The sequence below is a fragment of the Ranitomeya variabilis genome, chromosome 3 (genome assembly GCF_051348905.1).
Source record: "Ranitomeya variabilis isolate aRanVar5 chromosome 3, aRanVar5.hap1, whole genome shotgun sequence".
Lineage (NCBI taxonomy): Eukaryota > Metazoa > Chordata > Amphibia > Anura > Dendrobatidae > Ranitomeya > Ranitomeya variabilis.
In genome coordinates, this window is record NC_135234.1 from 99,933,671 (window position 1) to 100,005,759 (window position 72,089).

At 42.4% G+C, this 72,089-nt stretch overlaps 2 protein-coding genes across 10 annotated transcripts; one reads left to right on the forward strand and one right to left on the reverse strand.

Moving 5' to 3' along the window:
* The first annotated feature begins 5,412 nt into the window (after positions 1–5,412).
* On the forward strand, positions 5,413–30,552 carry LYRM9 (LYR motif containing 9). 5 transcript variants are annotated; one of them, XM_077294426.1, is made up of 5 exons: positions 5,439–5,506; positions 17,656–17,803; positions 18,289–18,381; positions 19,384–19,454; positions 30,261–30,552. In XM_077294426.1, the coding sequence occupies exons 2-4, from the start codon at positions 17,678–17,680 to the stop codon at positions 19,405–19,407; spliced, it is 243 nt and encodes an 80-aa protein (XP_077150541.1). In that variant the 5' UTR covers positions 5,439–5,506; positions 17,656–17,677; the 3' UTR covers positions 19,408–19,454; positions 30,261–30,552. The 5 variants fall into 5 exon arrangements, with proteins under 5 accessions (XP_077150542.1, XP_077150539.1, XP_077150541.1 ...); XM_077294423.1 differs by having other exon boundaries at positions 5,445–5,496; XM_077294425.1 differs by lacking the exon at positions 5,439–5,506 and adding an exon at positions 7,203–7,224.
* Positions 30,553–46,380: 15,828 nt separating this feature from the next.
* On the reverse strand, positions 46,381–59,860 carry LOC143817979 (uncharacterized). 5 transcript variants are annotated; one of them, XM_077299438.1, is made up of 15 exons: positions 59,809–59,860; positions 59,603–59,712; positions 58,076–58,126; positions 57,980–58,001; positions 55,242–55,260; positions 54,842–54,865; positions 53,335–53,376; positions 53,059–53,109; positions 52,816–52,863; positions 51,262–51,294; positions 51,075–51,123; positions 50,073–50,775; positions 48,199–48,272; positions 47,409–47,775; positions 46,381–46,790 (listed from the first exon to the last, which is right to left on the reverse strand). In XM_077299438.1, the coding sequence occupies exons 2-11, from the start codon at positions 59,630–59,632 to the stop codon at positions 51,078–51,080; spliced, it is 366 nt and encodes a 121-aa protein (XP_077155553.1). In that variant the 5' UTR covers positions 59,633–59,712; positions 59,809–59,860; the 3' UTR covers positions 46,381–46,790; positions 47,409–47,775; positions 48,199–48,272; positions 50,073–50,775; positions 51,075–51,077. The 5 variants fall into 5 exon arrangements, with proteins under 5 accessions (XP_077155553.1, XP_077155551.1, XP_077155552.1 ...); XM_077299436.1 differs by having other exon boundaries at positions 47,409–47,895; XM_077299437.1 differs by having other exon boundaries at positions 47,409–47,895; positions 48,199–48,301.
* Positions 59,861–72,089: the final 12,229 nt, after the last annotated feature.

Below are 72,089 nucleotides of genomic sequence, written 5' to 3' on the forward strand. Positions count from 1 at the left end.
TGATCCCACTCAATACCCCATAAGGTTTGCGCAGTATATACAACAAATCATGCAGACTCATGCTGGGGTCTGGGCGGACGGGGAAGAATTATGTAGAATGAAAATGTCCCCCGGACTTTTTCAGGAATTATTGACACACCTACAGCCCAATAGACCAGTGGCAGAAGGGGGTGCCTTACAGACAGAAGCATCAGGTACCCAGTTCACAGAGGCATTAATAATTTTCATGAGAGGAAAACAGAGGGAAAGGGGGTCTACAGGTGTGATTATGCAGAAATTTGGGCAAAGTATTGAAGAATATAGTCAGGAACTAGAAAATAGCTTTAGGGATGAAGGATTGGATTTGACTGATGCTTCAGTAAGGAGACTTTTTACAAAACAATTAATAGAGGGGCTAGATCCGAAAATCAGAGAAAAATTTAAATCCTCTACTCCAGATTGGAGAACAATTGAACAACCAAATATTGTGAGTGCCCAGCAGGAATTAGCAATTACAAAACAGATAGAGGGATATAGAGAGAAAGGAGTTTTGGTAGAGATACAATCACCTGCTAACACTCCTCTGTATCCAGTCAAGAAGAGAACTCTTGATAAGGGTTCTATGCCCAAATATCGTATGGTACATGATCTAAGAGAAATAAACAAAGTTCTAGATCCAATCACCCCAGTTGTACCCAATCCTCATACGTTACTATCACAGATACCAGCCAGTTCTCAAGTGTTTACTGTAATAGATCTTTCAAATGCATTTTTCTCGGTTCCTTTACACCAAGATAGTTGGCATTTGTTTGCATTTACATTTAAGGGCAAACAGTTGGCGTGGACACGCCTTCCACAGGGAATGATACACTCCCCTACTCTTTATTCAAATGCCCTACAAACAGTTCTTCAAAGGTTTGAACCTGAATCACAGGTAGTAATTTTGCAGTATGTGGATGACCTACTACTTTGCTGCCCAGATTTAGAAACTGCAGAAAGGTCCACTGTGAGTTTACTATGTTTTCTAGAAAAAGAAGGGTGTAAAGTGAATAGACAAAAGCTACAAGTTTGTCAGATCAAAGTGGTCTTTCTAGGTCATTGCATTTCTCAAGGTAAAAAGCATCTTACACCTCAAAGAACTGAAGCAATAAGACAGATGAATGAGCCTAGAAATCATAAACAGCTACGAGCATTTTTAGGAATAGTGTCTCATTGTAGACAATGGATTATACATGCCAGTCAACTAATGCAACCACTGTATGACTGTGTAAAAAGTGAACCTTATTTGTTGACAAAAGAAGGTCAGATTTCGTTCCAACAATTAAAAGATGCCCTTGTTTCAGCTCCAGCGTTAGGGCTACCAGACTACACCAAACCATTTCAGCTTATGGCTGCAGAAGTTGATTCTCATGCTACAGGAGTTCTTACCCAGAAGCATGCAGGGAAACAAAGACCAATTGCATATCTTTCAGCAAGGTTAGATCCAGTGGCTAAGGCAGCGCCAACCTGTGTACGTGTGGTTGTTGCTGTCTCACTATTGTTGGACAAAGCATCAGAAATTGTCCTAGAGCATCCACTCACAGTTCAAACTACACATGATGTTTATGGGATATTAAACCAGGTCCAACCAAAACACATTTCCATGGCCAGACATTTGCGGCTACAGTGTTCTTTGCTGCTCCCCTCTACTATCACATTTGCAAGGCTTCAGACTCTCAATTTAGCTACACTGCTACCTCTCGAGTCTGAAGGGGGGAATAAGGACACTGATCCACACGCAAATTTTTTCCCTACAGACACACATGATTGTACAGAGCTCATTTTACAAGAAACGGTAGGCTTACCCAATGTATCCGAAACACCACTTCAAAACCCAGATTTAGAGCTGTTTATAGACGGTAGTAGGTTTGCAGATGACACAGGTAACTTTCATACAGGGTATGCAGTTGTGTCAGAATCTGAAACTCTCAAAGCAGAACCTCTTCCACCGAAACAGTCTGCACAAGAAGCAGAACTAACAGCATTGATTGAAGCGCTAAAAATAGCTGAGAATCAGACAGCTAATATATACACTGATTCTAGGTATGCACATGGTATTGTGTTTGACTTTGGAGTAATCTGGAGAGCTAGAGGTTACATGACAGCGTCAGGCCAACCTGTAAAACATGCTTCTCTGATCAAACAGATCTTAGAGGCTGCACAAGAAACAAAAGAAGTAGCAGTAATTAAGGTAGCTGCACATGTGAGACTCGACACTAGGGAATCTAGGGGAAATGATAGGGCTGATAAAGCAGCCAAGGCAGCAGCGGTCAAACCCTTACAGCAGGTTCATACTGTAAACCTCACAGAAAATACTGAAGATAGACTGAGACAAGCACAGGAAGATGCAGGAGAAGAGGAGAGGGACAGGTGGAAAAAGGAAGGGGCAGAAGAACAAGCAGGAATTTGGAAGAAAGATGGACTAATATGTCTACCTAGAGCCTGGTACCCGATTGTAGTTGGTGGACTACACCACCCTACTCATGTGTCTGCAAATGCAATGACACTACTGGCAAAGCAAGTCTGGTTGGCTCCAGGTTTTGGCAACTACGCAAGAGACTATTGTGCTGCATGCGTTATATGCCTGGCACATAATCCCGGACAGACGACAAAGACCCCTATGAAGCACCACGTCCGACCTCTCTATCCGTTTCAGCGATTACAAATAGACTTTATCCAGCTGCCAAAAAGTAATGGGTATGAGTATGTGTTGGTGTGTGTGGACATGTTCTCAGGGTGGCCAGAGGCCTATCCAGTTCGGAAGGCTTCAGCTAAAAACACTGCTGTAAAGCTAGTTGCCGAACTGATACCCCGTTACGGTCTCCCTGAAGTGATCGAGTCAGATAGGGGTACTCATTTCACTGGAGAAATATTTCAAAATGTACTGAAAATGTTGGGTGTTGAAAGTCAGTTACACACTCCATACCATCCTCAAAGTTCTGGTAAGGTGGAACGCATGAATGGAACTTTAAAATTAAAAATACAGAAAGCCATGGCTGAAACAGGAAAGCCTTGGACAGAATGCCTTCCACTGGCCCTTTACTCAATACGCAATACCCCAAGGGGTAAGACTAAACTGTCTCCATATGAAATTTTGTTTGGCAGGACTGCCAATTTAGGATGTTATTTTCCACAACAACTTGTGTTAAATATTGAGTCATTGACTTCTTATGTGCAAAATCTTCAGAAACGATTAACTAAGGTGCATGCACAAGTTTTTGCTTCCCTTCCAGATCCTGACAACACTGAAGGAAGTCACAAGTTGGAACCAGGTGATCAAGTCTATGTAAAAAGACACACCAGAAAGGCTCTTGAACCAAGATTTGACGGACCCTTCCAAGTCCTGTTGACAACACCTACATCAGTCAAGCTTGAAGGAAAGGCATCATGGATACATGCAAGCCACTGCAAAAAAGCAGTACAAAACTCATGATATTGATGTTAATAATGTTAACACAGATGTGGGATAAATTAGTTAGAGCCACGGATTATCTAGATGATCAGATTTGGGATATATTGGATATACTAAACACTAGTATAGCAGTACAGAATCAGCTTATAATAGTCATCAACCAACATACTCTGGTATTGGATTACCTAACTGCCTCACAAGGAGGTATGTGTCAAATCATCGGACCCACCTGCTGTCATTGTATAGACCCGAATAGTACTATGAGTATGACATTTAAATTAGGGGACGTACAACGACTCAGAGATCAGTATGACAAAGATAATGACCAGAATAAGGATAACTGGTGGTCAGATACCTTTTCTTTTCTTAACCCAGCCAACTGGTTCAGAGGAATCGGTGGGTGGGTTGCTGGGATTATGCAGAGCATAATACATATAGTTATGATTATTGTAGTCATATACGTACTATTCCAGATTGTGCTCAAGGGTATCTCAGTATGCACAGATAAACTTTGTGTAATAGATGCAAGAGTATAAAGTTTTTTTTTCTTTCTCCTTTATTCTTATGTTATCCTCTAGTGATTCTGATTAATATTACTGTACTAATTTTTGTTTTTATATTTTAGTATACTGCTAAAGAAGAAAATAATTTGCGATAGAAGAATTAATACTAGATTTGATTCTCTTATTAATAATATAAGTGTGTGTATGTGTAATACCAAAAATAAAGGCTTTGTCTTTGGCCCTATGGTAATAAATAAAAGGAATATGTCAAAGGGGGGAATTGTAGAGATTAGACTGAAAGAATCCATTGTATCTTTCTCCTGAAACATCTGGCTCATATCAAGAAACTTGAGCAAGTTGACATTTCCTTTTTATGCACGCATTCCTTCTGTTATTATAGCCTTTTACCTACATACTAGAGGTTGTAAATTTCACAGTATAGATAAGCTTTGTAAGAGAATGTGAAATAATGAGCGCTTGTGCGCATGTCTGCAAATGCATAACTCTTTTTCTTTATAAAGGAGGGGTAAAGCTCAGAGAGTCAGACGCGCTCCTGAGCTTCCCCTGTATATGATCACACAATACTTTGTTTGCGTGTCATTTACCTGGAAGCTTACCTCCAGTAAGCCAGGGACTGAGAAGGACTTAACATTTCGGTCTAGAAAGAAGCGCTGCATGTCCGTCTCCGCGGATGATCCGCCGGCGTCTGTGGACGCATAGTGGGCATGGGATTTCTTGAAGTCCCATCCACTATGCTGTAACATCTGGACGCTGCACAAGTACGAAGCGTCCAACCCGCAGCGTTTACTGACCGTGTGCACATAAGGAGACGTCTCCATGATGAGTTTTTGATGCTGCATATTCTCCCTGTGTCAAAACCACAGCAAAGTGGATGGGATTTAGAGGAATCTCCTGCCCACTGGGCCTATTTTTTTACGCAGTGTAAACTGACCTGCAGCGCGAGCTTCACACCCACAACATGTCAATATCTCTTGCTTGTCTGTGGAGTTTTCTCTGCAGATTTTCCCCATAGACTTACATTAGATGCAGAAAATCCACAGGTAAAGAATGCACGTGTGTTTTTAGTGCGGAAACGCAAGTCAAAATGCAGGAAGTATCAAAAACAAGGCAGCTTTATTTACAGCATGACACACCAGAGGGAATGCCACAGCTTGTCATGAATTTGTCCGAAATGCTAAAAGCTGCATTTTTTTGCTCATCTACCTGTTGTTCATACAGTTTGCACGTTTTCAAAGCATTTACACTTGTACCCTTTTGGAATAAGACTATAGTGTTGGGACTGATCTCACTGTATCTATGCTGCAGAACAAATCAGTACATAAGTGACAGGAATGTCATCACTTAGGAGCAGGACAGTGATCTATCCACAGCTGCAATAACATCAATCTGCCACCAGGTGGCGCCTCCATCTCATTTACCGTCTAGAGCAGAAAAGGAAATAGCTGCGACCTCTGCACCGGAAGGGAATCAGTCACACAACAGACGTGAGATACTGTACGGTCCTAGTATGACTGCAATCAACGCTAAAGCACCGAGCACACGGTGACCTCTTGTATGACGTGACCTAAGCCTGCCTGCTCACTGTGCTGCGAGCTGTGTGCTTGTGCTACGAGCTGTGTCCTTGTTCTGCTAACTGCGTCCCTGGGCTGCGAGCTGCGTCCTTATTCTGCGAGCTGTGTGCTTGTGCTACGAGCTGCGTCCCTGGGCTGAGAGCTGCGTCCTTGTTCTGCGAGCTGCGTCCTTGTTCTTTGAGCTGCGTCCTTGGGCTGTGAGCTGCGTCCTTGGGCCACGAGCTGCGTCCTTGTTCTTTGAGCTGCGTCCTTGTTCTTTGAGCTGCGTCCTTGTTCTTTGAGCTGCGTCCTTGTTCTTTGAGCTGTGTCCTTGTTCTTTGAGCTTCGTCGTTGGGCTGCGAGCTGCGTCCTTGTTGTTTGAGCTGCGTCCCTGGGCTGCGAGCTGCGTCCTTGTTCTTTGAGCTGCGTCCTTGTTCTTTGAGCTGCGTCCTTGTTCTTTGAGCTGCGTCCTTGTTCTTTGAGCTGCGTCCTTGTTCTTTGAGCTGCGTCCTTGTTCTTTGAGCTGCGTCCTTGTTCTTTGAGCTGCGTCCTTGTTCTTTGAGCTTCGTCGTTGGGCTGCGAGCTGCGTCCTTGTTCTTTGAGCTTCGTCGTTGGGCTGCGAGCTGTGTCCTTGTTCTTTGAGCTGCGTCCTTGGGCTGCGAGCTGTGTCCTTGTTCTTTGAGCTGCGTTCCTGGGCTGCGAGCTGCGTCCTTGGGCTACGAGCTGCGTCCTTGGGCTGCGAGCTGTGTCCTTGTTCTTTGAGCTGCGTCCTTGGGCTGCGAGCTGCGTCCTTGTTCTGCGAGCTGTGTTCCCAGGCTGCGAGCTGTGTCCTTGTTCTTTGAGCTGTGTCCTTGGGCTGCGAGCTGTGTCCTTGTTCTTTGAGCTGCGTGCTTGTTCTTTGAGCTGCGTGCTTGTTCTTTGAGCTGCGTGCTTGTTCTTTGAGCTGCGTGCTTGTTCTTTGAGCTGCGTGCTTGTTCTTTGAGCTGCGTGCTTGTTCTTTGAGCTGCGTGCTTGTTCTTTGAGCTGCGTCCTTGTTCTTTGAGCTGCGTTCTTGTTCTGCGAGCTGCGTCCTTGTTCTGCGAGCTGTGTTCCCAGGCTGCGAGCTGTGTCCTTGTTCTTTGAGCTGTGTCCTTGGGCTGCGAGCTGTGTCCTTGTTCTTTGAGCTGTGTCCTTGGGCTGCGAGCTGCGTCCTTGTTCTGCGAGCTGTGTTCCCAGGCTGCAAGCTGTGTCCTTGTTCTTTGAGCTGCGTACTTGTTCTTTGAGCTGCGTGCTTGTTCTTTGAGCTGCGTGCTTGTTCTTTGAGCTGCGTGCTTGTTCTTTGAGCTGCGTGCTTGTTCTTTGAGCTGCGTCCTTGTTCTTTGAGCTGCGTCCTTGTTCTTTGAGCTGCGTCCTTGTTCTTTGAGCTGCGTCCTTGTTCTTTGAGCTGCGTCCTTGTTCTTTGAGCTGCGTGCTTGTTCTTTGAGCTGCGTGCTTGTTCTTTGAGCTGCGTGCTTGTTCTTTGAGCTGCGTGCTTGTTCTTTGAGCTGCGTGCTTGTTCTTTGAGCTGCGTGCTTGTTCTTTGAGCTGCGTTCTTGTTCTGCGAGCTGCGTGCTTGTGCTGCGAGCTACGTTCCTGGGCTGCACGCTGAGGAGTCCCTGGGCTGCGATTATGCTTATTACTATATATTACAACTGGAGGTTTCACTACTGGAGCCCCTTATATGGTCCAGACATATGAGGCTGTAAGTTCAGACTGGGAGAGCTGAGGCCAGACCAGGCATTGCGGTTCTTATATGGACCATGAAATATGCTCGTATGAACCTGGTCCAAGGGCTCGTGCTCATGACGGTATTTTCAGTCCGATTGCGATCTGACAAGACGTCGGATTGTACTCGGACGAATGTTATTCTATTGGGCCGTGCACGGTCTGAGGAAAAAAATCACTGCACGCCAGAGTTTGCTCCAATATTCATATTGCTCTCCGCCATGCAAGTCAATAAGTCTTTGGAAAACATCAGACTGCTCTCGGATGACATCTGAGTGCAGTCCGATTTTCACTAACTGACAGAATAGAGATTACATTTTTTTCTCCATCTTCTCAGCTGAGAAATTCGGATCACACTGTGATTAGAGTGTGATTTACATCACTGACCAGGTTGTCTAGGATGAGTGTATATATTTGCTCGGGCTCTCCATGCATGTGTTGTGACTGTCATGCAGCTGGTCACCGATCGGCCGGAGTGATACAGGAATCCGCGTTCCCTCTGCAGCTTATTCGGCAAGCGCTATAGCTTACCGAATAAGAGGGAACCCGAGCAAATTCGCTCATCTCTAGTCACTTATCCCTCACTGACCTGCCCCCTATTTTACATACTGTATAGAATATTGTGTGAAAAAATTATCTTCATCAAAATAGCGGCGCCTGCGCAATACCATCTATAGCGTTCCAACAGATGCTATTGTGAATGTGCCGGCGCAATTTTGATGAAGCCAAATTTTTTTCTCCATCAAAATGGCACTTGCATCTATCGGAACGCGATAAATTCTATTGCACGAGCACCGGCCATTTTGATAAAGTTATTTTTTTTTTTTTAACCCCACAATAGTATAGGCGTTTAGGCATAAATCATGGTACAGCACAGGTTTGATAAAGTTAATTTTTTTTGTAACCCCACAATATTCTATGCAGTATATAAACTAGGGGCACATCAGTGAGGGATCAGTGACCTGTCATAAGCCCATACAGATGAATGTGTAAGCAGAGCACCACATAAAGACCCCCACACCCACAGGCCGCCCCAGAGCACCAGCATATCATTAACTGAAAACTACAAATACAGGTTACACAACAACCACAAGACGGATTTCGTCACTCAGATATCATTTTAATCAGTATAACGGCGCCAACCTGACACTGTGTGTAGTTACTGAGCACAATCCTGCTGACAGGTTCACTTTAAATAGGTTTACCATCCTTCTCGCCCTAAAATACCAGGCAGGCTTAGGGTATATCTACCTGTGCTCGTTTCGTGGCAGTTAACCTACCATTTTACCAGCATTAACCCCTTCATGACCCAGCCTATTTTGGCCTTAATGACCTTGCCATTTTTTGCAATTCTGACCAGTGTCCCTTTATGAGGTAATAACTCAGGAACGCTTCAATGGATCCTAGCGATTCTGAGTTTGTTTTTTCGTGACGTATTGGGCTTCATATTAGTGGTAAATTTAGGTCGATAATTTCTGCGTTTATTTCGGAAAAAAACAGAAATTTGGCGAAAATTTTGAAAATTTCGCAATTTTCACATTTTGAATTTTTATTCTGTTAAATCAGAGAGTTATGTGACACAAAATAGTTAATAAATAACATTTCCCACATGTCTACTTTACATCAGCACAATTTTGGAAACAACATTTTTTTTTGCTAGGAAGTTATAAAGGTTAAAATTTGACCAGTGATTTCTCATTTTTACAACAAAATTTACAAAACCATTTTTTTTAGGGACCACCTCACATTTGAAGTCATTTTGAGGGTTCTATATGGCTGAAAATACCCAAAAGTGACACCATTCTAAAAACTACACCCCTCAAGGTGCTCAAAACCACATTCAAGAAGTTTATTAACCCTTCAGGTGTTTCACAGCAGCAGAAGCAACATGGAAGGAAAAAATGAACATTTAACTTTTTAGTCACAAAAATGATCTTTTAGCAACAATTTTTTTATTTTCCCAAGGGTAAAAGGAGAAACTGGACCACGAAAGTTGTTGTCCAATTTGTCCTGAGTACGCTGATACCTCATATGTGGGGGTAAACCACTGTTTGGGCGCACGGCAGGGCTCGGAAGGGAAGGAGCGCCATTTGACTTTTTGAATGAAAATTTGGCTCCAATCTTTAGCGGACACCATGTCGCGTTTGGAGAGCCCCCGTGTGCCTAAACGTTGGAGCTCCCCCACAAGTGACCCCATTTTGGAAACTAGACGCCCCAAGGAACTTATCTAGATGCATAGTGAGCACTTTAAACCCCCAGGGTCTTCACAAATTGATCCGTAAAAATGAAAAAGTACTTTTTTTTCACAAAAAAATTCTTTTAGCCTAATTTTTTCATTTTCACATGGGCAACAGGATAAAATGGATCCTAAAATTTGTTGGGCAATTTCTCCTGAGTACGCCGATACCTCATATGTGGGGGTAAACCACTGTTTGGGCACATGGTAAGGCTCGGAAGGGAAGGCGCGCCATTTGACTTCTTGAATGGAAAATTAGCTCCAATCATTAGCGGACACCATGTCGCGTTTGGAGAGCCCCTGTGTGCCTAAACATTGGAGCTCCCCCACAAGTGACCCTATTTTGGAAACTAGACCTCCCAAGGAACTAATCTAGATGTGTGGTGAGCACTTTGAACCCCAAAGTGCTTCACAGAAGTTTATAACGCAGAGCCATGAAAATAAAAAATAATTTTTCTTTTCTCAAAAATTATTTTTTAGCCCGCAATTTTTTATTTTCCCAAGGGTAACAGGAGAAATTTGACCCCAAAAGTTGTTGTCCAGTTTCTCCTGAGTACACTGATACCCCATATGTGGGGGTAAACCACTGTTTGGGCACACGTCGGGGTTCGGAAGGGAAGTAGTGATGTTTTGAAATGCAGACTTTGATGGAATGCTCTGCGGGCGTCACTTTGCGTTTGCAGAGCCCCTGATGTGCCTAAACAGTAGAAACTCCCCACAAGTGACGCCATTTTGGAAACTAGACCCCCAAAGGAACTTATCTAGATGTGTGGTGAGCACTTTGAACCCCCAAGTGCTTCACAGAAGTTTATAACGCAGAGCCGTGAAAATAATAAATACATTTTCTTTCCTCAAAAATAATTTTTTAGCCCAGAATTTTTTATTTTCCCAATGGTAACAGGAGAAATTTGACCCCAAAAGTAGTTGTCCAGTTTCTCCTGAGTACGCTGATAACCCATATGTGGGGGTAAACCACTGTTTGGGCACATGCCGGGGCTCGGAAGTGAAGTAGTGACATTTTGAAATGCAGACTTTGATGGAATGCTCTGCGGGCGTCACGATGCGTTTGCAGAGCCCCTGATGTGCCTAAACAGTAGAAACCCCCCATAAGTGACCCCATTTTGGAAACTAGACTCCCAAAGAAACTTATCTAGATGTGTGGTGAGCACTTTGAACCCCCAAGTGCTTCACAGATGTTTATAACGCAGAGCCGTGAAAATAAAAAATCATTTTTCTTTCCTCAAAAATAATTTTTTAGCCCGCAATTTTTTATTTTCCCAAGGGTTACAGGAGAAATTGGACCCCAAAAGTTGTTGTCCAGTTTCTCCTGAGTACGTTGGTACCCCATATGTGGGGGTAAACCACTGTTTGGGCACACGTCGGGGCTTGGAAGGGAGAGAGCACCATGTGACTTTTTCAACGCAAGATTGGCTGGAATCAATGGTGGCGCCATGTCGCGTTTGGAGACCCCCTGATCTGCCTAAACAGTGGAAACCCCTCAATTCTAACTCCAACACTAACCCCAACACACCCCTAACCCTAATCCCAACCCTAACCGCAACACACCCCTAACCCTAGTCTTAACCCTAATTCCAACCCTAACTCTAATTCCAACCCTAACCCTAAGGCTATGTGCCCACGTTGCGGATTTGTGTGCGGATTTTTCCACGCCGTTTTTGAAAAATCTGCAGGTAAAATGCACTGCGCTTTACCTGCGGATTTACTGCGGATTTCCAGTGTTTTTTGTGTGGATTTCACCTGCGGATTCCTATTATGGAGCAGGTGTAAAACGCTGCGGAATCCGCACAAAAAATTGACATGCTGCGGAAAATACAACGCAGCGTTTCCGTGCTGTATTTTCCGCACCATGAGCACAGCTGATTTATTTTTCCATAGGTTTACGTGGTACTGTAAACGTGATGGAAAACTGCTACTAATCCGCAGCGACCAATCCGCTGCGGATCCACAGCCAAATCCGCACCTTGTGCACATAGCCTAATTCTAACCCAAATTCCAACCCTAGCCCTAATTCTAACCCTAATTGTAACCCTAACCCTAATTGCAATCCTAACCCTAATTCTAACCCTAATTCTAGCCTTAGCCCTAAGTGCAACCCTAGCCCTAAGTGCAAGCCTAGCCCTAAGTGCAACCCTAGCCCTAAGTGCAACCCTAGCCCTAAGTGCAACCCTAGCCCTAAGTGCAACCCTATCCCTAAGTGCAACCCTATCCCTAAGTGCAACCCTATCCCTAAGTGCAACCCTATCCCTAAGTGCAACCCTATCCCTAAGTGCAACCCTATCCCTAAGTGCAACCCTAACCCTAAGTGCAACCCTACCCCTAACCCTAACCGAAAAACAAAAATAAATATATTTTCTGTATTTTATTATTGTCCCTACCTATGGGGGTGATAAAGGGGGGGGGGTTATTTACTATTTTTTTTATTTTGATCGCTATGATAGAACCTATCACAGCGATCAAAATGTACAGGGAACAAATCTGCCGGCCGGCAGATTCGGCGGGCGCACTGCGCATGCGCCCGCCATTTTCCAAGATGGCGGCGCCCATGCGAAAAGACCGAGGACACCAGGAGAAACAACGGGACTAGGTAAGTATGGGGGGGTGCGATCGGACAGCGGGGGGGGGGGGGGTTGGGGGCGGAGGGGAGGACGGGGGAGGGGCGGAGGGGAAAGGAAGGCGTTTAGTACAGGACGGAGGGGTAGGGAACACTGACGGCAGATCGCCACCGTCAGTCGTGGGGGGCCAGATCCGGGTCTCCAGCCATGGCCGATGCTATTGCAGCATCGGCCATGGCTGGATTGTAATATTTCACCAATTTTCATAGGTGAAATATTACAGATTGCTCTGATTGGCTGTTTCACTTTCAACAGCCAATCAGAGCGATCGTAGCCACGGGGGGCAAAGCCACCCCCCCTGGGCTGAAGTACCACTCCCCCTGTTCCTGTAGGTCGGGTGAAATTGGAGTTAACCCTTTCACCCGGCCTGCAGGGACGCGATCATTCTGTGACACAGCAGATGCGTCACAGGTCGGATTGGCACCGACTTTCATGACGCATACGCTGTCACAGGTCGGGAAGGGGTTAAAAAGTACCAAATACAGTGGATATAAAAAGTATACCCACTCCTGTTAAAATGCTAGGTTTTTTCATGTAAAAAAAAATCAAACCTAGAAGAATCACGTAAAAAAAATGTTCCGCCTTTTATTTGGCTTATAATCTTTATTGTATAATCTTTCAATGGAAAAGCAAGCTGAAATCTTTTCAGGTAGAAAAATAAAAATGAAAAACTAAAATAATGTGGCTGTGCAAATACGCACACCCTTAAACTAATACTTGGCTGAATTACCCTTTGAATTTATGACTTTTGGTCTTATTGGGCAGGAGTTTATCAACATGACAAATCTAGAACACAGTGCTCCAAATCTGTCAGATTGTAAGGGCATTTTCCGTGTCTCTCATGCTGAAAGGTGAAATTCTTCTTCATCTTTATAGCTGATTCCTGAAGTTTTTGACTAATTTGGAACTGTTCATAATTCATCCTCATTGACTAATTCCCTAGTTTCAGTTGACAAAAACAGCCCCAAAGCATAATGCTGCCTCCACCATGCTTCACAGTGGGTATAGTGTTTTTTGGTGATGTGCAGTGTTGCCTTTGCTCCAAACATACCATTTGGAATTATGGTAAAAAATTCAACCTCATCAGAACATTACCTGGTTTCCCACAAGATTTTGATCGGGTTGTTGTAAGTTTTAGGAAAACAGCTGGGCTTGGATATTTTTCATTGTAAAGGCTTTTGTCTGAGCAACCTACCCCACAGGTCCTACATATGCAGAATACGCGAGAAAGTTGTCACAACCAGTACCTGCAAGAATTCCTGCAGGTTCTTTAATGTTGCTGTCGGTCTCTTGGCCGCCTTCCAGACCAATCTTCCTCTATTCTTTTTATCAGGTTTTAAGGGACTTCCAGTTCTAGGTGATGTCTGTCGCTGTTGTACTAAATTTAAAGGGGTTGTCCAGAATTTACCGTAGTAGCCACTGCTTAACTGCCATCATTTACAGTGATTCTGATTAACCCCATATAAAGTTTGCTGCTCTAGGAGAATTTTTCTGACATTTTCTTAGTTTCATTTTATAGCAAAAGCCATGGTCTGTAAACAGTTTACAACACAGCAAAGGAATCTCATTGTTGAAAGTTTTCAGAAGAAGGATACAAATCCATTTCCAAAGCATTAGATATACCATGGAATACTGTGAACACGGTCAACAAGAAGTGGCTTAAAGGAGTTTTCTGGAAATGTTATATTGATGGCCTATATAGCGAGAGTGCGGCACTGGACCACTATCAGTATTTTCCTGAACACAGCACAACTCCATTGATGGAATACTGGCCACGGTCGTGTACTGTACATCCAGCCCTTATCTGAATCAGTAGGGGGCCGATGTTCAGTATCTAGCTGCGGCCACTATGTATTTGATGGAGCAGTGCTACGCAGCTCCACAACTCAGCACATCTGGCACTGGGAAAAGCTGATCGGCGATGGTGCTGGGAGGGTGGACGTGCCATTCCATGCTCCCAATGGGAAACCTAGGACGTGAGTGTGGGGCGTCGATGGGTTGTCACGACAGCCAGGGATCTGCAGATGATCACCGTACCTCGATCCTCCTGTGAAAGCCAGCTCGTGACTGGTGTTTATTAGAGATCGTGATTTTCTCTATACATACATACATGGGCTATCAAAAGTACCGTATTCGCCCCCTTGGATTTTTGCCTATTTTGTTATATTACAACGTGTGTTTAACTATTTTTGTAATCCAATTTGTATGTGATGCATCAGCTCAGCACTAAATAGTCTAAGTTGGTGAAGTGAGAAAAATATAGACATAAATTATATTTACCCTCTGGTCCCAGCTCAGAAGCCAGCTATTCCCTCCGCGCATGGTGTGACTGCAGACTTATTGGTTTGGACTGGACAACCCATTTAAGCAAGAGGCAGCACTATCCAAACAATACCATGAAGACCACTGAGATCTCCAAACAAGTCAGGGACAAAGTTGTTGAGAAGTACAAGTCAGAGTTGGGTTATATAAAAAATAAATAAAAATATCCCAAGCGATGATCCCCGAGCACCATCAAATCCATTATCATCAAATGGCAAATGGAAAGTACATAGTATCACAACAAACCTGCCAAGTGATGGCCGCCCACCAAAACTTCCAGCCTGGGCAAGGAGGGCATTAACCAGAGAAGCAGCACTGAGACCTAAGGTAACCCTGAAGGAGCTACAGAGTTCCCAAGCAGAGACTGGAGTATCTGTCCATACGACCACAATAAGCCGTACACGCCATAGAGGTGGCCTTTATGAAAGGGGGCAGAAAAAAAGCTTACACACAAAAATTGTAAGGCTCATTTTGAGTTTGCCAAAAGATATGGGAGGCTCCCCAAAAGTATAGAGTATGCTGCTGTGGTCAGATGAGAGCAAAATTGAACCCTTTGGCCACCAAAATAAACGCTATGTCTGGTGCCAAACCAACACAGCTCATCACCTCAAGAACACCATCCCCACAGTGAAACGTGGTGGTAGCATCATTCTGTAGGGATTTTCTTCGGCAGTAGGAACAGGAAAAATGGTCTGAGTTGAGGGGAAGATGGATGGTTTGAAATACAGGGATATTCTTGAGCAAAACCTGTTTGTCAGTGATTTGAGTCTGGGCCGGAGATTCATCTTCCAACAAGACAATGACCCAAAGCATACTGCTACAGGAACATATGAGTGGTTTAATGGGAAGCGTGTAATTGTTTTGCATTGGCCTAGTCACAGCCCAGACCTTAAAGGGACTCTGTCACCTGAATTTGGAGGGAACAATTTTCAGTCATATGGGCGGGGTTTTCGGGTGTTTGATTCACCCTTTCCTTACCTGCTGGCTGCATGCTAGCTGCAATATTGGATTGAAGTTCATTCTCTGTCCTCCGTAGTACATGCCTGCACACCGCAATCTTGCCTTACGCAGGCGTGTACTATTGCTTTTGCCATATAGTGTACTGGAAAACCAAAAAAATTCCAAGTGTGGTAAAATTGCAAAAAAAAGTGCAGAATAGTTTTTTTTAGCATGTTCACTAAATGATAAAACTGAACTACCATTATGATTCTCCAGGTCATTGCGAGTATGTAGATACCAAACATGTCTAGGTTATTTTTCATTTAAGTGGTGAAAAAAAAAATCCAAAGTTTCTAAAAAGAAAAAGCCTCTATTTTCCGAGACCTGTGGCTTCTCCATTTTTCGTGATCTTGGGTTGGGTGATGGCTTATTTTAAATATGTGTATTATTTTATTGTTTTATTTTGAATGGCGCGGACTGGGGGGGTGATTTAAACTATTAGATTTTTTTTATATATATTTTTCAAAACTTTTTTTACTTTACACTTGCTTCAGTAGTCTCCATGGGATCACTTGTGCTGCAGCCCTTCTCTGTGTAGCAGAAATGCTCACTTGCCGAGCAGTCGGCGCTCATAGCTATCCGGCAATGACAGCCACAGGGTGTCCTGCAGACCCTGGGTTGTCATGCCAGCCCATCAGCGACCCGCAGTGATGTGACACCGGCACTAATGGGCGGGATTAGTGACGCACTTCTGGCGCGAGTACCTTAAATGCTGCTGTCAGAAATTAACAGCGGCATTTAACTTGTTTACAGCTGTGGGTGGATCGCGATTCCACCCGCGGCTACTAGGGGCACATGCCACCTAATGAAATCAGCTGACGTGCTGGAAAAGTTGCGGGCTCCTCACCGGAGCCCACAGCAAGCAGGGGGCGCCAAACGTACACTTACCTATATGTCTAAGGTTAATGGTCGTCTAAAAATTCTTCTGCCTTGCTGAATAAACTTGGACCCACAAATCATCAAGATCCACTGCTGGCAATTGTCAACTAATTACATCTGAAATGTGCTTAACTCCGGAGACTCTGCAGGCCATGGTAGAAAGTTTAGGCCACGTAGGCTGCTCCCAGTAGCATGAGAACAATTGACCTGATGTTCTTATGTTGAAAAATGGCTGCAGGGACACTATGGAGAAATGGCCATTCAACTAGCTCCACGATTAATCCATTTTATACTGCAAGTGAAATTGGACATCACTTGCCAAGCCTAAGGTGTCAAAGTGTCTACCCAAAGCTTCAGAAGGCATTGACTCCACAGAACCACACTCAAAGACTGTCATAGTGCAGAGGAAGATGGCAGTGGAGGCTTAAATGACGGTCTAACCTATTCATCTAGGAGTCCTGCTTTTTACAGTGATAGCTGGAGATTGGTCTGGGGCAACACCATGAAGCAGCCTTCATGAGGGAAAATCACATCAGTATTACTCTGGGGATTATGGTGTGGGGTGGCATATTGTACGGTTGCCGGACATCTCTGTACATTACAGGTGCACTAACAGCTCAGATTTACATTGATTTAGCCAGGAACCAGTGGTGCAGCAGTTTCTCCAAAGTGTCCCATGAGCAGTTTTTCAACATATAAACATGAAAGCTGTTCACAGTAGCATGAACCACACAGCTTGGTGTTGTCAAGTCCACTTAAAATTCTCGTTCCCAATTATTGCACGTGCAAGCATGCCGGCAATTAACCAACAAACGAGCAAAACTCTTGTTCCATGGGTAAGTGGTTTGTTCTGGCATAAAGCTAATTTTTGGCAGTTCATCACCTTGTGTGAATAGCGTATATACTGCCGATAACATGTTTCTGTAAACTGGGACAAAACAGTGGCCTAAATATGCTGCGTCTCCAGACTCGTCTCCCACGGCAATTGCACAAAGGAGCTGCCAGCAGCAAATCTTGATGATTTGCTGCCCAAGTTCATTCAGTGTGGCAGAACATTTCTCAGACAGACGTTAATAACATCATTGATAACAGCCAATGTGTGGAATGGATTTCTGTGTGATGATGTATAAATTTAGTTGTTTTTAAATTTTCTTTCAATTTTTCTCATTCATTTAAGTATTATCATGATGCATGATTTTTCCTTCTTGGTTTTGCAATTTCAATGCCGAGGAGTATATTTTAATGTATTCATCCAGCATCCTCTGTACTGCACCCTACATTCTGTTTTTGGGTGTGATTGTTATAGATGTATCACCTGTAAATCTTTTACATTTTACAGCTCCAGGCACTTTCAGCAGATAATGGTACCTTTACCTGGTGCAGAATTGGTACATAAACCTTTACAGCTGTATCGATATCTTCTTCGTTGCTGCAAGCAACTTCCAAATGAGAATCTTCAACATCATTATAAGCATGCAATACGACAGGTGAGTTGGGTTGGACAGTTGTGAGAACTGGATTTTTTCCTAAATTATTAGGCATATAAACTTTGCATTTTGATGTACATTTGATGTATAGAAATATATAATAGGTCAGCGGGGTTCATCAGAATATATTAAGAAACCTTGAAAATAAATCATCAATTTGATTGCTCTTGTGAGTTATTATACTGAGATCAAAAGGACTCTTTCGTCCTAGTGACGGGATAGAATAGCCCAATATTTGTTTTTTCTTCACTTTCTTGGGCACATGCTCCATCTCCTCATTGGTTAAGACTGCAGTTCCTCGGGAGATGAGGATCCTGCAAAGATTATGTAATGGAAAGGCACAAACTATGGCAAGCTCCTTTCTTTTCAAGGGCCTCATAGCAGCTGAATGGTTCTCCCTTATGGTGGGTACACGTCTTGCCATGATGCTAGCGTTACAACGTGTGTCCAGCTATATTCGTCTATCATGGTGTGTTTTTTCAAAGAGCTTTCGGGTTCACGCTGATGAAGATGACTCTGAGAGGATTCAACAGATTGTTAAAAGGGCCATAGAAGATGCAGACTGGGTGATGAATAAGGCAAGTATGACCAAAAAGAAAATTCACGTTTAGCGATTTCTTGATAGCTTCTCTAGATGCGTCATTATTTTTTTAAATTTATTATGGAAAGTGTTATTTTTTTCTGATATTTGATGTTGAGAACATTTAGAAGGGCGCACCTTCCAGTGTTTTAACATCTGAATTGCATGATTGAGTAGGCAACTATATGACACTGAAGATAAATCTCTCCTACAAAGATTCTATGTAGAAGAAGCTTTTGTCATTTCTTGACAAAGCAGCTTGACCTCCCATTTCATGTTACCAGCTATCACTTGTATATTTTAATGGGGGGCACAGTTGGCATCATCAATCTACCCTTAAATCACAGACTGGGCACATGGAGAAGTCATTTTGCCATTAGTTTAGTTTCAATTTCTAACACTAGTAATATTTAACCAATGATTTAAACCAATAGGTTCCATTTAATCTAAGATAACTCGTGTATTTCCTTAGTCATTATGCCCTTAGACGTCTGTATAAATAGTGACTCATTTGATGTGATGTTGCTGAGACTTAGTAAACATTCTGTAGTTTTAATGCTACAGGTAATATTATAAACCAGGAAATTCCCACAGGTTCATGATCACATTTACGGTATACTTTGCCGATGTTATTTTCCCATCGCCACATATTGTATATTCTTCTTCCTTCTTCTGCTCTAAAAATAAAAACTGACTGAAAATGATGATTAGAGTGAACAAAAATGCATTGGTAATTGAAAGGAAAATACCATCAAAGGAATGGTTGGGTAAGTGGTTATACACAAAGGTTAAAAAACGAAAGAGAAATTAAGCAGCTGCAATAAATGCGTAACTCCCCTCTGGGCTTTTCCGCTGCAGTTCTCACCTCCTGTATTTAAAGGGGTTGTAGTGTTTTGGGGTCATTTTTTTCTCAATTGCATATATTTGGAGCTAAAAATCATTTTTGCAATTGGGTGTCAATAAAGAAAAATAGTCATTTTGCACCTTTTTTCTTTTACAGGCTCTTTGGTTCCCTGCACATTAAACTTTGGTGGTGTGCTCTGTGGAGGAGCTCAGAAAAAGACAGATAAGGCTAGTTTCACATTTGCGTTTAAATCCGCAGCGTTTAAAACGCATCCGCAAGTGGTGGAAAAAACGCATATAAACGCGTACAAACGCGGCGGGTTTTTTTACGCATGCGTTGACGCATGCTGTTAAAAAACGCCGCATTTGTACGCGTTTACATGCGTTTTTTTCCTGCGTTTCGTTTGCGTTTATGGTGCGCATGATGAGAAATTTCACAAGAGAAAAATCAAGCCGGCAATTCAGCGCGGTGTACAGTAAAATCACACTGACAGGTTAGAATAGAGTAGATATATACACATAGAATAGGTATATATACATATATATATGTCAGTGAGACACCTATATATGTATATTTATATTTAATGCAGCGCTAGATAGCATAAAAGCCGCTAATTCAATTACCGGCTTCTGCTATCTCCTTCACAAACCCGACAGGATATGAGACATGGTTTACATACAAACCATCTCATATCCCTTCTGTTATTACATATTCCTCTTCAGTAATGTAAGAAGTGTCTGTGTGTCAAATTTTGGGGCTCTAGCTATTAAGTTAAAGGGTTAAATGGCGGAAAAAATTGGCGTGGGCTCCCGCGCAATTTTCTCCGCTAGAGTGGTAAAGCCAGTGACTGGGGGCAGATATTAATAGCCTAGAGAGGGTCCATGGTTATTGGCCCCCCGTGGCTACAAACATCTGCCCCCAGCCACCCCAGAAAAGGCACATCTTGAAGATGCGCCTATTCTGGCACTTGGCCACTCTCTTCCCACTCCCGTGTAGCGGTGGGATATGGGGTAATGAAGGGTTGATGTCACCTTGCTATTGGAAGGTGACATTAAGCCAGATTAATAATGGAGAGGCGTCAATTCTGACACCTATCCATTATTAATCCAATAGTACAAAATGGTTAAGAAAACACACACACATTATTACAAAGTCCTTTAATGAAATAAAGACACAGGTTGTTGTAATATTTTATTATACTGGTAATCCACCTGAAGACCCTCGTTCTGTAACAAAGGAAAAATAAAAAAACAACAATATCTCATACCTTCCCTCGCTCAGGTCAAGTCCCACGAAGTAAATCCATCTGAAGGGGTTAAATCATTTTACAGCCAGGAGCTCTGCTAAAGCAGTGCTTGTGCCTGTAAAACCCCCAAGAATTAATGGATTGGAGGGGAGTGACCTGTAGTTACCTTGAGTCGCGGTGAGGCGCCCTCTGCTGGATGTCCTCATATGAACTCGAGCCTGGTAAAAGTTCCCACGCTCGAGTTCATATGAGGACATCCAGCAGAGGGTGCATCACCGCGACTCAAGGTAACTACAGGTCATTCCCCTCCAATCCATTCATTCCCTGGGTTTTTACAGGCAGGGGCGGCTGCATTAACAGGCTTCTGCTTGTAAAACTAGTTAACCCTTTCAGATGGATTTACAACGTGGGACAGAACGAAGGAAGATAAGGAATATTGTTGTTTGTTTTTTTAAACTTTGTTTCAGGTGACAAAGGGTCTTCAGGTGGATTAAGAGTCTAATAAAATATTACAACAACATGTGTCTTTATTTCATTAAAATACTTTGAAATAATGTGTGTGTGTTTTATTAACCATTTCGTACGATTGGATTACTAATGGATAGGTGTCGTAATTGACGCCTCTCCATTATTAATCTGGCTTAATGTCACCTTCCAATAGCAAGGTGACATTAACCCTTCATTACCCCATATCCCACCACTACACGGGAGTGGGAAGAGAGTGGCCAAGTGCCAGAATAGGCTCATCTTAAAGATGTGCCTTTTCTGGGGTGGCTGGGGGCAGATGTTTGTAGCCAGGGGGGGCCAATAACCATGGACCCTCTCTAGGCTATTAATATCTGCCCCCAGTCACTGGCTTTACCACTCTGGCGGAGAAAATTGCGCGGGAGCCCACGCCAATTTTTTCCGCCATTTAACCCTTTAATTTAATAGCTACAGCGCCCAAATTTGACACACAGACACTTCTTACATTACTGAAGAGGAATATGTAATAACAGAAGGGATATGAGATGTTTTACCGTATGTAAACCATGTCTCATATCCTGTCGGGTTTGTGAAGGAGATAGCAGAAGCCGGTAATTGAATTAGCGGCTTTTATGCTATCTAGCGCTGCATTAAATATAAATATATATACATAGGTGTCTCACTGACATATATATATATATATATATATATATATATATATATATATATATATATATATATATATACACTCACCGGCCACTTTATTAGGTACACCACGCTAGTAACGGGTTGGACCCCTTTTGCCTTCAGAACTGCCTCAATTCTTCGTGGCATAGATTCAACAAGGTGCTGGAAGCATTCCTCAGAGATTTTGGTCCATATTGACATGATGGCATCACACAGTTACCGCAGATTTGTCGGCTGCACATCCCAAAGATGCTCCATACAAGGCAGGATGGATCCATGCTTTCATGTTGTTTACGCCAAATTCTGACCCTACCATCCGAATGTCGCAGCAGAAATCGAGACTCATCAGACCAAGCAACGTTTTTCCAATCTTCTACTGTCCAATTTCGATGAGCTTGTACAAATTGTAGCCTCAGTTTCCTGTTCTTAGCTGAAAGGAGTGGTACCCGGTGTGGTCTTCTGCTGCTGTAGCCCATCTGCCTCAAAGTTCGACGCACTGTGCGTTCAGAGATGCTCTTAGGCCTACCTTGGTTGTAACGGGTGGCGATTTGAGTCACTGTTGCCTTTCTATCAGCTCGAACCAGTCTGCCCATTCTCCTCTGACCTCTGGCATCAACAAGGCATTTCCGCCCACAGAACTGCCGCTCACTGGATTTTTTTTCTTTTTCGGACCATTCTCTGTAAACCCTAGAGATGGTTGTGCGTGAAAATCCCAGTAGATCAGCAGTTTCTGAAATACTCAGACCAGCCCTTCTGGCACCAACAACCATGCCACGTTCAAAGGCACTCAAATCACCTTTCTTCCCCATACTGATGCTCGGTTTGAACTGCAGGAGATTGTCTTGACCATGTCTACATGCCTAAATGCACTGAGTTGCCGCCATGTGATTGGCTGATTAGAAATTAAGTGTTAACAAGAAGTTGGACAGGTGTACCTAATAAAGTGGCCAGTGAGTGTATATGTATATAAACCTATTCTATGTGTATATATCTACTCTATTGTAACCTGTCAGTGTGATTTTACTGTACATCGCATGCGTTCAAAAAAGCAACAAAACGAATGTGGTTAAAAACGCAGGCGTTTACATTGACAGCAATGCGTTTTTTTGTCGCAATCCTTGCGCGATCGAACGCATGCGTTTCCTGGCGGCAAATAGACGCCTCTAGAAATTACTACATGTTGCATTTCCGCGCCAAGCCGCAAACGACGAGACGACGCATGCGTCGTCAGACGCGGCAAAACGCGAACAAAAAAAAACGCATGCGTTTTCAATGTTAAATATAGGAAAACACGACGCATGCGTTTATATGCGGTACAAACGCTGCGGCCACAAACGTAAATGTGAAACCAGCCTAAGAGTTACAATCTCCTTCTCAGACCATCACAGCAGACTCTCACTTAACTAATTCTGCAGAAAGCAACATTTTTAATGAAACTCATTTGCAAGAATGATTTTTAGCCCCAATTGCATTCATTAAAGTAAAAACAAATAAATAAATTGTCCCAAAAAAGTGGACAACTCCTTTAACCCCTTTACCCCCAAGGGTGGTTTGCACGTTAATGTCCTGGCCAATTTTTACAATTCTGACCACTGTCCCTTTATGAGGTTATAACTCTGGAACGCTTCAACGGATCCCAGTGATTTTGACATTGTTTTCTCGTGACATATTGTACTTCATGTTAGTCATAAAATTTCTTTGATATTACCTGTGTTTATTTGTGAAAAAAACGGAAATTTGGCGAAAATTTTGAAAATGTCGTAATTTCCAACATTGAATTTTTATGCCCTTAAATCACACAGGTATGTCACACAAAATACTTAATAAGTAACATTTCCCACGTGTCTGCTTTACATCAGCACAATTTTGGAACCAAAATTTTTTTGTTTGTTATGGAGTTATGAGGGTTAAAAGTTGACCAGCAATTTCTCATTTTTACAACACCATTTTTTTTTAGGGACCACATCACATTTGAAGTCACTTTGAGGGGTCTATATGATAGAAAATACCCAAGTGTGACACCATTCTAAAAACTGCACCCCTCAAGGTGCTCAAAACCACATTCAAGTAGTTTATTAAGCCTTCAGGTGTTTCACAGGAATTTTTGGAATGTTTAAAAAAATTAATATTTAACTTTTTTTCACAAAAAATTTACTTTAGCTCCAATTTGTTTTATTTTACCAAGAGTAACAGGAGAAATTGGACCCCAAGGGTTGTTGTACAATTTGTTCTGAGTATGCTGATACCCCATATGTGGGGGTAAACCACTGTTTGGGTGCATGGCAGAGCTCGGAAGGGAAGGAGCACCATTTGACTTTTCAATGCAAAATTGACTGGAATTGAGATAGTATGCCATGTCGCATTTGGAGAGCCCCTGATGTGCCTAAGCATTGAAATCCCCCACAAGTGACACCATTATGGAAAGTAGACCCCCTAAGGAACTTATCTAGATGTGTGGTGAGCACTTTGACCCACCAAGTGCTTCACAGAAGTTGATAATGTAGAGCTGTAATAATAAAAAATCATATTTTTTCACAAAAATGATCTTTTCACCCCCTATTTTTTATATACCCAAGGGTAACAGAAGAAGTTGGACCCCAAAAGTTGTTGTGCAATTTGTCCTGAGTACGCTGATACCCCATATGTGGGGGTAAACCACTGTTTGGGTGCATGGCAGAGCTCGGAAAGGAAGGAGCGCCGTTTGACTTTCCAATGCAACATTGACTGGAATTGAGATGGGACGCCATGTCACGTTTGGAGAGCCCCTGATGTGACAACATTGAAACGCCCCACAATTGACACCATTTTGGAAAGTAGACCCCCTAAGGAACTTATCTAGATGTTTGCTGAGCACTTTGAACCCCCAAGTGTTTCACTACAATTTATAATGCAGAGCCGTGAAAATAAAAATTATTTTTTTTTCCACAAAAATTATTTTTTAGCCCCCAGTTTTGTATTTTCCCAAGGGTAACAGGAGAAATTGGACCCCAAAAGTTGTTGTCCAATTTGTCCTGAGTACGCTGATACCCCATATGTGGGACAAAACTACAGTTTGGGCGCATGGCAGAGCTTGGAAGGGAAGGAGCGCTGTTTGGATTGCAGACTTAGGTGGAATGGTCTGCAGGCGTCACATTGCGTTTGCAGAGCCTCTGATGTACCTAAACAGTAGAAACCCCCACAAGTGACCCCATATTGGAAACTAGACCCCCCAAGGAGCTTATGAGCTTATCTAGATGTGTTGTGAGAACTTTGAACCCCCAAGTGTTTCGCTACAGTTTATAATGCAGAGCCATGAAAATAAAAAATCATTTTTTTCCACACAAATTATTTTTTAGCCCCCGCTTTTGTATTTTCCCAAGGGTAACAGGAGAAATTGGACCTCAAAAGTTGTTGTCCAATTTGTCCCAAGTACGCTGATATCCCATATTTGGGGGGGGAACCACCGTTTGGGCGCATGGCAGAGCTCGGTAAGGAAGGAGCGCCATTTGGAATGCAGACTTAGATGGATTGGTTTGCAGGCGTCACATTGCATTTGCAGAGCCCCTGATGTACCTAAACAGTAGAAACCCCCCACAAGTGACCCCATATTGGAAACTAGACCCCCCCAAGGAACTTATCTAGATGTGTTGTGAGAACTTTGAACCCCCAAGTGTTTCACTACAGTTTACAACGCAGAGCCGTGAAAATAATAAATCTTTTTTTTCCCACAAAAATGATTTTTAGCCCCCCAAATTTTTATTTTCCCAAGGATAATAAGAGAACTTGGACCCCAAAAGTTGTTGTCCAATTTGTCCCGAGTACGCTGATACCCCATATGTTGGGGTAAAACCCTGTTTGGGCGCACGGGTGAGCTCGGAAGGGAAGGAGCACTGTTTTACTTTTTCAACGCAGAATCGGCTGGAATTGAGATCGGATGCCATGTCGCGTTTGGAGAGCCCCTGATGTGCCTAAACAATGGATACGCCCCCAATTCTAACTGAATCCCTAACCAAACACACCCCTAATCCCAACCCTAACCACACCTCTAACCTTAATCCCAACCGTAAATGTAATCCAAACCCTAACTTTAGCCCTAACCCTAACTTTAGCCCCAATCCTAACCCTAACTTTAGCCCCAACCCTAACTATGACCCTAACCCTAACTTTAGCCCCAACCCTAACTTTAGCCCCAACGCTAATCCCAACCCTAACCCCAACCCTAACTGTAGCCCTAACCCTAACTTTGGCCCCAACCCTAACGCTAACTTTAGCCCCAACCCTAACGCTAACTTTAGCCCCAACCCTAACTTTATCCCCAACCCTAACCCTAATGGGAAAATAGAAATAAATAAATTTTTTAAAATTTTATTATTTTTTCCTAACAAAGGGGGTGATAATGGGGCATTTGATTTACTTTTATAGCGGGTTTTTTTGCGGATTTTTATGATTGGCAGCCGCACACTCTGAAAGATGCTCTTTATTGCAAAAAATAGTTTTTGCGTCTCCACATTTTGAGAGCTATAATTTTTCCATGTTTTGGTCCACAGAGTCATGTGAGGTCTTGTTTTTTGCGGGACGAGATGACGTTTTTATTGGTACCATTTTCGGGCACATGACATTTTTTGATCGCTTTTTATTCCAATTTTTGTGAGGTAGAATGAACAAAAACCAGCTATTCATTAATTTCTTTTGGGGGGGGCGTTTATACCATTCCACGTTTGATAAAATTGATAAAGCAGTTTTATTCTTCGGGTCAGTACGATTACAGTGATACCTCATTTATATAATTTTTTTATGTTTTGCCGCTTTTATACGATAAAAACTATTTTATATAAAAAATATTTATTTTTGCATCGCTTTATTCTGAGGACTATAACTTTTTTATTTTTTCGCTGATGATGCTGTATAGTGGCTCTTTTTTTGCGGGACAAGATGACATTTTCAGCGGTACCATGGTTATTTATATTCACCTTATTCCACTTTTTGTTTGGCGGTATGATAATAAGGCGTCGTTTTTTGCCTCGGGGGTCTTTTTTTTTTTTTTTTTAACGGTGTTCACTGAAGGTGTTAACTAGTGGGACAGTTTCATAGGTCGGGTCATTACGGATGCGGAGATACTAAATATGTGTACTTTTATTGTTGTTTTTTTATTTAGATAAAGAAATTTATTTATTGGAACAATTTTTTTTTCTTTATTTAGGATTTTTTTTTTTTTTCACATGTAAATGTTTTTTTTAAACTTTTTTACATTGTCCCAGGGGGGACATCACTATATATTATCAGATCGCTGATCTGACACTTTGCAGTGCACTGTGTCAGATCAGCGATCTGACAGGCACTGCAGGGACGCTTGCCGGCGCCTGCTGTGAGCAGGCGCTTGCAAGCTACCTCCCTGCAGGACCCGGAAGGCCCCCCGTGGCCATTTTGGATCCGGGCCTGCAGGGAGGAGGAGGTAGGAGACCCTCGGAGCAACGCGATCACATCGCGTTGCTCCAAGGGTCTCAGGGAAGCACGCAGGGAGCCCCCTCCCACGCGATGCTTCCCTATGCCACCGGAACGCTGCGATCATCTTTGATCGCAGTGTGCCGGGGGTTAATGTGCCAGGAGCGGTCTGTGACCGCTCCTGGCACATAGTGCGATAGTCAGCTGACATCCGGCCGCGATCGGCCACGCTCCCCCCGTGAGTGCGGCTGATCGTGCTGGATGTACTAGTAGTAGGGCCCACCCCACATGGATGGAATAGTACGTCCAATGGTAGAAAGGGGTTAAAGGTCCATTTAGAATGCTTGTTTCCAATTATTGGCACGTGCAAACATGCTGGGGATTAACGATGAATGAGCAAAATTCTTGGGTGATTGACTGTTCATTCTTGCATAAAAGTCATTAATGACAGCTTGTAAAAAGATGTGCTGCTGATAACACAATTCTGTGAATGGGGGCAAAACAATTGTATTAACAATTGTTCTGTACCCATCAGTTGTTTTGTCTTGTGTAAATAGGCCAGTAACAAGCTCTCATCGATTTGTATGTATTTGATAACAGGCCATTATCGGCCTGCCTAGATGAACTAATACATGACCCGCTATTTCCATATAACTTACTTTTCCTTTGCCAGCTCAGAATGAGCAACTCCTGTCAGTAGTGATGGTTAAATATGGAGGAGTGCATGTCACCCATTCTGAAAGCAATGATATTCTATAGTGAAGACAGTCGTTGTGTATGATCTTCTGGAAACCCAGCAACATTGAATGCGTTTACTTAGCTGATAGAATGCTAGATTTTGATAACCCATATTCTGGAATATTGGATTTTCTGTATCAAGGTGACTGATATCCCTTAGGCTGAGTGCATACGTTGCAGAATTGCCGCGGAAATTTCTGCGGCAATTCTGCAACTCCTGCCGCGGGTATATTGCATGCGGAATTGGCATTTTCCCGCTAAACACTAGCGTTTTGCAAGCGTAATTAGCTTGCAGAATGCTAGCGTTTTCCAAGCAATCTGTAGCATCGCTTGGAAAAGTGATTGACAGGTTGGTCACACTTGTCAAACATAGTGTTTGACAAGTGTGACCAACTTTTTACTATTGATGCTGCTTATGCAGCATCAATAGTAAAAAGATCCAATGTTAAAAATGATTAAAAAAAATAAAAAAATGGTTATTCTCACCTTCCGACGGCAGACATCTCCTCAGCGGTGCACACAGCGGCTTCCGTTCCCAGGGATGCTTTGTGCGAAGGACCTGGGATGTCGTCACGGTCACATGACCGCGATGTCATCCAAGGTCCTTCGCACAAAGCATCCCTGGGAACGGAAGCCGCCGTGTGCACCACTGAGAGGCGGGAGGACTCTGGGGGCCATCGGAAGGTGAGAATATCACTATTTTTTATTATAATTCTTTTTTTTTAACAATTATATGGTTCCCAGGACCTGGAGGAGAGTCTCCTCTCCTCCACCCTGGGTACCAACCGAGCATGATCCGCTTACTTCCCGCATGGTGGGCATAGCCCCATGCGGGAAATAAGCGGATCAATGCATTCCTATGTGTGCGGAATCCCCGCGATTCCGCAAATTAATGAACATGCTGCGTTTTTTTCCGGAATGCGTTTCCGCTCCGGAAAAAAACACAGCATGTGCATACAAAATGCGGATTGCATTTTATTAATAGGATGCTTAATGTGAGCGTTTTTTCGTGGCTTTTTTCGCATTTTTATAGCGAAAAAACGCGAAAAATCCAGAACCTGTGCACACAGCCTTAATATTCATCCTTGTGTCTGTCGTATGGTTTTGTTGATGCCATGCTACAGGAACCTTCAGACTTATTGCAATGAATTGGCACTACACTAGGAATAAGAGACTGAGTTGTTAGATCTGACACTTTCCTGGATTGTTTGAAAATCTGATGGCCTTTTATACAATATTGGCCCTATACTAATCAGTATGTGTTTGTGTAAAATGAAGCCCCCCATACACATTAGATGGCTGTTGACGGAATGATGCTTCGGCTGATCTTTTGGCGGGGAGCCGACTCGCTTGTACACGGGAGCGCTCCTTCGGTCAAGAGCTCCTATGTTCTTTATGAGAACGCATTAACATGCATTCCTGGTGGCTTATCTCCTGGAGAACATAGCGATTGGCAGGCAGAAAGCATACATGCATGATCGATATTTACCCCTAAAATCACTTGGCTGTCGTTCCAATACATATTACACTGTCGGTGGTGGCTGACATTAATCTATTGTGCTTGGGGGCTTTATTCTGTAGGTTCTTCTGTGAATAAAGGCATTCTCAGTATATTATCATGAAATAAAATTATTTACCAACCTTTATATAGTATAGCATCTAAGGCTTGTCTTATAATTAAAACTCATTGCCTATCTGTACGATAGATAAGTATCTTATTCATGGAGATCCCTCTGCTAGGCACCACAAAAACAGGGAGTCCTGAATGTAGTAGCGGTCAAGCTTGCACACAGCTGCTCGTTTCAAATTGTATAGGACTGATGGAGTTAGCTGAGTGCTGTACGTGGCTATCTGTGACAGTCCCATGATTACGAGAAAAACGCTTTTAGTGATTTGGATCAGTTATTATGATGCTGATCTCTAAAGGAAAAACTCTTAAGGGTTAAATCAGATAACCGTTTTTCACTTACGTGATCTATCCATGCTTTCCACGTCTCTTTTGTTAGTTAAATAAAAAAAATATGAACATTCGTTCATTATTGAGTCAGAGATCCAAATCACTCACACAAGTGACCATTGATCAAGCAATGCTGAAAATTTGATTTAGCGCACTGAAAGAACCCTTTACTTTTTCTCGTGCGAATGAGAATCCTAAGAGACCTTAATCAGATGTACCATAAATGTCTTTAACATTTATGGCATTTCGATAGGAAACTAATAAATGTAGAGAGCTATACATATGCGGCCATGTCTTGAGGAAGATGTGACCCAGCAATAGAAGCCGCATCTAGTAGGAACTTTTAACATATCCTATTGATAACACCTTTAATATCCCAGATAGGGATGTTTATCATGTTTTTTTTGTGTGCTCGGAGCTACTATAAGGCCCATTTAAAAATTCCAAGTTTTTCTGGTTGTTGTATCAAAGCATTGTTTTGTATATTGTAATTCAATTATTAATTTATATTTTTTGCAGTATAAAAAACAAGACTAACAAACCATGTAAAGCCACAACTTCATCAGAAGAGAAATTCATGGACAACATGTAGCATAATTTGACTGCAGCCACAGAGCTTAAACCCATCTACTGATAAGAAACGTCTTCCGGATCATGAGCTTTGCTTCATACAAGGAACATTCCTTCAACGCAAACATTATGGTTTATCGGAATTGATGCATCACCTAAAATGACAGTCATTTCCTTTTGTACATTCTGAGTTATAGTAATTGTTACATATGTAAATATTAAAGTGTGGGCTTTGCTTCTCCTTTTTGTACAAAAAGTATTTCATGAAAGGAAATTGAATTCCATAAAAGGTGAATTCAAAAGCCTGGTTTCTGTAATTCAGGTATTTTATGAGATTTTGTTTTTAATTAGAAATATCAATCGTAGCATCCTGAAAATACTCTAAAGATAAAATTTCACGATTGTGTTGATTACTTTACATACCGTAAATCGACTATTAGATCTCATAAGTTCCTATTTTTACTGTCTACAAAAGAGTAACAAGAAGAGGTTTGTGCCGAAGGTATAGCCAACGTCTACAGTAGGTCAGTGAATACAGTCAGTATTGTTACTGGTAACAATCATTTTAGGAAGCTTCAGTGATAACATAGAGGACTTTTAAAATACACTCACATGTTTGAAATTACAATTAGCAAGAAGAAAAAGTCATGAAATTATGGAAATCACAGAATGGATAGAAATGTAAATAAAATGCAAATTATGAAAAAATGGAAACAACATTTTCAAAACATCTCGATTATTTAGTATCATGTGTGAGAGCCATGTGCAGAAATGTACACCCCTGCATGCCTTGTATGCTATCGGTGAGGTTATTAATGGCTGTCTGAACAATGTTCTTCCACATTGAATGCAGTTGGACACAAACATCATCAAGTTCCGCTTCTGGCAATTGGCAATTGCTGAGCAATGACATCCCAGATGTATTCGATGGGAGCCAGTCAAAACACAGAGTCCAATCAGATGAGCGTGTTAGTACAACAGGAAAAAGCCCTCTTCACAATGTATAGGAAATGATAGTGCATACAAGAAAATGGAAAACTTAAAGTCAAATCTAGAATTAGAGGTAACATAGCAATCATAACACGATCAAATCCATAGGCAATGGATGGCAAGGCATGAGGTAATTAACCTGATAATGAAGGGCAGGGAGAGGAACCCGAGGCGTTTTTCACATAGGCTTCCAAGGGGTATTCAACATGCGGTCTGGCATATTGAAACAGCTCCTGGAACACTTTGTAGAAATGCATGTACCACTGGTTCCATGGAAAAATTAGTGCAATGCCAAACTTATTGGAATGAAGACTGGCGTGTTCCGGCTACCATACGTTATGCCTCCCCAGACCATTATCTTAAAAGAGGGTCAGGTAAAACATTCCTTCGTGAAGTCCTCTTTATGGTGCTGCCTACATTGTCTCCAGGCCAAACTCTGGTTATCATTGCTTTCAAGACAAAAAGTGGGGCTCATTGCTGAATAGGATAGACCTCTATTCCAGTCTGCATCGCAATCTTTCTCTGCACCATGATATCCTTTGAGATTGTTAAGAGTGAGGTCAATGGTACACCTGTAACTGGAGATGTGGCTCGTAGCCTAATGTTCAAATGCCTTCTGATGGTTTGTGTAGACACTGGTTTGGTGCCTTAGGCTTGGTATGAGATGTCTAATTTCACTTGCTGTACAGAATGCATTGATCAAACCAGTGATACGCCCATTTCTCCAAAGTGTCTTCAATATGACATTGCCAGGCTGCATGTTGCTACTTTGAGCAGTTTGTGTAGATTAAATGTACTGCCATGGCCTGCAGCGTCTCTGGACTTGTCTCCCATCGATCACATCTGGGAAGTCGTTTGTCGGAAATTATAAAGGATGCTGCCAACAGAGTGTCATGATCCAGGACAGGGTTTTGCTTCCTTTCCGTCCTGGTCAGGTCTGGGTTAATTTTATCCCCCTCTCTTTGGTTCTGGGGCGGCTATTTAGTGCTGTTTCTGCCTGGGTCTGGTGTTGGTTATAGTTCTGGTCCCTCGGCTTGAGCAGCTGACCTAGGTTTATCCATGTGATTCTCCTGTCCCCTTTGTTCCCTGTTTGCTGTCTGCCCCGCTTTCCCTGTGCCCCTGTACTATGTCTTTGTTTATATTTGGCTTCCATGTGCATGACCCGGCTCGGTATATTGACTTGTCTTCTCGTCTTCTGATTTTGTACCTCACTGTCTTCTCTGGCCTCTGACCCTCTGCTCATTCCTGACGTTGCTTTCCGCCTCATCCTCTTGTATCTCCACTCCCGGCTGGTTCCCGACCCTGGCTAGTTATGTACCTCTCTTCCGTCTCTTCCTCTCGGCGGTCGTGCACCTCTGCAGGTCTCAGGCGGCTTGGTACTGGTTGAGCTCGCTCTCATTCCCTTGTTCATATCCCAGGCATCGGCGCTCTCCTCACCGGCTGGGTTCGTGCCTCGGGCATCGACGCTCTCCTCACCGGCTGGGTTTGCGCCTCGGACATTGGCGCTCTCCTCACCAACTGGGTGGCGCTGCACCCCTGCAGCATCGACCCTGCTCCCTGCCAGGTCCTCGCTCTGTAGACTCTTCTCTCAGGCGCTGCTGCGCCGCTTAGGCTACTTTCACACTTGCGTTTTTTTTAATCCGTCGCAATCCGTCGTATTGGGCAAAAAACGGATCCTGCAAATGTGCCCGCAGGATGCGTTTTTTGCCCATAGACTTCTATTAGCGACGGATGGCCACATGTCGCGTCCGTCGTGCAATGGATCCGTCGTGTTTTGGCGGACCGTCGGCACGAAAAAACGTTCAAGTGAACGTTTTTTTGTCCGTCGCGTCTGCCATTTTCTACGCGGCCGTAACTCCGCCCCCTCCTCCCCAGACTTCAGAATGGGCAGCGGATGCATTGAAAAACTGCATCCGCTGCCCTCGTCGTGCACAAATTTCACAACGTGCGTCGGTACGTCGGGCCGACGCATAGCGACGGACCCGTACCGACACAAGTGTGAAAGTAGCCTTAGTGGTCACTGCCATATCGCGTCCTGTGAGACGCGACACAGAGGATCTTGATGATTTCTGTACCCAAGTACATTCACCATGGCAGAAGATTCATCATACAAACATTAATAATCTCATTGAAAGCAGCCAAGGCGTATAAATATGTGTATTTCTGCGTTTGGTGATCATACTTGATAGTAAATAAATTGAGATGTTTTGAAATGTTTGTTTCCATTTTTCCATCATTTGCATATAATAAAATTTCTATCTATCCTGTGACTTCCATAACGCCATGACTTTTTCTTCTTGGTGTTGCAATTTCAATGTTGAGTGATTTTTGGAGTGTTCCCAGCTCTGTTTGTATTAATGGCTGTGACTTGGAAGAACTTTAGTGACTCTTCTTGGTTTTTCTATTGAATAGATCTCATCTCTTCCGTTTATTATAGATAGTGTGACAATATAAAATCTACAGATAGAGCATATACTGCTTCCTAAAAGCAATGATCTTTGGCATAATATTACTAGTACTGTAGAAATATACTGATCCCGTTTGAGCTTAACATGTATATGTTGTGTTACATCTATCGCCCAATCTGAGGAAGAGGTGTTAATATTGTGATTTACGGCTCAGCGGTCCTATCTGGCTGGGTCTGTGGGATCTCCTGCAGGTTTCATCTATTCTCACTGATTACCGGACTATTTAGCACTCTGTCAATTGTCAGACCTTGCAAATTGTAGCTTTGCTCAAGTGGTGTGTATGCAGTGGCGTAACTTGAAGCTCATGGGCCCTGATCCAAAAGCTCCAACGGGGCCCCCAAATATTTTAAATCTTTAATAGCAATAGTCTTTTTCTATAGACCAAAGGGACTTTTAGGGCCTCCAGGGCCCGGGTGCGATTGCAACCCCTGCACCTGTTGTACTTATGCCACTGTGTGTATGTGTTAGCTCTGCACTCGGAGTTGTATTGTAATTTTCCTTGCCAACCTGGAATTTACCTTTTTGGCCATCAGTCTGAGTTACCCCCTTTGTCTTGATCCTGATTCTCTGATCTCGGACCGTTACCTGACTGCGCTTTTGTCTTCTCCTTTTGTCTATTACGAGCCCTCTTGGTACTGACTCTGGACCTTTTAACTATCCTACCTCACGATAAGTCCACGAGTAGTGAGTAGTGACTAGTATCACATTGAGTAGTGACTCGCGTCACAAAGGTGCATTAAATTAGAAAAAGAAATAAAGAGGGAATATAAAAAAAAGAATAGTTAAACAAAGAATGAGGACAACAAGACAACCAAGAGTAAACATTTTAACCTTACCCTGTCACCAAGTTTTTGCTATGTAATCTGAAAGCAGTGTACTGTAGAAAAAGACATCCTGATTCCAGCGATGTGTCACTTACTGGGCTGCTTGCTGTCATTTTGATAAAATCACTGTGTTCTTTGCTGTAGATCTAGCTGACCTGAATGCTGAGCCACACCACTGATGAGCAGCTTTCCGTATACATTGTGCATAGGCAGAAATCTTCTGATTAGTAATGGTGGGGGGTTACACAAAGGAAAACAACTACATGGCAGGAGACAACAAGTCCTCTATTGATAATCTCCTGCTGATAAAAGACTGATTTTGTTAAAAGTATACCAAGCAGCCAAGTAAGTGACACATCACTGAAATCGGTGTATCTGCCCCTGTATCATGCTGCTCTCAGATTAAATAGTAAGAACTTGCTAACAAATTCCCTTTATAGCTACAAGTAACATTTTTATAACAACGTTACATAAAAAGATATGAAATCTGCATTAAAAAAATGTATTTGAATGTTCTAAACCAACCCATAAATGTTATTACACGTGTGTATATTTTCTTGTTTACCACCAGATGGCATCAAGCTCATTTTCCATCTGTACACCGCTTTCCAAATTAGTATGCAAATGCTGTTTTTCTCTGATTTTCCTAAACTGATCGATGCAAAAGAGTCAGTATAATGTTCAAATCATCAACTGCTAAGTATTTAACCCCTTCAAGTCGCGGCCCTTTTTAGTTTTTCACTTCCCTCCTTCCCAGAGCCATAACTTTTTTATTTTTCCGTCAATATGGTCATGTGAGGGCTTATTTTTTGCGGGACGAGTTGTACTTTTGAACGACACCATTGGTTTTACCATGTATTTTACTAGAAAACGGGAAAAAAATTCCAAGTGCGGTGAAATTGCAAAAAAAGTGCAATCCCACACTTGTTTTTTGTTTGGCTTTTTTGCTAGGTTCACTAAATGCTAAAATTGTGCCATTGTGATTCTCTAGGTCATTACGAGTTCATAGACACCTAACATGTCTAGGTTAATTTTATCCAAGTGGTGAAAAAAAATTCAAAACTTTGCTTAAAAAAAAAAAAAAGTGCCATTTTCCGATACCCGAAGCGTCTCCATTTTTCGTGATCTGGGGTCGGGTGAGGGCTTATTTTTTGCGTGCCGAGCTGACATTTTTAATAATATCACTTTTGTGCAGATACGTTCTTTTGATTGCCCGTTATTGCATTTTAATGCAATGTCGCGGCGACCAAAAAAACGTAATTCTGGCGTTTCGAATTTTTTTTTCGCTACGCTGTTTAGCGATCAGGTTAATGCTTTATTTTTATTGCTAGATCGGGCGATTCTGAATGTGGCGATACCAAATACGTGTAGGTTTGATTTTTTTTAATTTTATTTAGGATGGGGCGAAAGGGGGGTGATTTAAACTTTTATATTTTTTATATTTTTTTCCTATTTTTAAAAACATTTTTTTTTACTTGTGCCATGCTTCAATAGCCTCCATGGGAGGCTAGAAGCTGGCACCACTCGATTGGCTCAGCTACATAGCAGCGATCATGAGATCGCTGCTATGTAGCTGACTTGCAGGTGTGCTGTGAGCGCCGACCACAGGGGGGCGCTCACAGCAGGCCGGCATCAGTAACCATAGAGGTCTCAAGGACCTCTATGGTTACCATCCTGATGCATCGCCGACCCCCGATCATGTGACAGGGGTCGGCGATGACGTCAATTCCGCCGGAAGCGCCAGTTAAATGCCGCTGTCTGCGTTTGACAGCGGCATTTAACAGGTTAATAGCGGCGGGTGAATCGCGATTTCACCTGCCGCTATTGCGCGCACATGTCAGCTGTACAGCTGTACAAAACAGCTGACATGTCGCGACTTTGATGTGGGCTCAGCGCCAGAGCCCACATCAAAGCAGGGGACCCGACATGCGCCGTACTAGGGCATGTTGGGAAGGGGTTAAAAAATGGAGGCATTTTTTTGAGGGGGCTGTTCATCCTATCACTGTGATCACCGATCTGCTTGCGTTGAGAAACACGTGATGGTGTCTCCGCAGCTACTCTACATGCATTTGCATATTTCCCATAAGGGATGGGGGCAGTGTTCTGGAGAAACACGTGATGGTGTCTCCGCGGTGTTGGCCGTTTTGGTCTCCCCGAGGCCAATCATCTGTTCCTTCACACATCAAAGGGAGAGACACGACATGCGCCGTACATGTACGGCGCATGTCGTGAAAGGGTTAAATAACATTTGATTGGACAAACCTCCCATTGAAAACAGTATTTTTTTCAAAACGTAAAAACTGAAAATGCAATGTTCCAAATTATTACGCCCAAGAGTTTCCAAACATTTTAAAAGTGGTAAAACTGAAAGTGATAATTTCTTGAATTTGCTGCATTAACCCCTCAGTGAATAGGCCAAATTTTTCAAATGTTTTAATATAGCCCAGTGATTTGAGATTGTTTTTTTTTTCATCACACATTATATTTTATGATAATAGTAAGTTTAGTTTGATATGTTTTGCATTTATTTCTAAAAATATCAGAAATTTTCCAAATTATAAAAATAGCAATTTTCGAACTTTGATAACACTGGTCAACGCAATTTTTCTGGCAAAAGGTTTTAAAACATATTTTAAGTCAATTTTGGCTGCAGATTACGAATATGAACTCCATTTTTGTCACATCAGGATTTCGAGATATTTTAAATTTTTGATGAAAATTACTCCTAATGTTTTATGATAAAAACACATGATTTTCGGTACTACATTTTGTATATTTTTAATCAAGGAATAACAAAGATTACAAAGTCTATGTACAGCAAATCAAATATACTTACAGAATTAAACTACAAAATATAAAAACACATATATATGGCACACCGATGAATGACAAATGGCAGTTATTTGAACTTTCTTTTCTTGGCTGATCTGTGATGTACAGCTTCTGGTTTGTCTCTCATCAAGCTCCAGCAATAGTCAGCCATCATATGTGAGTCCCGGCCTTGATACCGTTCTTCCATTGTTTTAATGTCCTGATGAAAACGCTCCCCTTGTTCCTCGCTCACATCCCCAAGGTTCTCTGGAAAAAAGTCCAAATGGCTGTGTAAATAGTGAATCTTGATACTCATTCTACATCCAAGATTTCGCAGAGTCATTAGTAGCTCTTCCACAATCTCTTCATAGTTGTCTGCTTACTTATTCCCTAGAAAATTCTGCACCACATTACAAAATGCATTCCAAGCTCTTTCTTCTGTCTCATTCATTGATGTGATAAAATTTGGGTCTCTCATAAGTGTTCTTATTTGAGGTCCATCAAATATTCCAGCCTTTTTCTTCTCTTCACTAAAACCAGGAAAAGTTGAACATATATGCTTTTATATAGGTAAAGCATTCTCCACTGGGATTGAGAGCTTTGACGAACTGCTTCATCAATCAAGTTTTATGTGTAAGGCCGGCGTCACACTAGCGAGTTTTACGGACGTATGAGAGGTGCAGAAAATACGCATTGCACACGGTACAATGATTCTCTATAGCCCAGCTCCTATCTGCCGTATTTTACTGATCCGTATTATACGGTCTTGTACGGCTGTAGAAAATCGCAGCATGCTGCGTTTGTCACCGTATTGCGCAAATAAATCGCCAATGAAAGTATATGGGGGCGAGAAAAATACGGATTACACACGGACCATGCGTGTGACTTGCGAGAAATACGCACCGGTGTTATAGAGAAAAGCCGTCAATTCAGTGCGGTGTACAGTAAAATCACACTGACAGAATAGAATAGGTAGAATAAATGTCTACACATAGAATAGGTATATATATATATGTCAGTGAGACACATATATATATATTTATATTTCAGACAGCGCTAGATATCATAAAAGCCGGTAATTCAATTGCCGGCTTTTGCTATCTCCTTCACAAACCCAACAGGATATGAGACATGGTTTACATGCAGTAAACCATCTCATATCCCTTTTTTTGGCATATTCCACACTACTAATGTTAGTAGTGTCTATGTGCAAAATTTGGGCGCTCTAGCTATTAAATTAAAGGGTTAAATCGCGGAAAAAATTGGTGTGGGCTCCCATGCAAATTTCTCTGCCAGAGTGGTAAAGCCAGTGACTGAGGGCAGATATTAATAGCCTAGAGAGGGTCTATGGTTATTGCCCCCCCTTGCTAAAAACATTTGCCCCCAGCCACCCCAGAAAAGGCACATCTGGAAGATGCGCCTATTCTGGCACTTGGCCACTCTCTTCCCATTCCCGTGTAGCTGTGGGATATGGGGTAATGAAGGGTTAATGTCACCTTGCTATTGTAAGGTGACATTAAGCCAGATTAATAATGGAGAGGCGTCAATTATGACACCTATCCATTATTAATCCAATTGTATGAAATGGTTAAAAAAAACACACACAATATTGCAAAGTATTTTAATTAAATAAATACACAGGTTGTTTTAATATTTTATTGCTCTCTCAATCCACCTGAAGACCCTCGCTCTGTAAAATAATAAACCAACAATGTACATACCTTACGATGATCTGTCACGTCCCACGATGTAAATCCATCTGAAGGGGTTAAATCATTTTACAGCCAGGAGCTCTGCTAATGCACTCGCTCGAGCCTGTAAACCCCCGGGTACTGAAAGGAAAGCTGAGTGACCTGTAGTTACCTTGAGTCGCGGTGATGCGCCCTCTGCTGGATGTCCTCATATGAACTCGAGCCTGGGAATTTTCAAGAGAGATTGATTGAAAAACGGATACGGAGGCCGGATTCATTGTTTCACATCTCCGTTTCACATGTTTTTGGCCGGTTCCGTCACTCTGCGCTGTTTTCGCTGGACAAAAAAACTTTCCGTTTTCTCCGTCCGCCGGAAACAACAATTTGGATGGCTCCGGAAAAAAACAGATGAAACGTGTGGCCATCAGGCGCAATCCGGCACTAATACAAATCTATGAGAAAAAAACGGATCCAGCATAAAAAAAAAAACGGATCAGTTTTTTTCAAAAGTTGCCGGATTGTGCCTGAAACAAAAAACCTAATGTGTGAAAGTAGCCTAAGACACCAAGCACGTTCACTCATTACTAGTAATGATATGCACAACACAGCAATCAGATTATTTACGGTAATTGGTAAATGGTGTAAAAAAAAAAAGGCGCCATTGATACTTTTTCTGTATTAGACCCATAAAAATGTAACGTTGAGGCTGTGATCACATATAGTGTATATGCTGTGTTTTTTTTCATTTTTTCTACAGGTGTCTGCACTACACATTTTTTGTGCGGGTGTGAATCTGCGTTTTTAATGCTTTTTTTAATACAGAAAAGCTTTGATTCTGCGTTTAAAAATACAGCAGTGTTATTTTGCCCTTTGCATTTTTTTTCAGGCTCCACATAGAAAAAAAGCTCCAAAACCGCACAGTTCAGCAGCATCTTTAGATGCACCGAGGGCAGAGTTTTTATGAAATCGCATCCACTTTGCGTGGAAATTTAGACCGTGTTCACATGTAGCGTACATGCTATTTTCTACACCAAATTTTTGCTGTGTTTAACTGTTCAAGCAAAGTGGATGTGATTTAATGAAAACTGCGTAAATAGAAGAGAAGGGTGCACTGCCAATTAATAGTGATGAGCGAGTATACTCGTTGTTCGGGTGGTCTCTGAGTATTTGTGAGTGCTCGGAGATTTAGTTTTGTTGATGCAGCTGAATGATTTACAGCTGCTAGCCAGCCTGAGTACATGTCGGGGGTTGCCTGGTTGTTAGGGAATCCCCACATGTATTCAAGCTGTCTAGCAGCCGCAAATCATGCAGCTGAGGCAATGAAAACAAAATCTCCGAGCACTTACAAATACTCAGAGTACACCGCTCATCACTACTAAGTAAACATCATATTGGAAGGATGCTCCATCATGTGGAGATCAATATATGGCATACATGGGAGACGAAAGAGAGACACCACATATCGATGTGCACACCGAATTTGTAAATAAATTCTACAAAAGTTTTATTCAAAGACACAAACAACAATTAAAATAATTTAAAACCAAATAGTGAACACAGAACAATCCCCCAGTGATGATATACCCATTAAATTCACAGCAATGTACTCGAGCTTTTCCTGGAGAAAAATATGTTTAGCAAATACAAAACTACAATGTTAAGGAATAATAATTACGGTGCACAATCACATATATAATCTCCAAAATACACTGCTCAAAAACATAAAGGGAACACTAAAATCCCACATCCTAGATATCACTGAATGAAATATTCCAGTTGTAAATTTTTATTCATTTCATAGTGGAATGTGTTGAGAACAATAAAACCTAAAAATGATCAACGTAAATCACACTTAATATTCCATGGAGGTATGTTGGAATGATGCTCAAAATCAAAGTGGAAAATGACGTTACAGGGTGATCCAACTTCAGAAGAAATGCCTCAAGACAAGGAAATGATGCTCAGTAGTGTGTGTGGCCTTCACATGTCTGTATGACCTCCCTACATTGCCTGGGCATGCTCCTGATGAGGCAGTTGATGGTCTGAGGGATCTCCCACACCTGGACTAAAGCATTCGCTAGCTCATGGACAGTCTGTGATGCAACGTGACATTGGTGGATGGTGCGAGACATGATGTCCCAGATGTGTTCAATCTGATTCAGGTGAACGGGTGGGCCAGTCCATAGCTTCAGTGCTTTCATCTTTCAGGAACTGCTGACACACTCCAGCCACATGAGGTCTGGCATTGTCCTGCATTAGGAGGAACCCAGGGCCAACCGCACCAGCATATGGTCTCACAAGGTGTCTGAGGATCTCATCTCGGTACCTAATGGCAGTCAGGCTACCTCTGGCAAGCACATGGAGGGCTGTGCGGCCCTCCAAAGAAATGCCACCCCACACCATTACTGACCCACTGCCAAACTGGTCATGCTGAAGAATGTTGCAGGCAGCAGATTGCTCTCCACGGCATCTCCAGACTCTGTCATGTCTGTCACATGTGCTCAGTGTGAACCTGCTTTCATATGTGAAGAGCACAGGGCGCCAGTGGCGAATTTGCCAATCCAAGCGGCCTGCATGGTGTTGAGCTGTGAGCACAACCCCCGTCTGTGGACGTCGGGCACTAAGACCATCCTCATGGAGTCAGTTTCTAACCGTTTGTGCAGAGAAATGCACATTTGTGGCCTGCTGGAGGTCATTTTGCAGGGCTCTGGCAGTGATCCTCCTGTTCCTCATTGCACTAAGGCTGAGGTAGTGGTCCTGCTGCTGGGTTGTTGCCCTCCTACAGCCCCCTTCATGTCTCCTTGTGTACTGGCCTGTCTCCTGGTAGCGCCTCCAGCCTCTGGACACTACGCTGACAGACACAGCAAACCTTGCCACAGCTCACATTATTATGCCATCCTGGAAGAGCTGCACTACCTGAGCCACTTGTGTGGGTTGTAGAGTCCGTCTCATGCTACCACGAGTGTGAAAGCACAACCAACATTCAAAAGTGACCAAAACATCAGCCAGAAAGCGTTGGTACTGAGATGTAGTCTGTGGTCCCCACCTGCAGAACCACTCCTTTATTGAGTGTGTCTTGATAATTGCCAATAATTTCCATCTGTTGTCTATTCCATTTGCACAACAGCATGTGAAATTGATTGTCAATCAGTGTTGCTTTTTAAGTGGACAGTTTGATTTCACAGAAGTTTGATTTACTTGGAGTTATATTCTGTTGGTTAAGTGTTCCCTTTATTTTTTTGAGCAGTGTATATACAGTCATAGCCAAAAGTATTCACACCCCTGCAATTCTGTCAGATAATACTCATGTTATTCCTGAAAATGATTGCAAACACAAATTCTTTGGTATTATTATCTTCATTTAATTTGTCTTAAATGAAAAAACACAAGAGAAGATGAAGCAAAAAGCAAAACATTGATCATTTCACACAAAACTCCAAAAATGGGCCAGACAAAAGTATTGGCACCCTCAGCCTAATACTTGGTTGCACAACCTTTAGCCAAAATAACTGCGACCAACCGCTTCCGGTAACCATCAATGAGTTTCTTACAATGCTCTGCTGGAATTTTAGACCATTCTTCTTTGGCAAACTGCTCCAGGTCCCTGATATTTGAAGGGTGCCTTCTCCAAACTGCCATTTTTAGATCTCTCCACAGGTGTTCTATGGGATTCAGGTCTGGACTCATTGCTAGCCACTTTAGAAGTCTCCAGTGCTTTCTCTCAAACTATTTTCTAGTGTTTTTTTAAGTGTGTTTTGGGTCATTGTCCTGCTGGAAGACCCATGACCTCTGAGGGAGAAACAACTTTCTCACACTGGGCCCTATATTATGCTGCAAAATTTGTTGCCAGTCTTCAGACTTCATAATGCCATGCACACGGTCAAGCAGTCCAGTGCCAGAGGCAGCAAAGCAACCCCAAAACATCAGGGAACCTCCGCCATGTTTGACTGTAGGGACCGTGTTCTTTTCTTTGAATGACTCTTTCTTTCTCCTGTAAACTCAATGTTGCTGCCTTTGCCCCCAAATCTCTACTTTTGTCTCATCTGACCAGAGAACATTCTTCCAAAACGTTTTAGGCTTTTTCAGGTAAGTTTTGGCAAACGCCAGCCTGGCTTTTTTATGTCTCGGGGTAAGATTGAGTTTACAGGAGAAAAAAAGAGGCATTCAAAGAAAAGAACACGGTCCTTACAGTCAAACATGGCGGAGATTGCCTGATGTTTTGGGGTTGCTTTGCTGCCTCTGGCACTGGACTGCTTGACCGTGTGCATGGCTTATGAAGTCTGAAGACTACCAACAAATTTTGCAGCATAATGTAGGGCCCAGTGTGAGAAAGCTGGGTCTCCCTCAGAGGTCATGGGTCTTCCAGCAGGACAATGACCCAAAACACACTTCAAAAAACACTAGAAAATGGTTTGAGAGAAAGCACTGGAGACTTCTAAGGTGGCCAGCAATGAGTCCAGACCTGAATCCCATAGAACACCTGTGGAGAGATCTAAAAATGGCAGTTTGGAGAAGGCACCCTTCAAATATCAGGGACCTGGAGCAGATTGCCAAAGAAGAATGGTCTAAAATTCCAGCAGAGCATTGTAAGAAACTCATTGATGGTTACCGGAAGCGGTTGGTCGCAGTTATTTTGGCTAAAGGTTGTGCAACCAAGTATAAGGCTGAGGGTGCCAATACTTTTGACTGGCCCATTTTTGGAGTTTTATGTGAAATGATCAATGTTTTGCTTTTTGCTTCATCTTCTCTTGTGTTTTTTCATTTAAGACAAATTAAATGAAGATAATAATACCAAAGAATTTGTGGTTGCAATCATTTTCAGGAAGAAAATGAGAATTATCTGACAGAATTGCAGGGGTGTGAATACTTTTGGCCATGACTGTATAGTCTGTATATATGTTTACAAGAATATTTGAGGCCATTAATCCATTATATGTCCATTTTGCAAGCCGGCGAAAAAATCTCGCCATACGGATGCCATACTGATGTCACAAGGATACTTTGATGAGAAAAAATCGCATCCTCGCATTGCTCACGGATGTCATACAGTACAGACCAAAAGTTTGGACACACCTTCTCATTTAAAGATTTTTCTGTATTTTCATGAATATGAAAATTGTACATTCACACTGAAGGCATCAAAACTATGAATTAACACATGTGGAATTATACACTTAACAAAACAGTGTGAAACAACTGAAATTATGTCTTATATTCTAGGTTCTTCAAAGTAGCCACCTTTTGCTTTGATGACTGCTTTGCACACCCTTGGCATTCTCTTGATGAGCTTCAAGAGGTAGTCACCGGAAATGGTCTTCCAACAATTTTGAAGGAGTTCCCAGAGATGCTTAGCACTTGTTAGCTCTTTTGCCTTCACTCTGCGGTCTAGCTAACCCCAAACCATCTCGGTTGGGTTCAGGTCTGGCGTAGCACCCCATCACTCTCCTTCTTGGTCAAATAGCCCTTAAACAGCTTGGAGGTGTGTTTGGGGTCATTGTCCTGTTGAAAAATAAATGATGGTCTAACTAAACGCAAACCGGATGGAATAGCATGACACTGCAAGATGTAGCCATGCTGGTTCAGTATGCCTTCAATTTTGAATAAATCCTCAACAGTGTCACCAGCAAAGCACCCCCACACCATCACACCTCCTCCTCTATGCTTCATGGTGAGAACCAGGCATGTAGAGTCCATCCATTCACCTTTTCTGCGTCACACAAAGACACGGTGGTTGGAACCAAAGATCTCAAATTTGGACTCATCAGACCAAAGCACAGATTTCCACTGGACTAATGTCCATTCCTTGTGTTCTTTAGCCCAAACAAGTCTCTTCTGCTTGTTGCCTGTCCTTAGCAGTGGTTTCCTAGCAGCTATTTTACCATGGAGGCCTGCTGCACAAAGTCTCCTCTTAACAGTTGTTGTAGAGATGTGTCTGCTGCTAGAACTCTGTGTGGCATTGACCTGGTCTCTAATCTGAGCTGCTGTTAATCTGCGATTTCTGAGGCTGGTGACTCAGATAAGCTTATCCTCAGAAGCAGAGGTGACTCTTGGTCTTCCTTTCCTGGGGCGGTCCTCATGTGAGCCAGTTTCTTTGTAGCGCTTGATGGTTTTTGCAACTGCACTTGGGGACACTTTCAAAGTTTTCCCAATTTTTCAGACTGACTGACCTTCATTTCTTAAAGTAATGATGGCCACTCGTTTTTCTTTACTTAGCTGCTTTTTTCTTGCCATAACACAAATTCTAACAGTCTATTCAGTAGGACTATCAGCTGTGTATCCACCACACTTCTGCTCAACACAACTGATGGTGCCAACACCATTTATAAGGCAAGAAATCAGGGCACACCTGTGAAGTGAAAACCATTTCCGGTGACTACCTCTTAAAGCTCATCAAGAGTGTGCAAAGCAGTCATCAAAGCAAAAGGTGGCTACTTTGGAGAACCTAGAATATAAGACATATTTTCAGTTGTTTCACACTTTTTTGTTAAGTATATAATTTCACATATGTTAATTCATAGTTTTGATGCCTTCAGTGTGAATTTACAATTTTCATAGTCATGAAAATACAGAAAAATCTTTAAATGAGAATGTGTGTCCAAACTTTTGGTCTGTACTGTATGGATCACTGTGCAAGAACATTTCTGCAAATCTCGGCCGTGAGTCTAGATAACATGAAGTAATAATCCCCCTCTACTCCTCTTTGGTCAGGCCACATCTGGAATACTGTGTCTAGTTCTGGGCACTGCATTTTAAAAAAGACACCGAAAAACTGGAGCAAGTTCAGAGAAGAGCTGATTGACACTTTATTTCTCCTCTGACTACAATCATTAAATATCAAATATTTCATGGTAAAACACTTCTTTTAATTACATTCTAATTAGAATAATTGTTGTATAGCAAATTGTCCAGTTGCTGGAGACCTAAATGCTGCATTTTGGTGTCAATGCATTTCACCTCCATAGTCTCTGAAAAGTCCAAAGAACCCAAAGACCAAGTTTACACCTATGTACCATGATTACGGACAAGTATGTGTCTGGAAACATCTTAGATAATGCACTGATTTCTTTCTCCTACACCTTCTATGTGGATAATGGTTTATGCTTTTTAAAATGGTGCTAAAATATAACAGTAAAGGAGTGACAGACACCAAATTGGGTGATCTTCTGTTGAGACCCTCCAGTCATGTATCTGTTACCCATGAAAGAATACATGAAGCACAGTATAGAAATAAAGAAAATGCACGAAGCAATAAATTATCATTTGTTATTTATTAATATATATTAATAAAATTAATATTTGCTATTATTAAAATACTACCAGGGGTCTAACAATTGTGCTTACAGGATGTGTGACTGGGCTTGTCGGTGAGTTGGGATGGTTAAGGTCAGCAATATTTTCGACTGGAGGGGCTTATTGGCCTGTGGTTGCACCACTGTCTATTAGTAATAATGGTAATATCTGATGATATAATATCATGAAGTTAAATTAATGACAATGGCAAATTCTCCACCAGCAGTAAGAGTGAAGTGATGACATCAGATGAAGGACAACTTCACCATTTGATATCCATATGATATTTATTAGTAGAAATAAGTCTTGTTGTTGATGTTATTTTCCTCCAGTAGCTAATAGGTATGAAGATCACGTTCATTTCCATCTCTGATAGTCTCTGTCTACTTGTTCTTCTTGTGGTATCTGCTTCCAAGAAATCAGACAATTATTATTGCAAGTTTTAATGAATGTCTCTCTTGTAAACTAGTAATTTACCTCTAAAAAGACAGGTTATCACTAACTTTAACTAGAAGGACATTTTTATATTCATCAAAATGGCAAGAGCAGTTCAACTCCAGAGACAATCTTCAAATGGAGAGAGCCCGATTTTTTATTAGAGTCCTAAGAGCTAAATTACACCCCAGAGAGCAGAGTACTGGGTTGTTAAAGGGTTAAACGCTTGTTAACCCAGGAGCAGAAACAAACAGAAGAGGAGTGCCCCTGTGCAAGAACAATATAAGGGCCCTTTGTAGTCCAATAACCCATTATAATGCACAATCCCACCTGGTGTGGAAGTAGTAGTGGCCCCCTTACCTCTTGGGCCCCTATGTGTCCGCACAGGTTTCATCAATGATATGTTTGCCCCTGGAATACCCCATAGAAAATTCAGCTGTCAACAAACAGAAGATTTACTCTCTTCTTCCTGTACCAGTCACAGAGATCAGCGGCAGAAAGAGGAAGCCTCACGTGTCCGACTATAACTGATGGATAAAGTGAAGCTTCATGTCAGCATAGAAGAAGTGCAGAATGTGCTATATGTACCTGATTGTATAAGCTCCTCCTTGTAATTATAGGCACTCCTGATGGGATAGGCATATTGTCTTCGTAAAAAAGATGGATGACTATTTCTCTTGATGGGAAGGGCACCTCTTCTGCCTAAAGGATGCTTCCTCCTCAAGATCGAATAGTTGTCATTATTTTTCCACCAAGTTAAGGTGAATGACTCCGTGTCTAGACTGTAAGGTTCCACTGTTTCAAGATGGCTGTGGCTTCTCCCCTCTAAACATAAGATGGTGACTGCTCCTGAAGGTGGTTATGGTTCCTCCTTTGCCTTCCGATGATTGGGTACACTTTCAGAAAGTTAGTGTGCTTTCTCTGATTCTTGATGGTAGAGGGCCTCCTCCTTCCCCTGTGAGACAAATGACTCCTTCAGATGATAACAGGACCTAATTTCTCTAAAGATTTTCTGGCGTCACCTACAGACTCTATGTTATGGAAGACTTTGTCACCGCTGATGGTGCTGTATGACCTAAATACGAGGTATACCGATATTTTAGCAAACTACTACAATGGCAACTTTTTAGAATTGTAAGTAAATCATAATTTACAAGCTCCATATTAAATAAAAATAGGAAAACCGTTAACCCCATCATCCCTTAATTACTATCACAGAATATACAGGTCTTGCTTGTTGTTCATGAGCTCCTTTAATTAGAGTATGAAAATGGTTTATCACTTGGATTGACCGACACTAACACGAGAGAAAGGTTTTTCATTCAGCTTCAGGAAGAGAATGGCCTCTTGTGTTCTGAGAAGTGTTTTGGGTACTTACTTGTAAGTGATGGTTTATGTTAATTCTGATTCTAGTTCCATTCTTGCAGCATTTATTCCCAGCGCTGATCCCTCCTGCAATAGCAGAGTGTTCATTAGCAGATCTGCAGGAATGATCAATGTCATTTATAACATTTATACTCTATAGAAGTTGAGACAAAATTCTATAGCTCTGATTCATCAAGGCTGGTGTTTTATTATTCCTAAATATGGCAAGAGCAGTTTTGCTTCAGAGCCAGTCTTAAAATGGGGAGAAAACCGATCTTATATTGCAAAGTCCTAAAAGCTGAATATATCCTGTTCCCACTTTAGTTGGAAAAGAGAGAATCTGACCCCACAGAGCAGAGTACTGGGTTGTTAAGGAGGTGTTCTCAAGTCCTTAAATTGCTTTAATTACTTTGACAGCATGGAAATAAGCTAGTTTGCAATTGACTTGCTTTTTCTAATTGCTGTTATTCTCCTGTTGTGAGAGCTGTTATCTTTTATAATGTACAACTCATTTCCATAGACCACTGCTTCTAGTGCCTGGCTGGGAGTGCACAGTAGGTACATTCCAAAAGAAGAGTTAACTCTTATCATTTCAGTCAGCTCTCTCCAGTTCATTGATTTCTATACAGCAGTTACCAGCTCACCTCCCTCCTCTCCCTCTCATCTTCTGAAGATATGCAGTTGTAAATCACCTACCATATATTACAGCAAGCCTGCTAATCTTGGCTCTCTGTTGCCTGGATGTGTGTGCTTGTTCACATTTACTTATTATCTCTCAGTATACGTATATTGATAACAATGTAGCTGAATGTGTTATAGCAGAACTTTTGCTGGGTTTACAGCTCTATTAATAGTAGAGCTCTGTTCGCCAAAGTCGTCACTCAAGGAGGGGAACCTGCCCTTCTAGAAACCAGGAAGTAAGGAAACTGTAAGGAGACTGCATTGCTCTGAACTGCCCAAGAGACAACTTAAGAATGCACCTTAAAGCAGAAGAGCAGACACTGGTTATCTCATAGAAATTTAAGCATTAAACAAACACGACCTTTACCCTCTTCACAAGGATAAGTGGCAGAAAGAGTAAAGGTACCTTCACACGAAACGACGCTGCAGCGATAGCGACAACGATGCCGATCGCTGCAGCGTCGCTGTTTGATCGCTGGAGAGCTGTCACACAGACCGCTCTCCAGCGACCAACGATGCCGAGGTCCCCGGGTAACCAGGGTAAACATCGGGTTACTAAGCGCAGGGCCGCGCTTAGTAACCCGATGTTTACCCTGGTTACCAGTGTAAATGTAAAAAAAACAAACAGTACATACTTACATTCGCGTCCCCCGGCGTCCGCTTCCTGCACTGACTGACTGACTGAGCGCCGGCAGTAGCAGGGCACAGCGGTGACGTCACCGCTGTGCTGTGCTTTCACTTTCACTTTGCGGCGCTCAGTCAGTGTGGGAAGCAGACGGCGGGGGATGCGAATGTAAGTATGTACTGTTTGTTTTTTTTACATTTCACACTGGTAACCAGGGTAAACATCGGGTTACTAAGCGCGGCCCTGCGCTTAGTAACCCGATGTTTACCCTGGTTACCAGTGTAAAATATCGCTGGTATCGTTGCTTTTGGTGTCAAACACGACGATACACGCCGGTCTGACGACCAAATAAAGTTCTGAACTTTATTCAGCGACCAGCGACATCACAGCAGGATCCTGATCGCTGCTGCATGTCAAACTAAACGATATCGCAATCCAGGACGCTGCAACGTCACGGATCGCTAGCGATATCGTTACAAAGTCGTTTCGTGTGAAGGTACCTTTAGCTTCATGTGTCCCCCTATCAGAGGGAAGCATTGAAAATTCATGTCAGTAAGTAGTGCAGAGTCTGCTATATGTACCTGAATGTATAATCTCCTCCTTGTAACTATAGGCATGTCTGCTCCTCCTGAAGGTAGATGTATATTGTCTTCATAGATAAGGTGGATGACTACTTCTCAGGATGATAACAGCACCTATTCTGCCTCAAGGATTCTTCCTCCTCATGATGCTATATGGGCAATTTTTTCCACCAAGTTAAGGTGAATGACTTCCTGCCTAGATTGTAAGGCTCCACTGCCTCAAGATAGTTGTGTCTTCTCCCTTTTAAAGATCAGATGGTGACTGGTTGCCAAGATGGTTATGGTGCCTCCATTGCCTTTAAATGCTTTGGGAGTACTTCCAGAAACTAAGCTTCCTCTGATTCTTGATGGTAAAGGGGCCTCATCCTCTGGACTCAATATTAAGGGAGTATTTCCCTCCAATTCTTGATGGTGAATGGGGCCTTCTCCTTCCCCCTGTAAAACAAATGACTCCTCCAGATGGCAATGACCCCTCATTTGTGTCAAGGTGTTCTGGGCGCCAACTCCTATTCCAGACTCCAGATAATATGAGTCTTTTCCTCCAGTTTATGATGGTAAAGGGGATAATTACCCCTTGTGAGATAAATGTCTCCTCCAGATGGTAACGGCGCCTGATTTATCTCAAGATGTTGTGGGCGCCACCTTTGCCTACAGACTCATGATTTGATGTGAGTCTTCTCCTCCACTGATGGTACTGTTTGACCTATATTGGAGAGAAACCAATTTTTAAAACTATTACTACAAGATCTTTTTAAATTGTAAGTAAGTCATTAATAAAGGTTCCATATCAAAATAAAAAAAACAGGAAAACTGATACCCAGCACCTACCAATTGCTAACAGAGAATATATAGGTCTGGTTTGTTGTCTTTGTGTATTTTTGTATGGAATGTAAAAATGGTTTATTTCTTGGATAGATCAACACTAACAGTGGAGTTAGACTTTCCATAAATCCTGAGGAAATAAACAGCCTGTTGTGTTCTTAAACAATTTTAGGTACTCACATTTTAGCGATGGTTTCTGCCCCAGCAGCTGAAGAACAGAAATCTAAGTCTAAAAAACAAAACAAAAGAAAACAAACAGCATGGGTCCGATTTATCAAAGCTTTTACACCATTATTCTAGAGCAACTGGCGGCTCAGCTAAAATTATGCGGCTGGCATTCTAATGTAATTACTGCTCCTGCATTTACCTGGATAGGAAGCTTGTGTTCCTGCTGTTCTTCCTAAAGACAAAAAAATTAAATAAATGATTACATAACATAGAAAGAAAACATGCTGTATTCCTGTAGTCAGGTCATCATCACCTGCAGATACATTTTATTTTATGATCATTCTGATTTTACTTCCATCTGTGCCGCATTAATTCCCAGGGCTGATCTTTCCTGCAGTAACATAGTATCCACTGTATAACCAGCAGATCTGAAGGAATAACTTATATAACATCATTTATGTCCAATAGGAGGTGAGAGAAAAACTCTCCGACCCCAAATTGCCAGCCCTGATTAAAGGTGCCCAGGCGTAAGATGCTCCATATTCATTTAAAAGGACTCGCTTCTTAATTAATTTGGAGCATGTTTCAGCTAAGGAGCGGAGCAACAAGAATTGTTACTCCACTCAGGGACTTAAGTACATTTTTGTCATAAATTCTATGCCACTTTTTGTGGTATTACCAATGATAAATTTGTCAGCACTGCTTATAATACCCCTATAGGTTAAGATGTCAAAAAGTTATTATAGCTGACCCGGCCTGGGGTAAAAATGCCAAAAGTTGAGCAGATACCAGTTGCTCAAAAATGTTTAAACTGGCAAGAACTGCTGGATGAATCGGGAGATTCGGGATCACAGTTTTCTGGTAATAATTTATTATATTACGCAGTCAGTGTTTTCATTATTTTCGATAGGACATTGTAATAGTAAGGTAAGAAATGACGTACAATGAGGTAAAGGTGTTGACCCTGATTTATTACAGCTGTGATCTGGACAACCAATTTAGACTACATTTTTTTTTTTAAATATGTTTGACCCCTTAGAGACCCTGCCTTTTTATTTTTTTTCATTTTTCACTCCCCTTCTTCCCAGAGCCATAACTTTTTTTTATTTTTGCATCAATATGGCCATGTGAGGGCTTATTTTTTGCGGGACGAGTTGTACTTTTGAACGACACCATTGGCTTTACCATGTCGTTTACTAGAAAATGGGAAAAAATTCCAAGTGCGGTCAAATTGCAAAAAAAGTGCAATCCCACAACAGTTTTTTGTTTGGCTTTTTTTTGTGCTAAGTTCGCTAAATGCTAAAAATGACCAACCATTATGATTCTCCAGGTTATTGAGAGTTCGTTGACACCAAACATATCTAGGTTCTTTTTTGACTAAGTGGTGAAAAAAAATTCTAAACTTTGCTAAAAGAATGCGCAATTTTCCGATACCCATAGCGTCTCCATTTTTCGTGATCTCGGGTCGGGTGAGGGCTTATTTTTTGCGTGCCGAGCTGATGTTTTTAACAAAACAGCTGACATGTCCCGGCTTTGATGTGGGCTCACAGCCGGAGCCCGCATCAAAGGAAGAGATGCGAACTTTGCCATACAAGTACTGCGGAGGTCGCGAAGGGGTTAAAGTATCTTATTACTAAGATGTTGGGATGCAAAAACATCAAGAAAAATCTCTAACTATTGCGCCTCCTGTCTCATCCTCTCACTATTCTCCATGCAAGATGCATTCACAAACTTACAGGTTTTGACTCCTCACCTGGGGATCACCACGGGTTCTTCCTCATCCTCCTCTATAGCGACCTCCCTGTATAAGAACATAATACAGCTCATATATGAATATGTATTTATTGTAGCAGCCGGTGGAAATATACAGAGATGGGTGAACTGTAGAGCCAAACACACAGCAGGTCACAGCGGTCATATACTGTATATACAGTATATTTGTATTAACCATAGCCCCGTGCAAAGAGGTGCAGCTCAGCTTCTTCTTCATACTTACAAGATAGTCTTCAATTTGGGCCGCCATTCATAAGGAGGAAATTTGAAAGGTCTGTAATAAAGAACACATCACAGCTTAGGATTATTGACACTTTGTCCTGTCTTGAACTCATAGAAAATATTCTTGATATTGATGTATTTAGAAAAATCATAAAATAAAACACAACTATTGCTCTACTCTTTCCCATGGATCATAATGGCACATATCGCACATATCCGACACAGACTAATCCTATATCCTGCTGCCAAGAAGGCATCTGCATTGTGAGATAATTACCTGAATGCCCGTGGAGCAGCTACCATCACGTTCTTTCTCCATCTAAGACAGAGCCATAATATGGTCACAAGATATATCTGATCAATCAGACTCATAATTCTGAATAATGAATACTCGGACATGTTTATCATATTCATTTATCTTCAATGGAATAATAGATGTCAGTAGGTGATTATATGTCACTGGGAAAACTACATTGTACGTATGGGCTTCAGAGAGAGAACTAACAGTTGTCCAGTGGTTGTCTGATCTCTTGCAACCATTAAGGTCACGTGTGCAGAGGAAAAGTATCATAGAAACACGTCACTGCTTCAGTATTTATCACCCACTCCTGGTTTTGCCATACAAATACTGATGTAAAATACTGACCAAATAAGAGGGAACCATCTCTTACATCTGGAAGTATTGGTATGGATGTGTGGGCAAGTGTCCCACATTAAATATGATATTGGATCTCTACAAAAAAAAAAAAAAAATGCCAGAACTATGTCCACAGGTCTGAGGTTAGATCTCCTATAGCTCTAGCAAAAATTAAGAGACCACTGCAAAATGTTCAGTTTGTCTGATTTTCCTCTTTATAGGTATATTTTTGAGTAAAATGTAAATTGTTCTTTTAGTCTATAAACTACTGACAACATGTCTCCGAATTTCGAAGCAATAAATTTTGTAATTTTTTTCTGACAAAGAAAAATGGTCAAAATTAAAAAAAAAAACTCCAGTGCTTTCAGACCTCAAATAATGCAAAGAAAGCAAGTTTATAATCATTTAGAAACAACAATACTAATGTTTTAACGCAGGAAGAGTTCAGAAATCAATATTTTGTGGAATAACCGTGATTTTTAATCACAGCTTTCATGCATCTTGGCATGCTTTCCACCAGTCTTTCACACTGCTTCTGGTACAACAATGTAAGCAGTTCTTTGTTTGATGGCTTGTGACTATCCATCATCCTCTTGATTACATTCCAGAGGTTTTCAATGGGGTTCAGGTCTGGAGATTGGGCTGCCCATGACATGGTTTTGATGTGGTGGGCTCTTAATTTTTGCCAGAGCTGTAGATGTTTGGTTGGAACAACCTCCCTGCCGCAGCCAAATTCCTTCAAAAACCGTGTAAGTGTACCTAGAAGAATTGATGCTGTTTTTAAAGACAAATGGCGGTGGCAGCAGATATTTAATTTAGATTTCTTTTTGTTCACTCATTTTGCATTTTTTTGATGGATAAAAATTAAGTTTTAACACTTCTATTTTTGAAAGCATTCTTACTTTACTTTACGAATTTATTGTTTGTACATGTAACCGCTTAATTGTAAAGTGCTGCGGAATATGTTGGCGCTATATAAATAAAAATTATTATTATTATTATTATTTACAGCATTTTATTTGCACCTGCCTAAGACTTTTGCACAGTACAGTGGACATATATATATATATATATATATATATATATATATATATATATATGCAAAAAAATTGTGTATGTGAGCAATATCTTGCATTGATATACTTACATCAGGTCTTCATCGTCATAAGTCCTGTTAGTCACAGAATAGAGAAGGGAGTTAGAAGCCGACACACAGTAGACATTCATTTCTAATATTGGGATGTTGTGTAAATCCATCAAGAAAAATCCAATTTATTTATTAATCTCTTTCCAGCAATTATACTGTCAGTCATCATTTGTGACTGAGGTTACGTTTACACCATGTTCAGGGTTTATGTCTGGCGACTGGCGAGACAATCTAATATGATCATAGGATTTCAGTGGATCCTGACCAAATGCATGACAAAAGTGCAGTGTTTTCGCATATGTTTGCAACTATAGGGCTATGGGCATGATGGCATATACACTGACAATGGTGGCTATCCAGCCTCAGACTGAGTTCACATTTACAATAAAGATTTACTCACCTGATTTCTGGTCCCTCATCTGAAAATAGAAATATTTCATATTAAAATGAGATTTTTAATATTAATTATATGAAAATAGGAATAAAACTAAAAGTACATCCTCATGTTGGATGACATAATGTACAGTACAGACCAAAAGTTTGGACACGCCTTCTCATTTAAAGATTTTTCTGTATTTTCATGACTATGAAAATTGTACATTCACACTGAAGGCATCAGAACTATGAATTAACACATGTGGAATTATATACTTAACAAAAAAGTGTGAAACAACTGAAATGATGTCTTATATTCTAGGTTCTTCAAAGTAGCCACCTTTTGCTTTGATGACTGCTTTGCACACTCTTGGCATTCTCTTGATGAGCTTGAAGAGGTAGTCACCGGGAATGGTCTTCCAACAATCTTGAAGGAGTTCCCAAAGATGCTTAGCACTTGTTGGCCATTTTGCCTTCACTCTGCGGTCCAGCTCACCCCAAACCATCTCGATTGGGTTCAGGTCTGGTGACTGTGGACGCCAGGTCATCTGGCGTAGCACCCCATCACTCTCCTATTTGGTCAAATAGCCCTTACACAGCCTGAAGGTGTGTTTGGGGTCGTTGTCCTGTTGAAAAATAAATGATGGTCGAACTAAACGCAAACCGGATGGTAAGCATGCCGCTGCAAGATGCTGTGGTAGACATGCTGGTTCAGTATGCCTTCAATTTTGAATAAATCCCCAACAGTGTCACCAGCAAAGCACCCCCACACCATCACACCTCCTCCTCCATGCTTCACGGTGGGAGCCAGGCATCTAGAGTCCATCCGTTCACCTTTTCTGCGTCACACAAAGACACAGTGGTTGGAACCAAAGATCTCAAATTTAGACTCATCAGATCAAAGCACAGATTTCCACTGGTCTAATGTCCATTCCTTGTGTTCTTTAGCACAAACAAGTCTCTTCTGCTTGTTGCCTGTCCTTAGCAGTGGTTTCCTAACAGCTATTTTACCATGAAGGCCTGCTGCACAAAGTCTCCCCTTAACAGTTGTAGAGATGTGTCTGCTGCTAGAACTCTATGTGGCATTGACCTGGTCTCTAATCTGAGCTGCTGTTAACCTGCGATTTCTGAGGCTGGTGACTCAGTTAAGCTTATCCTCAGAAGCAGAGGTGACTCTTGGTCTTCCTTTCGTGGGGCGGTCCTTATGTGAGCCAGTTTCTTTGTAGCGCTTGATGGTTTTTGCCACTGCACTTGGGGACACTTTCAAAGTTTTCCCAATTTTTCGGACTGACTGTCTTCATTTTTTAAAGTAATGATGGCCACTCATTTTTCTTAGCTGCTTTTTTCTTGCCATAATACAAATTCTAACAGTCTATTCAGTAGGACTATCTTCTGTGTATCCACAAGACTTCTGCACAACACAACTGATGGCCCCAACCCCATTTATAAGGCAATAAATCTCACTTATTAAACCTGACAGGGCACACCTGTGAAGTAAAAACCATTCCCGGTGACTACCTCTTGAACCTCATCAAGAGAATGCCAAGAGTGTGCAATGCAGTCATCAAACCAAAGGTGGCTACTTTGAAAAACCTAGAATATAAGACATAATTTCAGTTGTTTCACAATTTTTTGTTAAGTATTCCACATGTGTTAATTCATAGTTTTGATGCCTTCAGTGTGAATTTACAATTTTCATAGTCACGAAAATACAGAAAAATCTTTAAATGAGAAGGTGTGTCCAAACTTTTGGTCTGTACTATAACATAACACAATATCAGGGCCCAGTGATCACTGAGCTCTGTATCATATGATTATAGTGTGGCTCCATTTCACCATTGATATTACAGAGATTGGACCATTGGATGACATATTACACTCGTATTCTCTCCTAGACACATTAGTCAGTGTCACTTGTCAATATGGCATCATTTAGATCCAGGAATATCGCATGCTCATGTGTTTCCATACAGGAGCTATACAGGGGGTCTGCCGTGGACGGCGTGGTGGTTGGCTGACGTACACACTACGGGTATGTTCCTGGCTGTTAGTCTTTGTTATATTATGTCGGATTCACTATACATGTGTTATTGACTTTGCTACATGGTACCGGGAATGTACCTTAGTACTGATTAGGCTATGTACCAGCCTTATTCTGGTCTGTGTTGATTGAAGTTACTTGTTTTAAGCATGATGTACCACATACGCCGTCCACTGCTTTCGTTGGGCACACTATACTGCATTGCTGCATAGTTCCCCTTTGTGCCTCCTGTATCTGTTTGTTATCTCTTTTATATACTTTGAATAAATTATATTTGATATTTTGGACTAAAAAGACTGTCTTTGGTGCTTTTTCTGTGGTTTTGTATTATATTTGCAGTTTGTCCTATATTTTTCCACATGTGTCTTGGGATGATTCTGTGGCTCTATTGCTACGCCTGTTTATTACACCATTTATCTCCCGTTTACACATGATGTCATTTCTTTTATACTTAGGAGCTATACAGGTAGCGCCATATGCAGAAGGCCTATGGGCTTGTGATCTTGGAAAATGATGAATATTCGTGAATGAGAAAATGCCATAGTAATCTAGGGATGTGATCACAACTATAATGGGGAATATTTTTAGCTTTTATATGCATCTTCCACTTTGAAAAAATAATGGACGCGATGAAGCAAATATATAACAAGGGAAATGTGTCGGTAGAAGATGTGAAACGTGGAAGCTATGGAGATCAGATAATATATAATGGCAGAACTCACCCTGTACGCCGGTCACTGCTGCCTGTAATAGTAACAGAGAGTCAGCAGCGAATATTATGTATCTCGTGGCATAATAATATAGAAAAGTCTGATTACCTTGATGTTACATGGCGTCTGCAGCTCCTTTATGTACTTAGATGCCGGAATCTGTACATGCAAAAAAAACATGTTATCTCCAGACCAAGAATGTCCATCTATATCCATGTGATCTATTGAACTTATGTGATAATGTAGGGGGTAAGATGAGCACTGGTGGTCACAGACAGACAAGGTCCCTGTCCAAGGACCATATATGGGCCATTTGTAGTCCAATAGTTCAGCGTAATTTCACATTTCCACCTGCTTTGGAGGAGGTGGTGGCCCTCATTACACCAATGATATGTCCGCCGCTGGGGTAGAAGTAAAATGCCCTCATGTTTGTTAGATCTGTTCTCTGTGCCATTTTATCAGGAGGAGAAGTTGGGAGAGAGGAAACGTTTCCTACTACAGATCATTAGGGAATGCTCCTTTTCTTCCATGAGCTGAGGGCTAGTCCTTCATTAGGTCAAATCTTTTTTTTCGATCTTCCACACATTATATAAAAAGGCCTGATTGTTCATGAGTCATGTATTACAAAGAGAAGAAGTGAAATCTAAATGTTTATTACATCCACTATCACATGGGGTTTCGATTATTTGGATTATTTATCTGCACATTATAAGGACTTCATGATTTACCCTCGAGTCACACATGCAGGAGATCCACAAGTGAGAAGTGTAAGGCTGGGATCAGACGGCCATATTAACTAATATGCAAAATGTGGACTAGATTGTCTCTGTATGCTCCTCTGTGCTGTGCTGCCATCTTGCATACACTATTCTATATAGCCAGAATACTGTGTGATGTGACTTTTTTATGCAATTTTTGTCCACACACCTTGGTCTCATGGAAAACACCCACGTACAATTAGTATATTGAGTACAATTGCTCCGCTTGTGATCCGTCGTACGTACAAACAGTACACCGACCAGAGGAAACCCAAAGAAACACGGGGAGAACATACAAACTCCTGGCAGATGTTGTCCTCGGTGGGTTTTGAACCAAAACTCCATTGCTGCAAAGCCCACAATGATAATGCATACACTGTAATAATATATATATGTTAGCTTTTTAACATTAGAAGTGATATGAACCAGTCATACAATTCTGTGTAAGTTGGGAAAGATCTTGAGTCAGGACCAAGTTCAAGTATAAAGTCAGGACCAGGTTCATGCTTTGTGTGTTTTGCCTTTATATCTCCCCCCATAGAGCACACATATCAGCTGCAGCATGTGAGTCCGGCCGTAGAGCACCCACTGACCGCACATCATTGGTCAGGTGCACCGCCATGCTTCAACTAAGCCCCGCCCACTTAATGGAAGATGTGAAAATGACAGTTGGAAATAACTGACGTAAGATGTCCTTATAGATCCCGTCCTACAGATGTCATCCCTCCGGCTGTGATCTCTTGTACTGTACAGAAGTACCAGTAAAGAATTACCTGGGTTATATTCTGTGCAGTACATGATGGTTTATTACATTATCCTGTTACCCCCGCCTCCTTATTCTCGCTAATTCTATATTTCAAGGTAAATGCTGACATACCCAATTCGGAAAAAAAAGTGGATAGTCCATGTCCAAATTTTGGACCGTCCGTATCCACTAGTCGCTCTCCTCAAACACTGGTACAAACCAAATATCACAGAAAAAAACACCTAGAAATAAGAGGAGAGGAAACATTACATGGAGTAAAGATATAAAGTAACTGGGAAGTAACAAATTATGACAGGGGGCTATGACGGGGCACTTACAATCCGACTCCAACTGAAACCCTCAAAGCAGTGTCCGGTCGGCGGCTGCATATATAGCCTTCCATCATGATGTCATAAGGGGATGGGCAGCGACATCTGCAGCAGCTGCATAGTTAATATTTAAAGGGATAGCATCCATATAATTCAATATCACTGAAATAAACGCTATTTTTTTTTTTACTTATTTGAGTTCCTACATGTTGGTCATTGTTAATGCCGTACTGTATATATGGTAGGGTGGGGTGGATGTAGTATACAGACAGGTATGATAAATAGTATAATGGTATAATAGAATACATTGCACAACACATGCCATAATTAGGTATTTAAGTATTTTTTTATTGTTATCAAGGTGAATAAAATGTGGCTTAAATGTAGAAGTTTATGGGTAAAATTATATCTAGAAACAAAATCATAGGCCTAAGACAGATTTGCATGAATTGGGTAGCTTCTGTATTTTTTTTCTAGTAGTATTGGATATAATTATTTATTCCAAACCCAAATGACATAATTTTTCATAGGTTTTTAAGACATATGTATATCTATGCTCTCATATCTATGCTCTCATATCTATACTCTCATATTTTTATGCTTTTTAATAAGTTATATGTTGTAATACGTGTATAACTCACACTATAGAAGTTAGAGCCCCTTCCTGTAAGACAAATTTCCCCCATAGAACAAAATTTTTGTTTTTCTTTTTAGCATGTAGGGTAGTAAGACGCATATTCCTTTCTAGCATAGTTAATGACATTGTCTGCATATTCCTTTCTAGCATAGTTAATGACATTGTCGTTCCTGAAATGCCTAAAATTAAGGAGGTTGTCCTCAAGTTTAATATTGTTGGTTTAAGCGCTGCTGTCCTCTGTATTGGATGAACTGTTGGGGTTCCATCAGGTACAAGTGTTTGCTTCCTTCACCAATGTTGGCTACATGGTAAATAAAATTCCTTTCTTTTCTTACACCCTTCCCCTTTAGTTCTCCTGATCACGTTTGGTCGTGGCAACAAGGTCCAGAAACCTGCAGCTGGAAAGACCTCCAGATCTGCCAAGGCAGGGCTCCAGTTTCCAGTGGGCCGTATCCACAGGTTCCTGAGGAAGGGAAACTATGCTGCGAAGATTAGATCTGGAGCCGGCATCTATCTACCGGCCATCCTGGAATACCTGTGTGCTGAGGTCCTGAAGCTGTCAGGAAATGCAGCCAAGGAAGACAAGAAATCCAGGATCCTGCTCCCACACATCCACCTGGTTTTCAGGAATGATGAGGAACTGAGCCAACTGTTTGATGGGGTCACCATCGCCGAGGGAGGCGTCCTGCCAAATATCCATGCGGTCCTAGTGCCCAAGAAGACTGCAAGAGGCTCGTCCTCACAGGAACCTGAAGCTGCAGAGTCTCAGGAGTTCTGATCCTATTTACATAGATTTTGGATTTTGCTATAAAGCTCCTGTTTCTATTTCCTATATTTTTATGTTCCTTGTAGTATTTTAAGTGTATCTTGTTTAAAAAAATCTTTTTACATTTACTCCTCACTGGTAAGCATTTAAATGCTGCCTTATTTTTTGAAAAATGTATTTACTTGGTCAACTGTTCAGTAGCTCGCTGCATCTGGGTGTGTATGGAAGAACAGTTGTGCTAGGTCAGTAGCATGGCTACCAAGAGGGCCCACCCAGAGCTACTCCAACTGTATCGGCCTGCACAGCACACCAATATAGTTAAGCTTTGTGGTAGAGCAGGGAGACATAATCTCCTTTCCTTTCTGTAGGCTGCAGGTGGCTTTATGCCTGTGGTGGTCTACAGAATGGCAGGGTGATGGTGTGGCCTATGTGCCAGTGCACGCGCAGGATGTCAGAGTCCCGGTGCTTTGTCACCCTATGCATGCATCAGCGCTATGATATCGGCAGATTGGTCTGCAAGGCCCGTGCCAGGATCCTGGATTAGTTGATTATATGACAAGGAGGTTTTTTTTATATAAAACGTGTGGCTGTAGAGCCATCAAACAATGGGGGACCCTCATACAGTAGATTGGGGACCTTATACATTGTAGATACATCTGTGCGGGGCCCATTATATAGTATTTTGAGGGAGCTGAACATGGGGTGGGGGACGACTTGGGAGACAATATTAAATGTTAAGTAGGCATCTAAGAAGCGCTATTGTTATAGGGGCACTCAATACAGTGACCATTAAGTTTCACAAGGGTCATTATTTTGTAGGGGCAAAGAAAAGTGAGCAGTTTTCTAGGACACTTACACAGCGTATTTTCTAGAGGGTGCAAAGGAGGAATTACTATGGAAAGGGCACAGTGGTTGGCATTATGTGGGGTACTAAGAAATGCACTGTTGTGCCAAAAAGCATGTGCAGCAATGGGGAGACCACATGATGTTTATTTGTGCAGGCTGGAAATAGCTGGACATGGTGCTGGAAATATGGGATCAAATTTGTCTTTGTTATCTCTAAAGACAACTCATGGTTGGAGGAAGTTGTCTTGTCGGTCTGGGCCAGATGGAAAAGACAACAACTCTGTCAGAACGAACGACAGCTGTAAGTTACCATCTAGAACTGTACTGTAATCTCTTATGTTCTGTCGGACTGGTATTTACCAATATATGACAGCAATATCTGTGTAGAGATATTTTCAGTAACAGCGTGGTCATAAGCTAAGGTTCTCCTACATCCCCAATTGGGGTGTGCTACCGTAGTTGTAATCAGTTACTCGTTCAAGCCCCATTCAAGTGTTTCATTCTGGACATGATGGCACATTTTCAAAAGCCACTGCCTCCTGTTGTTTAATGACCCAGCACCAGTCTCTATAGCTTGATTTGTTGCTCATTGTCTGTGTGATGTTAAGTGCAAGGAAATTATAGCCGATGCAGCCTCACTGGGGCCCAGAGCAGGACTCTTACGGGGTGGTGATACTGAGGGCAATCTGACTTGTTGCTGTAAGGAGAAGGACCGGAACGGGGTACCTCTCTTGCGCCGGGTCCAGAACTGTCGGGGCTGTCTCCTTTGTTGTCAGGGGGAAAGCTTAGAAACCCGGACCGACCTTTGCACTCAACAGCAGGGGGCGTAGCTAGGCTAAAAAGGGCAGATCGCGTGAAGAAGCAGACTGACTTGGTGGGAGCATGCAGCGCGCAGCAGGGGAAGTTTGGTGCTCTGTTCTGTGAGCACCATGACAGCGCAGGCCCGCACTATAGTATCCCTGCTGCCACTTACAGAGACTGTGACCGGAGAACTGCCTTTTTCCCGTTGGGTCCCGCTGAAGGTACCCCACGCTATGGGTCAGTAAATACCGCGCGAGTGCTGCATAAGAAAGACCGGGTGACTCACCGAGAACTGTTCTCTCTCTCACCCGCATACTTCTGCCGAGCTTCGTCCAGCTCCGGCAGTGTTGGGGACCGCACTTCTCTCTGTAACCTGAATGCTGGACCCAGGACCCCGCACAAGACGTCGAGAACACACCGTCACCGCCAGGAACCGGATCATCAATGTCTGCAGGACGACACCGGATTCATCACGTGCTAACAGCATTGGCACCACCGTTTGGACCTAGTACTCTGCAGTCAAGAAGCCGTCGAACTTATAAGTTAACCTTTAATGAACAGTTGCTATACTTATTGCCCTTGTTACCTCCCTCAGCACACCTATAGCGCTCATATAATCTACCATACCCCTGTGTTAGGGCTAGCGGAAACCAAATAATTAGAAAGATAGAGTAAGGTGTGTTCGCAGCCCGGGGTCCACCGTGCACAGATGGAACCTGCTGCTAAGTAATGATGGACTATATGGCGGTACAATATGGATTCACACACGGGTTAACTTCACCCAGTATGAAGAAAGTGAACCCTGTTGGGTCACAGGGCCATGGTACCGCACAAAGAGTGCAAGCAAGGAGTCACAGAACTCTACCCCTAGACTCGGGATAAGAGTACAACTAGACCTCTTGTGCTCGACACCGCAACTGGGGTGTCAGCGTAACTGAAATAATAATTTAGATGCACGGGAGTGCGTGCGGTGCCGCTCTGGCAGATGCCACTAACCACCCAGGCTTAGGTAAGGAAAGCGCTGTGAAAGCGCACGGCCACAGCAAATTGACGCTGTTTTGTGTGTCACGTGCTGATAGCTAAGTCGGGCGCTAGATAGCAATCATCCACCTTACGCGAGCAGTCATACACAAGAGAGGGGATAATTAATGAACGACTTTCACACGTCAACACACACACGTTTACAAGTGTACACTAGCGCATGGCCGAGCGGCCGTGCGAACCTTTTATAGCGGCAGTGCTACAAGACCTTCCAGATGGACCAATAGGAGCCGCAACAGGACCTGAGCATGTGACCCCCGACCTCCAATGGGAGGTCGTCCCGTGTGCATGCTCAGTAAGGAAAAACAGGACTTAGTCCCAGAAAGACCTGCTCGCTGCTGAACATTGCTGGCTACAAGGACAGAGCCTGGAAGGGCAGTAGTAACCAGTTGTCCAGTATCAGCCTAAGCTAGACGCTGGGATCAATGTCTGTGCTGAGCAGACTCCACTGCAGCTGGAGGAGAATGGGAGACCACAGCGGAGATGGTTTGAGATTCTCCCTATGCAGAGGAGCTCAACACCTAACACCCCTGTTTCTCCTTTCTCTTCTCTGCATGAAGTATTCCCCTGTTCAAGTAAAAACTACATTAACACTTGCTCTGCATCCTGCTCAGGGGGGCCCACAGTCAGATTTCCCTCATCGAATGCGGTGGGAATGATTCCTGCAGCTCTGCTGTCTACAGGAGAAAATGGCAGCAGAGCCACAGGAATCTGTCCAGTGCTTTCTGTCTGACACAGGTGTGTGCAGCTTGATGACATCAGCATGCAGGACACGCCTGTGTCAGAAAGTTGGTGATGTAGAAATGAACAGCATTGCCTTGAGGGGAACAGATGGAGATGAGTGGGTTGTTTTGTTTTTTTCCTCCTCAATGCACTTGGGGGAGGACAATGACGTGTGTATGAGAGAGCACTGATGGGATGTGGAGGAGAAGACTAAGGCTAGGTTCACATTGCGTTAGTGGGTATCCGCTAACGGAATCCGTTACATAGCGGCACTAACGCAATGTAACGGATCCGTTAGCGCACCCATTGACCGCAATGTATGTAACGCATCCCTAACGCATGCCATTTTTGCGTTAGTTAGCGATGTGCCGTTATTTTGTGACGTACCTCGAAAGCTGTCTGCAGCGTTTTTGGGTCCGTTCTCGCTATCGCAGATCGGGCATCTGCGCTAGCGCGATCGCTAAACGCGATCCCTTTTTGGACATTGCGTTAATGCAGTCCGTTAGCGTATGCGCTAAACGGACTGCACTAACGCAATGTGAACCTAGCCTTAGGGTATGTGCACACGTAGAAAAGTCCACTGCGGATTTTTCTGCAGCGGATTTGATAAATCCGCAGGTCAAAAGCACTGCTTTTTTCCTGCGGATTTATTGCGGATTTACAGCAGTTTTGGTGCGGATTCCACTGCGGTTTTACACCTGCAGTTTTCTATTATGGAGCAGGTGTAAAACCGCTGCGGATTCCGCACAAAAAATTGACATGCTGCGTTTCCGCGCGTTTTTTTCCGCAGCATGTGCACTGCGGATTGCGTTTCCCATAGGTTTACATTGTACTGTAAACGCATTGGAAACTGCTGCGGATCCGCAGCAAAATCCGCAGCGTGTGCACATAGCCTTAGCATTTTGTCTGTCAGGTTCCAAAATGAAAGTGAATTTGCTCCAGCTACACTCTGAACAGGAACCTACTGTGTTTTTTTTTTTATTTGTGTTATTGGCAATATAACCCTATTGCTGGAGACAGAATCTCATGCACTATTAAAAGAGAGGTCAAGCAGATACGTGTTTATACACAAAATATAAAGACACAATTTGGATGTATATTCTCTTATTTGTGAATGACATGATTATAGTTTATGAAGATGAAACAGTTTATCAAGATATTGCAAAAATGACAAATTTTGAATCAGCATTTTGAAACTAAAGACCTTGAAAATGTGACATTATCTAGGAATCCAGGTGCAAAGAAAAGAAGAAGATGGAAGCTTTCTTCTAAACCAAAGTGTAAAAACAAACTTAATTCTTAATCAGTTTAGAATGTCAGAAGCCAAAGGTATATCAACCCCAATGGAACCATCTTACTTAAAGTTGTAAGGAGAAGATGAACTGTTACTTAACAATGAGAAATACAGAGAGGCAGTGGGGGCACTTGTATACATAGAAACTATGACTCGACCGGATATCACAGCAACAATTGGAATTCTCTGCAGATATGTGGAAAAAGCGCACCAAAAAATCTGGAATGCCATTAAGAAAGTTCTTCAATGTTTGAATGACACTGAAGACAAATTTAAGGATATCTGCAACGGGAGATTTAATACTCACTGTTAAATAATCATAAATCGACAAGCGGCTATTTTATTAACTCCTTCAAGACCTTGCCCTTCTCCATTTTTGCGTTTTCCTTTTTTCGCTCCCCTCCTTCCCAGAGCCATAACTTTTTTATTTTTCCGTCAATATGGCCATGTTAGGGCTTGTTTTTTGCGGGACAAGTTGTACTTTTGAATGACATAATTTGGTTTTAGCATGTCGTGTACTAGAAAACGGGAAAAAAATTCCAAGTGCGGTGAAATTGCAATCCCACACTTGTTTTTTGTTTGTTTTTTTGCTATGTTCACTAAATGCTAAAACTGACATTTACATTCTCCAGGCCATTACGAGTTCATAGACACCAAACATGTCTAGGTTGTGTTTTATCTAAGTGGTAAAAACAATTTCCAAACTTTTCTAAAAAAAAAAAAAAAAATTGTGCAATTTTCCAATACCCGTAGTGTCTCCATTTTTAGTGATCTGGGGTTGGGTGAGGGCTTATTTTTTGAGTCCTGAGCTGATGTTTTTAATGATACCATTTTAGTGCAGATACGATCTTTAGATCGCCTGTTATTGCATTTTAATGCAATGTCCTTGTGACCAAAAAAAATGTAATTCTGGTGTTTCTAAATTTTTTCTCGCTATGCCATTTAGCGATCAGGTTAATCCTTTTTTTATTGATAGATCAGGCGATTCTGAGTGATACCAAATACAGTATGTGTAGGTTTGATTTTTTTTATTGTTTAATTATGAATGTGGTGAAAGGGGGTGATTTAAATTTTTATATTTTTTTCATATTTTTTAAAACACTTTTTTTTTACTTTTGCCATGCTTCAATAGCATCCATGCAAGGCTAGAAGCTGGCACAACTCGATCGGCTCTACTACATAGGAGCGAAGCATAGATCGCTCCTATGTAGGAGAATTACAGCACTGCGCTGACCCCCCGATCACATGATGGGGGTCAGCGATGCGCTGATTTCTGGCCCGATGGCCGGAAGCGCTAGTTAAATGCCGCTGTCAGCGTTTGACAGCAGCATTTAACTAGCCAATAGCGGCGGGTGGATCGCGATTCCACCTGCCGCTATTGTGGACACATGTCAGCTGTTCAAAACAGCTGACATGTCACGGCGGAGCCCTCATCAAAGGAAGAGATGCGACCTCCACAGTACTTGTATGGCGGAGGTCGGTAAGGGGTTAAGCTTGGAGAAAGTTCAATTTCTTGATGTAGCAGCAAAAAAGGATGTCTGTATCCCTGTTGTCTACAGAAGCAGAGTAGGTGTCTGCAGCTCACGCAAAGTCAAGAGGTCATTTGGTTAAACCAATTGTTATGAGATCTTAGTAAGGCCACGTTCACACGTTCAGTATTTGGTCAGTATTTTACCTCAGTCTTTGTAAGCCAAAACCAGGAGTGGGTGATAAATACAGAAGTGGTGACGTGTTTCTATTACACTTTTCCTCTGTATGTTTCACTCCTGGTTTTGGCTTACAAATACTGATGTAAAATACTGACCAAATACTGATGGTGTGGCCGTAGCCTGCCATCAACTCACCCGATGGCAATTTATGAACGCAACCAAGGATGCATTAAACTTGCATGCAATGAGAAGATCAAAGTGAGAACAAAATGTTGATGTTAGCCATCGTCACCTGTGTAATTTGATAGAACGTGGCATTATTAAGTTTATTTATTGCGGGACTGACCAGATGATAGCTGATGTTATGACAAAGCCACATCCAAGAGCCAAATTTGAAGAATTCAGAACCACTATTGGACTAACAGGATAAGTAGTTGCTGAGTGGGATGTTGGCATAACGCTTATTATTGTATATATTTCATCAACTTCTACTATTTACTACTTTTAAATCCTTCTTCTAATAAGACTTAGTTAATTTTGGTTTTCAATGCTCTGGCTGATTGCTTATGACCACAGAGATATTTTTGTAGTTTGCAAATGAGATTCTCTTCACCCTCTATCACAGCAGCCATAAGGGCATCACTTCCCTGACTGGCGTATGGGGCCCGGTGGGCAGAGGGGGCCCGCATCGGGCCCCGTCTCATCTGCCCATCGGGCCCGGGCCCCAGCGGCAGGCTTCTGACAGTACACTGTCTGAAACGCAGGTTCAGTGTCCTCTGTTGCCTTGGTGGCCCGGACGGGCCCGCAAGGCAATAGTTAAAGCCGCCAGCCAATCGGAGGCTGGCAGCTGACGTCAGCGTGCACGTCACCGGCGTATGACGTCATCATCATTCGCCGGCGAGTCAGCGCTGAAATGCCCGGGATGGATGTCAGCGCTGGACAGTGGCCAGGTAAGGTGTTTTTTTTTTCACTGAATGCGGCAAGCCCGGGGCATGATAAAGACAGGAGGGCAGGATGGGGGACACAGGGGCAGGAAATAAAAGAACACAGGGGGCAGGAATGAAATCAGAGGGGCAGGAATGAAATCAGGGGGCAGGAATGAAAACACTGGGGGCAGGAATGGAAACACTGGGGGCAGGAATGGAAACACTGGGGGCAGGAATGAAAACACAGGGGGCAGGAATGGAAACACCACAGGGGGCAGGAATGGAAACACTGGGGGCAGGAATGAAAACACTGGGGGCTTGAATGAAATCAAGGGAGCAGGAATGAAAACACTGGGGGCAGGAATGGACACACCACAGGGGGCAGGAATGAAAACACTGGGGGCAGGAATGAAAACACTGGGGGCAGGAATGAAAACACCACAGGCGGCAGGAATGGAAACACCACAGGGGGCCAGGAATGAAAACACTGGGGGCAGGAATGGAAACACCACAGTGGGGCAGGAATGAAAACAACAGGGGGCAGGAATGAAAACAACACAGGGGGACAGAATGTGTGACACGGGGCAGAATGTGAGACACAGTGGGCAGGTGTGGAAACTACACAGGGGCAGAATGTGTGACAGGTGGCAGGATGTGAGACATGGGCAGAATTTGTGACGGGGCAGGATGTGAGACACAGGGGGCAGAATTTGTGACACAGGGGACAGAATGTGAGACGGGGCAGGATGTGAGACAGGGGAGCAGGATGTGAGACAGGGGAGCAGGATGTGAGACAGGGGGCAGGATGTGAGACAGGGGGCAGAATGTTAGACAGGGGGGCAGAATGTGAGACAGGGGGGCAGGATGTGAGATGGGGCAGAATGAGACGGGGCAGAATGTGAGACACGGGGCAGAATGTGAGACACAGGGGCAGAATATGAGACACGGGGCAGAATGTGAGACACAGGGGGGCAGGATGTGAGACAGGATGGAGACAGATGGGGCAGGATGGAGACAGATGGGGCAGGATCATGGTGCAGGATCATGGGGCAGGATGGATACGATGGAGACAGATGGGGCGGCAGGATAATGGGACATATGGGTCAGGATCATGGGACAGATGGGACAGGATGGGGAGATCATATGGGGGCAGAATGGATACTCATGAGGGCAGGATGGGAGAACATATGGCTGGAGCCAGGAATGAGATACACGGGGCCAGGATGCGGATATTATTATCATAGGGGCTAATTAAGGGATATTATTACTGCAGTTGTATTTATTTTATTTTTTGAGGATACTGTTTTAAATGGGGAGGCGGTCCGGTTACTGTGCAGAGCGACACTAGGTCGCCTTTTTTTTTTTATCTGGTGTAGTATAGAAGTCGGGAAAAAATTAAGCTATGTGTTCTGCAAGCGGAGCTCTAGATAACTATATTATTTCCTGCAGAGATGAGTCCTTGCTGGAAGAAGTGATGGCAGTCTGTGCTGGATGAAGATGGAAAGCGAGGCTGATGGACTTCACCAAGAGACGTCACTGGTGAGTTAGTGTGTTGCCTGTACACAGACACTGCATACTAAGTACAGATCTCCTGTATATAATGGCACTTGTGGTGATAGTATTGTTTTTTTTTTTTTTATTAAAGGGAACCTGTCACCTGAATTTGGCGGGACAGGTTTGCGGTCATATGGGCGTGGTTTTCGGGTGTTTGATTCACCCTTTCCTTACCCGCTGGCTGCATGCTGGCCACAATATTTGATTGAAGTTCATGCTGTGTCCTCTGTAGTACACGCCTGCGCAAGGCAATCTTGCATTGCGCATGCGCAGAATGCTTTGCCCAACTGCGGGCAAAGCCAAAAAGCATTAGTGCGCATGGGCCGGCGCACTATGTCCCGGAACTATTTTGCTGTGTTCCGGGACATAGTGCGCCGGTGCATGCGCACTAATGCTTTTTGGCTTTGCCCGCAGTTGGGCAAAGCATACTGCGCGTGCGCAAGGCAAGATTGCCTTGCACAGGCGTGTACTACGGAGGACACAGCATGAACATCAATCAAATATTGCGGCCAGCATGCAGCCAGCGGGTAAGGAAAGGGTGAATCAAACACCCGAAAACCCCGCCCATATGACCGCAAACCTGTCCCGCCAAATTCAGGTGACAGGTTCCCTTTAATGATCAGTATTTCAGTATTCAGTCACTATGCGGTGGTAATATGTTGTCCGGCCAAGGTATGGCTGTATTTGTCCCTTGTATGTGCTATTATTTGGTCACTGTGGTGGTAATATGTGGTCTGGCTGCACTCAAGTTTATTGTGCTAAAGCAAGGAAATGTGCAATACATGAAATGTGAACAGCATAATGGCTTGTGAAATTTATGAAAAAACACATGAGATTTTTAGCACAAGATTTGGCCAAAAGTTGTGAGCCCATTCACCAAACGTCAAGGTAATCTCAGATCGAATGGGTAACTAACCTGTCTGCCTAGTGTGAACACTTACCTATGGCTAATAACATGGTAAAGCCTGCATTTATAGAGGAGGTTAGAACCAACTGTGTTTAGATGTAATTAAAATCACAGCATGGTGAAGGGCGGGGCGTTCAAGTCAGAAAAAGCAATACATAGTAAATATAGAAAAACTGACTGAACAGCCATCTAGTCTGAACTGGTGCATAACCAAAAAGTCTTACATAGCAAATAGATAATGGCTGCACTCAAGTTTATTGTGCTAAAGCACTGTCTGCCTAGTGTGAACACTTACCTATGGCTAATAACATGGTAAAGCCTGCATTATGTTATTAGCCATAGGTAAGTGTTCACACTAGGCAGACAGGTTAGTTACCCATTCGATCTGAGATTACCTTGACGTTTGGTGAATGGGCTCACAACTTTTGGCCAAATGTTGTGCTAAAAATCTCATGTGTTTTTTCATAAATTTCACAAGCCATTATGCTGTTCACATTTCATGTATTGCACATTTCCTTGCTTTAGCACAATAAACTTGAGTGCAGCCATTATCTATTTGCTATGTAAGACTTTTTGGTTATGCACCAGTTCAGACTAGATGGCTGTTCAGTCAGTTTTTCTATATTTACTATGTATTGCTTTTTCTGACTTGAACGCCCCGCTCTTCACCATGCTGTGATTTTAATTACATCTAAACACAGTTGGTTCTAACCTCCTCTATAAATGCAGGCTTTACCATGTTATTAGCCATAGGTAAGTGTTCACACTAGGCAGACAGGTTAGTTACCCATTCGATCTGAGATTACCTTGACGTTTGGTGAATGGGCTCACAACTTTTGGCCAAATCTTGTGCTAAAAATCTCATGTGTTTTTTCATAAATTTCACAAGCCATTATGCTGTTCACATTTCCTTGCTTTAGCACAATAAACTTGAGTGCAGCCATTATCTATTTGCTATGTAAGACTTTTTGGTTATGCACCAGTTCAGACTAGATGGCTGTTCAGTCAGTTTTTCTATATGTAATATGTGGTCTGGTCATGGTGTGGTGGTAGTTGTCCCTTGTATGTGGTATTGGTCACCATGTAGTGGTAATATGTGATCTGGACATGGTGTGGCGGTATTTGTTTCTTGTATGTGGTATTATA

Excerpts from the sequence above, each read along its gene's own strand:
- LYRM9 (XM_077294423.1), top strand. The coding sequence starts at position 5,462 with ATGACTGCAATCAACGCTAAAGCACCGAGCACACG. Across the intron at positions 5,497-17,655 it reads GCTAAAGCACCGAGCACACG|CTCCAGGCACTTTCAGCAGA; the intron begins GTGACCTCTTGT and ends TACATTTTACAG. Across the intron at positions 18,382-19,383 it reads CAGACTGGGTGATGAATAAG|GCTCTTTGGTTCCCTGCACA; the intron begins GCAAGTATGACC and ends TTTCTTTTACAG.
- LOC143817979 (XM_077299438.1), bottom strand. The coding sequence starts at position 59,632 with ATGGACTATCCACTTTTTTTTCCGAATTGG. Across the intron at positions 53,110-53,334 it reads GCTGCTCCACGGGCATTCAG|ACCTTTCAAATTTCCTCCTT; the intron begins GTAATTATCTCA and ends TCTTTATTACAG. Across the intron at positions 51,295-52,815 it reads GAACCCGTGGTGATCCCCAG|GAAGAACAGCAGGAACACAA; the intron begins GTGAGGAGTCAA and ends TTTTGTCTTTAG.